The sequence below is a fragment of the Phaseolus vulgaris genome, chromosome 3, assembly GCF_051622355.1.
Source record: "Phaseolus vulgaris cultivar YP4 chromosome 3, ASM5162235v1, whole genome shotgun sequence".
NCBI lineage: Eukaryota > Viridiplantae > Streptophyta > Magnoliopsida > Fabales > Fabaceae > Phaseolus > Phaseolus vulgaris.
In genome coordinates this window covers 30,761,629-30,833,717 of record NC_143500.1, presented here as the reverse complement: position 1 = coordinate 30,833,717, position 72,089 = coordinate 30,761,629, and the positions used below count along the sequence as shown (strand labels likewise).

At 34.9% G+C, this 72,089-nt stretch overlaps 3 protein-coding genes across 4 annotated transcripts in view; 2 read left to right on the top strand and 1 right to left on the bottom strand.

The window, feature by feature from the left end:
- LOC137806996 (calmodulin-binding transcription activator 5) overlaps window positions 1–1,283 on the bottom strand; it is a 7,504-nt gene extending 6,221 nt beyond the window's left edge. The window contains exons 1-3 of one of the 2 annotated variants that reach the window (XM_068607405.2): window positions 1,145–1,283; window positions 884–1,003; window positions 399–524 (exon numbers count right to left, since the gene is read on the bottom strand). In XM_068607405.2, the coding sequence (XP_068463506.1) occupies window positions 399–524; window positions 884–947 (190 nt within the window). In that variant the 5' untranslated portion in view covers window positions 948–1,003; window positions 1,145–1,283. The remainder of the gene's footprint in view (window positions 1–398; window positions 525–883; window positions 1,004–1,144) is intronic. The other variant, XM_068607406.2, reaches the window with a different exon arrangement.
- A 17,583-nt stretch (window positions 1,284–18,866) lies between these two features.
- LOC137805852 (uncharacterized) lies at window positions 18,867–19,806 on the top strand. The gene is made up of 4 exons (XM_090300116.1): window positions 18,867–19,133; window positions 19,217–19,423; window positions 19,506–19,748; window positions 19,801–19,806. The coding sequence occupies exons 1-4, from the start codon at window positions 18,867–18,869 to the stop codon at window positions 19,804–19,806; spliced, it is 723 nt and encodes a 240-aa protein (XP_090156242.1).
- A 22,714-nt stretch (window positions 19,807–42,520) lies between these two features.
- LOC137806995 (acetate--CoA ligase CCL3) lies at window positions 42,521–51,430 on the top strand. The gene is made up of 3 exons (XM_068607404.2): window positions 42,521–42,953; window positions 43,900–44,487; window positions 50,318–51,430. The coding sequence occupies exons 1-3, from the start codon at window positions 42,750–42,752 to the stop codon at window positions 51,212–51,214; spliced, it is 1,689 nt and encodes a 562-aa protein (XP_068463505.1). The 5' UTR covers window positions 42,521–42,749; the 3' UTR covers window positions 51,215–51,430.
- The last annotated feature ends 20,659 nt before the right edge of the window (window positions 51,431–72,089 follow it).

Below are 72,089 nucleotides of genomic sequence, written 5' to 3'. Positions count from 1 at the left end.
AGTCATTTGCAGTTAGACTTTATATTGTTTTATTCATGTTACAAACAAATTACTGTCGAGTGTTTTTTATGAAAGAAGAAAACCATTTTGAGTAAAACCAGAAGGTTACAAAGAGATTTTGAGGGAAATGGATCCTCCTAAGAATAGAAATTTCAAACAAAATAAGTTTTAAAACTAATAATTAAAGGGTTTAGAAGCTTACACTTAGCAAATAAGCTTGAAATCACAAAAGTTCCAAAATATGATTATCATGGAATGCTTTCTACCAGTAGTTAAAATGTTTATAGAAATCAAGAGATGCATACATAATTTAATATCTATAAAAAGTACATGACAGTGCAGATTGGAAACTATGCACCCACTATTTAAATATGAAGTCATTGCTAATTGATAATTACTTTTTGGCAAATTCACTGGCTTGACATTAATGGGAAAATACTTGTAATTACACAGCATGGCATGGATTTCATTGGGACGAAGCCATCTGGTTCTCGCTTCCTCCATAATGCTCCTCACATCCAAATCTGAGACATATATAAGAAAACATGTCAGAACAATAACTAGACAGATTTCCTTTCCTTTTGACATGGCCTAACTAAAACCCACTTCAGGGGCTAACCTCTCCCCCAGATGAAAAAAACTAACATCGATGCAATGCATTAGTAGGCTTACCAGATGATTTATTAAACCTAGGGAACAACTTGTTCCAATTAAATGCTAGAACATTGTGTTTGAACATCTAGTACTAATACTCACAACATCCATGTAAATTACTCTAATCGCTAATTATAAACTAACAAGAAAACAAACAACTATATGTTGGTCTTAGACACTTGATCAAAATACATAGGCATGATTCAGAAATCAACAGTGAAGTACATACCTTGCAATGTGTGGAATCCATGTATCTCTGAACCAACAAGTTGCGCCGCCAAGTTATTCGCCATGTTCACAGTAACCTATGGAGATTCCGGACACTTTTCTCTCACCGCAAAGTCAGCAACTGCATATATTACATGAAAAATGAAAAAAAGTGCAAAGTGGTGATGACTCAACAAAAGAGAAGAATAATCGTTCTCAACTAAAAAACAATAATCAAAATTAAGAGGGTAGTGAGAAACAAATAGAAAGGTGATAAATTTACCTAATTGCAGAGAAGGGTGGGTCTGTGGTCCGAATTAGAACAGATAGAATAGAAATATGATCGCCTCGTTAGAGCTGAATCACACTCTTTCTTTCTTGCTCCTTTCTGTTTTTTCTTTCTCTTTTCTACCTCTGACTATAACTTTTATTATATTATAAAATATACTTATAATTTATAAATAATAAAATAAGAGTCTTCTTTATTTATTTAAATAAATTGGGAGTTTAGTAAATCTAATAGTAAATAGAATAGGAAAGAAAAAATTTAACCTATAAGGAAAGTATTCAGACATTGATTAAGATATTAAGTAGCGAAACTTTTATACAAAACCCCTTCTTTTTAGAATCCACGACATTCTCCTAAAACTATTATTGAGATTCTATTTTATTTCAATATGTCTTCATAAAATAAATAAGTATCTGTTTTTAATTTTCAACAATAACTTTATTTATTTATTTGTTGTAGTATAAAAAACTATTAGGTAATATGATCTATAACTTTACTCCAGTTCTTTTAAGAAGCCGTTTTAATTAAAAAAATACTTTATTATTATAGGTGAAAAAAATTAAGGTCTATAATATCTCGAATAATAAGTTATTTTAAAAATTAAAATATATATGGGTACAATAGTTATTATTGTGGAATAAAATGAAAGCTTAAGAAATATTTGATACATTAACAAATTAAAAAATACGTACATATTGAATAAACATTTAAACCCTTTTCTTGCAGGATTAATAATGTATTTAGTTTTTTTTTTAAATATTTTTAAGAATTAATTTAGTAAATAAGTTAAAATATTTTTTATTTTTACTTTTCAATAAATAATAGCTTGTTAGCTCTGGGGTAAATTCCCTATCTAGCACCATTTACACTTTTATTTCCCTAACTAGCACCCTTTTGTTTTTAATATTGAAGTGTCTACCTTAAATGCAAAATCCTAAAAAAAAAACTAAAGTAAATGTTACACTTAATACTTAAAAATGAGAAGAAAAAAATGCAAAAATAAATAAGTCTAGAAAATAAAAACAGCAACAATAAAATAAAAATAAAAAACAGAAATAAATAAAGAATGATAGAAAAATAATAATAACTAAAAACATAAAAGATATAAAATAAAGACAAAACAAAATAAGATAAAGATAAAAGATATAAAAAAATTCCAAATAAGATAAATATAAGAGATATAAGGCGATACTAAATAATTATATGTTGATCATAAAAAGAAAAATAAATGAAAGATGATCATTCATTTAATATTTTCTTCAATGGTATAATTAATGACGAGAATTGCATAATCCATTAATGCTGTGATAGGTTCTTTAGGTGTGTCTTGGTGTTTGACAATATGAACATCTTTTTTGTTCGGTCATGTTGTTCCATATCAGTTCTTATTCAACTTGATTTTTTTATAATTATGTCTTGTATTTATTACTTGAAATTAACATGATTACATCATCAATAATAAAAAAAATAAATACTAATTTATGTTTATAGATTCAACTTTTATGTTGTTGTAGAGTTTAATTTTTTATTTTATTCATTCTTAAAAAAATAAATTTTAAACTAAACATTTTAAATTTATTATTTATTATTTTTATTTTGTAAAAACTCATTTTTTATTCATTAATTATATTTCTAACTATTTTAAACATTAAAAATATTTATTTTTTAATGCATTCAAAATTAAAATTATCAATTTTTTAATTATTTATTTATTTTTTAAATGGTGCTAGATAGGGAAATAAAAAATAAAAGGGTATTAGATAGGGAAATAAAAACAAAAGGGTGCTAGATAGGAAAATAAAAACAAAAGAGTGTTAGATGGGAAATAAAAGTGTAAATGGTGCTAGATAGAGAATTTACCCGTTAGTTGTGCTTGTACAATTTCACTTAATAAATATTATCTTGTTTGATATTGTTAGTCACACATAATAAAGTCTATATTAAACATTTTAGTTAGTTAAAAATGTAGTATAATTTTATAATTTAATTACTTTTAAGAATAGTCTTATATATTTTTATTAAAATATTTTTGTAATGATATATTTTGAAATAATATTCTAAGAATGGTAAATAGTTAGTACAATACATTAAATATTTTAACATATTTTTTTAGTATGATAAAAAAATCACAATCTTAGTACAATAGTATTATTTCTATTAGTTTTATAAATTTTATTAATTATTAATACAATTGAGCATGTGTATTTGGGTTTTTAAATGTGTGTTTATTGAATACATAAGTAAATAAGTTAATATTTTTTTTAATAAACAAAAATACTACTTATTTAATAGAATATGAGAATAAAGTATGATAGTTATTAAAGTTTATCGTAACGAGTGTTTGTTAAGTTTATTAGATCATCGCTATCAAATCATTATCGGATTATCCACAAATATATAGTCTCATGATTATCCACAAATATATAGTCTCACGTAAGAGGTGACACTCACGTATATATTCTCCTATTATTTTCACTTACTTCATAAAAGAAACATATTCTTAGTATCTTCTCTTTCTTTATATCATCTTTTCATTTGTTTTAAATTTGGTTTAGAAATATATAAATTAATCAATAAAAAATACATGATCTTATGAAAATTATCTCAATCTTATAAGAATATATTCTATTTTATAAAATAGAAATTTTATTGTAGAAGAAAATTTCACTTTAGAAGTTTGAAATGCTACGCATGCATTTCAAATTTTGTTAGTATATCAACCTTAACATGAGTTAGAATTTTTTTTTCTACATAATCTATAAAAATAGTGTTATGATTTTTTTCCCACTACCTATATTTTAACTTATATGAATTACATTAAAAAAATTAAGATATTATCTTAACGGATTTATTACTTTATATTATAAATCAAATCATAAGTTAGTCAAATATATCTGCATTTTCTCATTCCAATTAAATAATTATATAACTAAGACAGTTTATTCACATTTTTGACAAAATATTAATCCAATAATCATATAATTTAATTATATAATAATTAACTTTTATAAATGAATCGTGTCTTTGTAAATAGAGGAATGTCCATTGAATATTCTTCTCCCAAAGACTCACTTTTTCTCATCTGAGTTGTAAATCAATGCTTAGGTAATAGATTATATCCCTTGATTATCTTAATGTTTGACCCATAAATTGCATATATTATTATGTTACTCAAAAACATATTAATTTGTATTTTTGTTATAAAACTTATGTTTGACCCATAAGTTGTATACATTATTATGTTACTCAAAGTGAATATATTAATTTGCATTTTTTTTTATAAAACTTAGGTAATACAGCACATGAAAAATAATCCAAAAAAAGGAAACAAAAACATTGAGGGATTAGAACAAATCCATGAAAAAAAAAGTAACTCTCAATAGTAGCCTAAACAATTACATTGGGAGTTTAAACACAAAAAAATTAAATAAAGACAATAAGATAAACAAAATAATCTTCTTTAATGTGTAGCTTCCGTAAAGACAACAAAGATGATTGATTGAATCCTAAAAATTCAATCACATTAATCCTTGTTTATATTAAGCAACAATAATGGAATTTTTTGATATTAATGCACGTCACTATCATTATATTTTCTTTGGTTGACTTGTTTAGGAGGTCATTTTAGTTCATCATCTTAATTTAATGTTTCATCTTTATCCATCTTTTCAACCCATAACTTAGGCTTTGTTTGGATTAGAGGGTGTGAGCGTGTGGAAGTGTGAAGATTTGTGAAGAAAATTGAGCGTGTTTGGATTGAGATATGTTAAAGTGGATGTGGGAGGAAAGTTTATTGAAACATGTGAGTGATGTGATGCTTATAAGAATATTTTAAATTATTTTTAATTGTGTAAATTGTAAGATTACAAATTTACCCTCGTATATATAAAAAAAAGAAATAAATGATAATTAATTTTGTGGACATTATATTTAATTAAAATAAATTAAAGTTTTAATTATAAATAAAAGAAAAATAATTTAAAATTCAAAGAAACAAATAAATAATTTTGTATATTTAAAAATAATTTTATTATTTTCCATTTTATTAATTTAAATTAATTTTGTTAATTAAGTTAATTTATTTAGATAATTTTAATATTATTTATGTTTCTTGAAATTATGTTATGTTATATATATATATTTATATATAAAATAAATATAATCAACAATGCATGCTGGAAAAAAACAAGGGTTTGGCGCTCCATGGAGGAGAAAAGCAAGGATACATACGTAACTTCATATGTCTGACGTGGCATTCCCTTTGGTAGTCTCTCATTTCTCTTCATTTTTGAAATGATCCCATATCCACTCCACTTTCTCTCTATCCCCTCCCTCACCTGCATACAAATGTGAAGCAAACAGGAGTGCACGCGTACATCTATCGTCGTGAACAAGACCACTCCCAAAAACAAACAGGGGCTTAGAGACCAAATTGACTTATTATAAGAAAATAACAACTGAGGTAGATTCAACTATATTTGCTATCAAGATGGGCGAACATTACTTTTGAATCTCTTGTTCACCACTTGAAAGATATTCAAAACAATTTTGCAAGACTAAATCTCGAGAAATAGATTTAGAAGTAACCCGCAACAACTAATTTAGGACTTGTTACATTAGTTGTATATTTGAGATAAGAGAAACCTTCTAAAAGATCATAATTTTCAGGAGACAATGAGTTTTTTTGTTAGAAATTATTTGATTCATGAACATTTTTCAAAAAGAACATATTAGCAAAAATATCATCTTCAAATTTGAATGAGTCCATGTATCTTGAACAAATTTCTTAAACTTTTTATAAACAAGAAATCCATCATCAACGGACATTTTATAAAAATAAATAATCACAAAATTAGTTATGAAAAAAAGTATATTTTTTCTTAAACAACTGATTGCGTTTTTTTTTTTAAATATAACAAAATGTACCGAAGAAGTTGTTCACTTTAATATATATATATATATATATATATATATAATACTTTCTAAAATGTATTGAAAGAATTTTGTGTCGATTTACGAATTCAATTAATATGAGTAATTTTCTAAACAACTTGTATTGTAGGTATTCAGGTAATGATAAATTCAAAGATTTAATATATTTTTTTTAAAAATAAATAAGAAATGATTACGTGCTGTTGTCTATAATTATTTAAGAGATTTTTTTATGTCTATATTTTTTTTTATATTTTTTCTATTTACCGGTCTTTAATAAGAAATGAAATAAATTTTATAAATATAATTTCATGTAAAAAATATTATAATACTACAAAAAATTCTTAATAAAAAAATTCCATGGTTAAAACATAATTCTCACATGATAGCCAAGCACATCAAATATCAAAATATAAATTACATTAAAAATAATAAATTATTTTCGGTTGTAAAGTACAATAGCAAAATTGTTATATTTTAAAATATTAATATTAAAAAATTCCAAAATGTATAAATAATAAATCATTTAATGTGTTTAGTTTTTTACTTACTTTTATAATTTTCAGCATGTTTCTATTTGATTCTTTAAAATCATATATGATTATCATGTTGCCACGACACAAAAACCTTCATGAACAGAGTTAAAATAAAGTAAATATTGAAAAAAGAAAAAAGAAAATGACTTTACATATATAAACAATTATTAACAAACCTTTATAGCTTTAGTGGCACGTGAAGTTGTCGTATATTTGTTTGAACTAGGTAGTCCGTCATAGGATGTCATGTCTCTAATTATATCTCTCATCAATATATAATCACCTTTATAATTTTTAATATTAAAACAACATATATAATTTTTATTCAAAAACTCAATTCATTTGCAGCTATCTAACTTATGCTTTTATATAACATCACTAACAAATTTTAAATTTTAATTAAATCAATTATAAATTTAGCTTAACTTTCCTTTATCTTATGAAATCTTGATTTTGACTTAATTCTAAAGGTACATAAGAATTAGAAAAATATTAGCGTTCCTCTAAAATATATAATTCAAATACCAATAATATAATTGTGATTCTAAACTAAGAAAGATACAACTTGATTAATCAAATTTATAATGCAATCATGAAAAAAATACTACACCAACCAACAAATCATTCGTAAAGGTAAGATATATTAAAGTAAGAAAAAACTTACTCCAAAAAAAATTAATTAATTAGACTTATTTTTTTATCAGTAAAAAATAAATAAAATAAAATGAGACAAAAAAAAATTAATTAATTAGACTTATTTTTTTATCAGTAAAAAATAAATAAAATAAAACGAGACAATAAACAGAAGTAAATCAAATACTCAAGTGTTAAACCTATCAAACTGACCATGCGATGAGGATATAGAAGTCAAAAAACCTGCACAAAATACACTACGTCTGTTAAATATGGACAAATTGTTAAACAAGAATCATCAAACATCAATCTCTCAAATATATCATATAGCATAAAGGTTCCAAACACCAATCCGAGTAGGATCCACCAATCTTTCCTTTACCGTAACCCAAGACCAAAATCATCAAACCGACCTTGCCAAGAAGAAACAAAAGTCAAGAAAACCTGCACAAAACACACTACAATTGCCAAATCTGGACAAAACGTTAAACATAAGTCACCAAACATCAATCTCTCAAATATTTCATACAACAAAGGGGTTCTAAACACCAATCCGAGTAAGGGAAATCAATCAATATTTTCTTTACCGTAGTCCAAGACCAAGTCTTCTTTTATACCACAGTAAAAACCTCAACTAGATCAACACACTCATTCTTAAAAATCACCTTATTCATATGATTCCAAATTCCACCTATAATACCTACCCAAATCCCCCCAACACTTAGCAAACACATGTTTTAATCCTATAGGTTTAAACATCTTAAAGTGCATTTGTGCATCACAATGTAATACCGAAGAAATCCTCAGCCACTCGAGACAGTCCCCAAATTCTCCAAGAGACCCTACACAAAAAAGAAGAAGATGACTTACCGTCTCTTCTTCCACACCACATAAGGGGCACCGGTCACATAATGGAGAAACACCACACCTCAAAAGATTGTCCTTAGTGGCAATTGCTTTAGATACCACCCTCCAAGCCGTAATTTGTGTCGAGGGTAAGATCTTTAGATTCCAGACCTCTGCGAATAAGTCTCCATACCCTGCAGACTCCTCCCCCAAAATAATATTATAGGTTGCTTTCATAGAGAAGTTTGTAGATTCTACATCCCTTCAAAGCTATTTATCGGTTGTACCTTCACCCTTTCTTAATAACCTCTTGTTATCCAACACCTGCGATAAAAGTTCAGCTTGACTAGATTCCCACACAAAAAAGCCCTTCTCCAACTTAACTTCCACAACCCTATATTATTATTCCAAATCCCAACTTGTGACAAAGTGCGACCAATATCTAAGGAGCAACATTGTCCACCCACTTATCCTCCCAGAACCTAATTTATTCTCCATCTCCTACTTCCCACCTACCTCTATCATCAAAGCCATTACCCCACTCCTCTAGATTCCAAACTTTCCTTATGTCCCTCAATCACATCGACTCCCTAAAATTCTGAACTTGGGACCTTAAGCCCCTCCACCCATCATACTTAGAATCTGGGATATCCTTCCATAAACTTCTCTTTTCAGACTTAAGTCTCCAAATCCATTTCCCCAAAGGAGCCAAGTTAAACTTTCTTACATAAATAACCCCTAAGCCACTTTTATCTTTCGACTCACAAACCTTGTCCCATGCTACTCAGGCAATTTTTCTATTCTTTGAGCTCCAATCCCACAAAAAACTCTTTTGTATCTTTTTCACCATAGTAGCCGACATACAAAAGAAGAAGATGTAAAATAGTGACAAAGATGTAAACACATATTTGATAAGACATATTCTGCCAGCCATAAAGAGGAATTTCCCTTTCCAAGAGCTCAACCTACTCCGTAACTTATTGAGCACCCCTTCCCAAAAAACAAACCTCTTATGATTCCCTCTTACCATCACCCCAAATAATTAAAATGTGCTTTCATAATACCACAATTAAGAATAGAAGCATAAACCATCGTCTGATTGACATTTACACGCACTCCACCAACCTTGCTCTGGGAATAGTTAACCTTAAGACCATAGGCAAGTTTAAAACACTTCAGAATTGCTTTTAAGGTCAAAACACTTTGAGTTGTGGCTTTACAAAAAAATAGGGTGTCGTCTGCATATTGCAGCATACTCACATTTACTTGCCCTTCCCTGACCTCGATACTATCTACTAACATCTTCTCTTTCGCTTGTCTAATAACCCCTGCAAGCCCTTCAGCCACAATGAGGAAGAGAAATGGTGCTAATGGGTCCCCTTCCCTTAAGCCCTTCTTTGGTTTGAACTCAATAGTTGGACTTCCATTTACCAACATAAATATCGAAGTAGATTCTAAGCAATTTTTTATCCATTTAATCCGCTTTCCACAAAATCCCAATCTTCCTAGCATGTAATGAATAAACTCCCAACTTACTGAGTCATAAGTCTTTTCATAATAGACCTTGAATACCACACATTCTTTCTTTTTCTCTTTACTTCCTGGTCTCATTAGCTACTAACACACTATCCAACAACCCCCTTCCCAAATCCACTCTTTATTGATTAACATCTCCAAATACAGATTTGTTCCAACTCCTTATGTCGAACTTTAACATTTTCAATTCTCCTTCAAAACATATAGACCATTTCCCCTAATAACATAGCTGTTCCACTTAGTCCTTATGAGCTCCCTAAAATGGACATCTTTTTGCTATACATCGAGACATCTAAATGGTTTTGGACCCCAGTCAATGTTTGTATCCTTTAAAATGAACGCACAATGATCTGAAATCGATCTCCCTTCCGCAAATTGTTTACTTCCTGGCCACTTCTTTTACCATTCGTGTGAAACTAAAATTCTATCTATTCTACTCTTAATAGTCCCATTAGGTTTATATCAGGTAAAATTTTTTCCCACCAACAAAATGTCAACCATACTAGAATCTTCAATAAAATTATTAAAACTTTGTATTTCACTACTATAATTGACATTAGAGCTTTAGTCTATTCTCTCCCCAACAAATCTGATAGAATTTAAATCTCCAGCTACACACCGTAATTTTAGTGGTGGACTCTTTCTTTTCTCTTAAGGAACCAATACAATATATATTAACTATCGTTATTTCTATTGGCGTTCCTATCTTCCACACTCCTTCAATGATTGAAAAGTTATTCCCGTTTATGTACCTTTTTATTTCAAAACAATTTTTCTTCCACATAGTGATTAGCTCTCAACCATTATTGATTGCCCCATTCTCAATCCATTCAATTTCATTTGACCCCCGAATTTGATAGCACCTCGACTCACTAATATGTTCACATTTTGTTTCCTAAAGGCAAATAAATCCAACTTGTTTTTTTTTTCTAATAAGATCACTAATATAATTCCTTTTTATCCTTCCTTCCAAACCCCTAATATTTATACTAATCAGTTTCATCATCTAAAACATTTAGCTAAGGGTGGCAATGCGAGCTAGCTCGCTTCGCATAGGCTCGCCCCGCTTTTGGCCCGCCCCACGGTAGGAGTTCGAGCTCATTTCACTAGCCCACCCCGCATAAGAAGTAACCCACGGGCCAGCCCGCATAAGATTTTTTTTTTCAAAAATTAAAATTTCATTCATTAAAAAAAAATTATTCCTACTACTGAAAAATTAAAATTTTATCCGTGTTTCAATTTATTAATTAAGATAAAAATATAAATTCAAGTATGAAGGCTGTTAGAAGGCTTGATTAAAAATAATTAAAGTTTTGCTTTGCATATATTTTTTCCTATATATGCATGTAAATGTATAAGAGTATCTTATCAAATTTTTGCTACAAAACATTTTAATGAAGATGACTAATTTTTTAACTATCCTATTGTAATCTCTTCTTTATATTAATTTTTTTATTAAAAAATTTTAAATATAAAACTTTACTTAAAACTAAATTCATTGACACTCTTAATACTTGGGGTATGATTTTTTTCACAGTCCTCCTCGCATTGTCACCCCTACATTTAGTTCACCCCTACTTAGACCCTCCTTTCTATTGTCTCTTTCTTCCATACACTTTAAACTATCTAAGACTCCTTCCTCATTTGCCAAACAAGAGAAACCTAATTCATTTCCTAACTGCTTCCAAAGACTCGTTATTTAACCAAACCAGAAGATTACAATTTTTAACACCATTATCAGAGAAATAATTAGAATTAGACTTTAACCTTATATCCGTCCTCCAACACTTATTTTGTAACACCTACACAAAATTCATGAAGGTTCAATAAAGAATTTGTTGTCTTCTTAGGTTCTTTCGTATGTACTTTCGCATACAGTTTCAAACTCTATACCTGAGTTTATTTATATATTCACTACTTCTATAATATGTTTTAAAATATATATATATATTATATTATATATTATCTATATATATTATATATATATATTATATATTATATATATATATATTATATATTATATATATATATATATAAAAGTTATATTATTTTATATTAAAATTATACGATATGACTTTCACTCTATAATCATCTAGATAATATATGACCTATCCATTTTAGTAAATTTTTTTTATCTAAAATTATAATTTTCAAAAAGAAATTGCAGCATTTTAGTGAAAAAATCAATTTAATTGAGATGCTAAAACTTCATCATAATGCTTTGAGAAAATAACTAAGAAAATGAAAATTTGGATATACAAACCTGAGAAGTGTTTAAAAAAATTCATTAATGTTAAATTTTAAAAATCACACATAAATAATTTATAGATGTTAATAAGAGGTTTGAACATGAAGTTGTACGTATAAACTTACAATAAACAAAATTTGAGATAACTACTAGAAGTTTTTTTTACATACAAAATATTTTTTAAATAAATTGATGAATTAACTTATTTGAGCATATGTTTTATTCAAATTTGTATAATATATAGTTAAGATAACCTCAACAAAATAACATCACTCATTTAAGAGAATCATGCACTTCTCAAATGAAATCAATTCGACAATAAATAATCATTTACTAGCCACAAAATTGCTACTTAATTCAATATTACGTAAATATGGAGTCCATAAATATAAAAAAAATTATTAAAAATAATATAAATAAATAAAATTTTAAGGTATCAATATTATTCATGATTTATTATTTCAATACTATACATGATTTATTATTTCACCAATATTTCAATTAACTTATTATTGGTATATTTTGTAAAGCAAGCTCCTATTTACCAATAAAGAAATTAAACACATACATCTGAACGTTTTATCCACAGCAATACTTGAATTTTTTTAATTTATTTTTATTATTAAAAATATGAAGTTTTATTGAAGTGAACTTTAAAGTATGTGAATTATAAAAAAGTAAAAAAAAATAAGAAAATTTGTTATTATATACAAAATAATTTTATATGTAATAGACAAAAATAGATAAAAATAGATAATTACCTACGAAGTATGCATAGATAAAAATTTGTATGTAAAATCTCATGTGTAACTAACTGTTAATACGGATTTTAAAAACTTGTATTAAAAATTTGAATGTAATTACACTCGAAAAAATTCATGTAATTAATATTTAAAAAATATACTATAATTAATATTTTTATTTTTATTTAAATTAAATTAAATTTTTTTGAAAGTATATACCACTTGCAAATTTTGTAAAAAAATCAAAAATATTTTTTTTATAAAGTATTATCAATAATTTATTTTCTCAATCCAAATTTTATTATCTTTAAATTTGGAAATACAGTAAATGAAACAAATCTTTATATTCTAAAAAGGTTTTACCACAACAACTTTTAGAAGAAAAAAAAACTTATTTATAAATTAAAATTAATTTATACACAAGTTTAAAATAAAAATTATATAAATTAATTTATATATAATATTTATTATAATGTATTTTTGTAATATAAAGAAAAGTGTTAATTATAATATTAGTTTAAATATTTTAAACATATTTTTATAGAAAAAATATTTTATTTTATGTAGAAAAATTAAAATTAAATATAAATAAAATTATTAATTATAATATATTTTTAAATATTTTTTATATTAAAAATATTTGATTATAAAAAAATACAATTAAACATACTATTACTTTCTCAACTTTCACACTGTAACACCCCATAAATACATTTAACTATTACAATAAGTTCTATCAGTTTCCATATATACTTGTATTTTTCAAAATATTCCTATTAGAAGATTATGATTGATAGAAATATAAATATTTACAATATAAGGTTCAAAACAACATCCTAAAGTTTTTCAGACCCTCTGACACCTGTATGATCATCTACTCTTGTAAAGTCATCGCAGTTCACAACACGCAACGAGAGAAGCAAAGGTAAGTTAGTGAAAATAAAATTTTATAAAATACACAATTCAATAATAATAATAAAAAAATAAACCAAATTACATGGATCAATTTCTCAATTATTCAATCTTCTTCAAATTCCAACATAAAATAATCACATAGATCCCACATGGATCTACACATTTAGGATATTCAACATACAATAACAACTACATTTTGCGAAAGACCCGTATTAAGTAGGTCTTACAAGAGACTAACACTTAATCTAATACTTAAGACTTAGATTACCAACGAATTCAAGAGAAAGGATCAGAGCAAGTTCAATACAACCCAAGTCGTTGTTGGGTTGGACTCACTTCCTATGTGGAGGCTCAGTCCAATATTAATCACCTTTTGGGTTTTTTCTTGAACAGAGAGAGAGAGAAGAGTGAAGAGAGGAAGTTTCGTCCAACAACTTTCGGCCACCTCTGACGCTTCGTCCACCGTTGGATCAGGTTGAAATTTTGTCAGCAGGTTCATAACTTGTGGTACTTAAATTTGACCGTTCAAATCTTGGAGAAGTTGTTTGAGCAGTGATAAATTTGTCTCACACTGCAGAAGCATTTTCAGCATTTTTTTGAGGATGAAAACTTTTTGAATTGTCGCTGTTGCTTCGTCCACCGTTGGATCGAGCTGAAATTTTGTCAGCAGATTCATAAATCGTGGTGCAACAATTTAATTGTTTGGATTGTTGAAAAGTCACCGGAACAGTGACCTATAGGTCGCATACATTAGCTTCAGTTTTATGGATTTTCTGGTTTTTTGTTCTCTATTTCATCTTTGTTGTCTTGCTATTTGGCTGATTATTGAGCAAAATTTGTACTGTGATTTAAGACTTTCTTGTAACCTTAATTTTGATCATAGTGGAGCTTGATTGACTGACTTGTGCCCGTTGTTTTTACTTCTCACATTGAGAAGGTTTTTCACGTTAAAATTTCTGTGTCTTCCTTCAGTGTATTTTTGTTGCTGCCGTTATTTGTTATTGCTCTTCACAAATTCTTGCAAGTTGGGGAAATTATTATCCGCTGCTTATTGCTCTTGTTGAGTTATTATTTTACTGTGTTGAATTTCCCATCAAAGTACACTAGTACAAAATATGAAAACAACGACCCTTTATTTAGTGCGGCTTTGCGTTTAAACGCATTTGTAAAAAACGCGGTGGCATTTTTTTTATTAAATTGATTTACAAATGCGGTTCTAGGTTAAGACCGCATTTGTAAATCAATTTTACCCTAAAAATTGAAGCGCATCACTAGTTTTCACTTTCACTTTCGTCTTCTCCGCTCTTCGTTTCAACGTTCTCAGTTTCAGTTCCCTCTGCATTATAAGTTTCAGCTCTCCCCGCTCTTCGTTTCACTCGTTTGTTTTCGTTTTCGTTTTTGCATCATTCATTATTCACTCCCTTGGCATTGTCATTTTCGTTTCCTAACTCGTTTGTGGCATATAGGTTACTGTTCTATTGGTTTCGCTGGTTTTTTCTGCTCCGCCACCGCCACCGCCACAACTTCCGCCACCGCCTTCGCCTTCGTCTTGTGCCTCTGCCACTCCGATCACCATCAACTTAAAGGTTGGTGTTGTATTTAATATTTATTTAATATTTTGAATTTATATTTAATATTTTGAATTTATATTTAATATTTTGAATTTTTATTTAATATTTTGAATTTTTATTTTTCTGTATTATAATATATATTTAATTAATAACTAATACAACTTGGAATTTATAACTAATAACTAATAATTTATATATTTGTGTGTATTTTGAATTTTTGTATTATATAATTTCTATTTTCTTAAATTTATATTATATATTTAGTTAGTTGTTAATTACATTTTAATAAAAGTTTTATGTTATGTTAGTTATTGTTACTTTTAGAATAAAAATATCGTGTTTGGATTGAGTCCGGGGGTGTTCGACCCTCGACAAATGTGTGAGATTGAATAGAATACTAATTATTAGAAAATCCTAACTATATTCCAGAATATATAATGAATCGAAGTTGGATTAATGTTGTTCGTATAAGTGATGAGTACGAAAGGGGAGTAGAGGAATTTATACAATTTGCGCAGCGTAACGCGATTATTAGTAGTCATGATGGAGCAAAGATTAGGTGTCCGTGCGTTAACTGTTTGAATGGAAGGATACTGGATGTGAATATCATGAGGGAACACCTGCTATGTGATGGGTTTCTTCGATCTTATACAACTTGGACATGGCATGGTGAATTATTAAATTTACCACGTGTTTCCGTAACTGAAGAATATGTGGGTTCTACCATGGACGAAGCAGTACACGATGATGGAGATGATGATCGATTGGAGGACATGATTCGTGATGTGGGAGCTGAGTGTTTTGCAAAAGCGCATGGATATGAAAGTATGTCAAAAGATGCAGAGACTCCTTTGTATCCTGGATCAACTAACTTCACACGGTTGTCGGTGGTGTTAAGATTGATGAATTTGAAGGCAATAAACGGATGGACTGATAAAAGCTTCACGGAATTGCTCCAGCTGTTGAAGGATATGCTTCCAGAGGGAAATAGTCTACCTAATCGTAATTACGAGGCCAAAAAGATTCTTTGTCCAATGGGTATGGAGTACAAAAAGATACATGCATGTCCTAATGATTGTATATTATACCGAAAAGATTTTGAATTGTTGAAAAGTTATCCGAGGTGTGGGTTATCACGTTATAAGTTGAAACAAAAAGATGATGATTCTATTGATGACATGGAAAAGCATGGACCCCCAATGAAGGTTATGTGGTATCTTCCCATCATTCCAAGGATGAAGCGTTTGTTTGCAAACCCAGACGATGCTAAGAATCTTAGATGGCATGCAGATGAGAGGAAATGCGATGGCATGTACCGACATCCAGCTGATTCTATTCAATGGAAGAAATTTGATGATGACTTTCCAGAATTCGGTAAAGAATCAAGAAATATCCGACTTGGTTTGGCTACAGACGGAATGAATCCGTTTGGTAATATGAGTACAAATCACAGTTCATGGCCTGTATTACTAGTTATTTACAACTTACCTCCTGGATTGTGCATGAAGCGAAAATACATGATGTTGTCTATGATGATATCCGGTCCGAAACAACCAGGGAATGATATTGATGTTTATCTAAGTCCCCTAATTGAAGATTTGAAGTTAATGTGGGACCAGGGTGTCGAAGTATTTGACGGATTTGCTAATGAAACTTTCAAGCTTCATGCCATGTTATTTTGCACCATCAATGACTTTCCGGCATATGGTAACTTATCAGGTTATAGTGTTAAGGGTCACAAAGCGTGTCCAATATGCGAAGAAGACACTGCTTCTCAACAATTGAAACATGGAAGGAAAACAGTATATCTTCGGCATCGGAGGTTTCTTAGAAGTCATCATCCTTACCGGAGGTTGAAAAAAGCCTTTAATGGACACCAAGAGGGTAGTGGTCCACCAACTCCATTAACCGGTGTTGAGGTTTACGAAAAGGTAAATAACATAGACCACACCTTCGGTAAGTCCAAAAAAAAGTCATCTGTGACAAATATTTGGAAGAAGAAATCAATCTTCTTTGATCTTCCGTACTGGTCGAGGTTAGAAGTCAGACATTGTATAGATGTAATGCATGTTGAGAAGAATGTGTGTGATAGCTTAATTGGTACACTTCTTAACATTAACGGGAAGACGAAGGATGGTCTAAATGCTCGTTTAGATTTGATTGAGATGAACATACGCGGCGAGTTGGCACCCATAGAAATGGGTAAGCGTACATATTTGCCCCCAGCCTGTTACACAATGTCAAAAGATGAAAAAATTAGTTTTTGTCAATGTCTAAAGGGTGTGAAAGTGCCACAAGGACATTCCTCAAATGTGAAGAGCCTAGTGTCAATGCAAGATTTGAAGTTAATTGGGTTGAAGTCTCATGATTGTCACATCTTGATGCAACAGTTGTTGCCGGTAGCTATCCGTGGGATCTTACCAAAAAATGTTAGACACACCATAACCCGTTTGTGCTCATTCTTCTCTTCCATCTGTTGTAAAGTCATTGATCCCTCAAAACTAGATGAACTTCAAAATGAAATTGTTGTTATCTTGTGTGAATTGGAGATGTTTTTTCCTCCGTCTTTTTTTGACATCATGGTTCATCTAGTGGTGCATCTGGTAAGAGAGGTTAGATTTTGTGGACCAGTGTACTTAAGATGGATGTATCCTGTTGAGCGGTATATGAAAATTTTGAAAGGTTATGTGAAAAATCATTATCGTCCAGAAGCTTCAATGATAGAAAGGTACATAGCTGAAGAAAGTATTGAATTTTGTTCAGAGTACATGACAAAAGCAAATCCAATAGGTGTTCCAGCTAATTCATGGCACCACAGGCGTTCTACAACTAAATGTTTACGTGGTGTGAATATTGTAAGCAAATCTCGATCAGAAGTCTTGCAAGCACATTTGTACATATTGAATAACACAGATGAAGTTGTACCTTACATAGAAGCTCATAAAGCCATTGTGAAGGCAAATAACCCAAGACAAGTAGAGAAATGGGTCTTGATGGAACATAATAGAACTTTCATGCCTTGGTTTAAAGATGAGGTGTTCAAGGATTCAACGGCATCAGAGACCTTGACTTGGTTGGCTGCTGGATTGAAGTTTGATGTCATCTCATGTACAGCGTATGAAGTGAATAATTGTATATTTTACATGAAGTCCATGGATGAAAAGAGTACAGTTCAAAATTCTGGTGTTACTCTTGAAGCCGAGTCAATGCAGTTTTCGACTTCGAAAGATACAAATCCAGTACTTGGATCAATGGCATACTATGGGTTTATAGAAGAGATATGGGAGATTGACTACACTAAGTTTTCCGTTCCAGTTTTCAAGTGTAAATAGGTTGACAATAAAAGTGGGGTTAAAATTGATGAATCAGGATTCACACTAGTGGACTTTCGAAAGATAGGGTATCGAGATGAGCCATTTATAATGGTTCAACAAGCATCTCAGGTTTTCTATGTGAAAGATCCTACGTCAGAACATTGGTATGTCGTTTTACACGGGAAAAAACAAGGGGAAGCCATAGATGATATTGAAAATGGCGAAACTCGTTCATTCACACCAATGATAACTAATAAAGATGACGATGTACTTGATGATGTACATGCAACCCGTAAAGACCACAGTGAAGGAATTTACATATAAACATTCAACCCACATGCAACATGTAAATAAACATTTAGAATTTTTTGTATTATTTTTATATGATTTTAATTCGATGCACATTAACTAATGTTTGTTACCTAATTTTTTTAACAGAGACATGGATGACGACCAGACTCCAGACAGACCTCGATCTGGACGAGGCAGTAGAGGACCTACTAGATTGAAGCGTCTTGCATTGAGACGTGCTGCTGGTGAGAAGACACATGTTGACATTGACGTCAACACTGGAGTGGCTTTTGGTCCTAAGGCAGATGAGTTTATGAGCTATCTTGGAGTTGTTTCTCGTGAGAGGCTCTCCATTTTGATTAATTCATGGGATGAGGTTTCAGAGGTTGATCGGAACATGCTATGGGAGGATGTTCTGGTAAGCTTTACATTATTATTGTTATCATATAATGCTTTTTAATATTGATTAATTAATTTTAATTTGATGATGTTATTTTCCAGGCAAACTTTGACATTCCTGATGTGGAACCGCTTCGATCAAAGATATTATCCAATATCGCACTTAAATTTCGTACCTTTAAGTCAAGACTGACTTCGAGATACATTTTTGGCGACCTTAAAGACGAAAATCCATGTTTAAAGTACCAACATATTGATGAAGAGACATGGCGTCTTTTTAGAGAAAGCCGTGAAAATGAGGCTTGGATGGTAAGTGAAGTAACTTTTTTATTTATATAACATTAATAAGTTTATCTTATTTACTTCAGTTTGTTTATTTCAATTATGATAGGATCGTCGGAAGAAAGCTCAAGAGATAGCTTTGAAGAATCTTACCCCGCACGTTATGTCTCGTTCGGGGTATAGAAAACTTGAGCAAACACTGATGGTGGAAAAGGAGAAATCTCAACAGGGGACGTTGTCTGAGAATGTGGAAACAGGGGTCACTTCTCCTCCATCACCACCTTTTCGCCATGTAAAATGGAAGAGGGCCCGAATTAAAAAGTCGGGTGCACCAAGTTCTGAGCAATCCGGGGTTATAATCGAAAAAATTGTAAGTTATTTTTGTTATTTTCAATTTTTTAAAGCATTAATTATATTAATGATTGAAAATATGATTTTTGTGTACTCTTGCAGGATTCCTTGGAATCCGACGGTAAATTTGTTGCTGAAGGTCGTCACGATATCCTGGTTGAAGCAATTGGACGACCTGAACACTCTGGTTGGAATTATAGTGTAATAAACAACCAGGAAGCTATGAGTGTGGCTATTACATTATGCAATGGATGATTACCATTATAAGACTAGGTGTTAAAACTGGTTGGAAAGAGGTATATGTTAAATCATTTTTATAATTCTTGAACATATATATATCTAGAAACTAATTTATGTCAACTTTGCAATGCAGTTATTCACAGAAGAAACACCAATGAGTGAGGAAGGCATTTCATATGTTAGAGATTCTTGGTCCACATATTTCATTAATTTTTATAACTCTAGCATAGGTAAACAATAGTGGTTTTATTATATGTAATTTGATCACTTGTAAATGTACATTTTGATGATTTCAATTGATTACTACATTTCTGTATTTGTCTGGCTGAGTTTGATCATTATGCAGGTTATTTAAATATATGGTTTCTGCACAAAACAGAGTGTACTTTAAAAAAAAAAGCACTATTTACAAATGCGGTCTTGGTAAATGACCGCATTTGTAAATAGTGATTTATGAATGCGGTTTTTACCAAGACCGCATTCATAAATCCTAAACCCCAAACCCACTCCCTAATTCAGAATAATATACAAATGCGGTTATTTTAGGTAACCGCATTTGTAAATGTGATTTATGAATGCGGTCATATGACCGCATTTGTAAATGCCAGATTTACGAATGCGTGCTGATCAAATGCGGTTCTATGACCGCATTTGTAAATTTAAAATAGCCGCATTTGTTTTACATATCTGCACTAGTGGTAGTATCAAAGCTCCTTGGTTGGAGCTATTTGACAGTTTGAATGATGGAGGCAAATACAAATAAGATGGTTTGTTTGAACGACATTAACTATCACTTATGGAAGGAAAAAATGAAGGATCTGTTATTTGTTAAGAAATTGCATCTTCATGTGTTTGCTACTGAAAAGCCAAAAGACAAGACTGATGAGGATGAAAGTTTGAGCATCAACAAGTTTGTGGTTTTATTCGTCAATATATTGAAGATAGTGTTTATAATCACATTGCTAATGAGGAAGATGCAAAATCATTGTGGAAGAATATTGAGACTTTGTATGCTTCTAGTATAGGAAACAATAAACTATATTTGTTGAATTCCTTGATGAATTTGAGGTACAAGGAGGAGATTTCTATTTCAGATCACTTAAATGATTTTCAGGGGCTTTGAGATCAATTTTTAGAAATGGGCATCAAGTTTGATGTTGAAGTGTTGGGATTATGGCTATTGAATACTCTACTAGATTCTTGGGAAACATTTTGGGTTTCAATTACAAACTCATCCCTTGATGGTGTTGTCTCCTTGGAAAATGTCAAGAGTAGTATTCTTAATGAGGAGATGAGAAGGAAGACCCATGGTACTTTATCTCATTCTGAGGTACTTGTCACTGAAAATAGAGGGAGAAGTTAGAAAAAGGAACTGAAAGGGAGTAGACAGAACAATAGAAGTAAGTCTAAGTCTAGATACAAAAATGCGGAGTGTCATTATTGTCACAAAATAGGACACATTCAGAGAAACTGTTTTCTATGGAAAAAGAAGAACAAGGATAAGAAAGGGAAGCATAAGAAGAAACATCATGACAATGATGTTCATGTTATTACTGCTACCTGTGATGATGATCTTATTATTCTCCGTGAGCATGATTCAACTAATCTTGTATGAGATGAGAACATGTGCATAATTGATAGTGGTGCTACACTGCATGTTACACCAAGGAAAGAGTTCTTCACATCTTACACTTCTGATGATTTTGGAGTGTTGAAGATGGGTAATGATGGTGTGTCTAAGGTAGTTGATATTGGTGATGTTTTCTTGCGGACCAATATGGGAATGCAGTTGTTGCTTAGAGAAGTCAAACATGCTTTAGATATTCGCTTTAATTTGATCTTTGTGCACATGCTTGATGATAGTGGTTATGAAAATCACTTTGGTTCAGGAAAGTGGAAACTCTCCAGAGGTAATCTAATTGTGACCAAAGGGCAGAGAATTAGTAAACTGTATTGGACTAAAGCATTGGTTGCTAAAGACAATGTGAATGCCATGGATATGGATGCTTCTTTGTGGCACTGAAGGCTTAGTCATATCAGTGAGAAGGGGTTGAATTGTTTAGCTAAGAAGGATGTGCTTATGGTATTGAAGAATGCAGAGTTGGAGAAATGTTCTCATTGCATGGCTGGTAAGCAGACCAGAGTATCCTTCAAGAAGCATCCTCCCTCAAAGAAGTCAGAGTTGCCTGAATTGGTGCATTCTGATGTTTGTGACCCATTGAAGGTGAAGTCATTTACTGGTGCACATTATTTTGTTACATTTATTGATTATTGTTCCTGGAAGCTTTGGGTTTATGTTTTGAAGACTAAGGACCAAGTTCTAGAAAAATTCAAAGAATTTCATGTTTTGGTTGAGAGACAATTAGGGAAGAAGTTGAAATGCATTTGTACTGACAATGGTGGTGAGTATTGTGGACCATTCGATGTTTATTGCAAGCAACAAAATATCAAACATGAAAAGACTCCTTCTAAAACTCCTCAGTTAAATGGTTTAGCAGAAAGGATGAACAAGACTGTGATCAAAAGAGTTAGGTGTATGCTTTCAGAAGCAAAGTTTCCTAAGCATTTTTTGGGTGAGGCATTGTCCAATGTGGTGCATGTTATTAATTTGAGTCCTGCAGTTGCTTTGAATGGTGAGGTGCTAAAAAAGATTTAGTTTGGCAAGAATGTCAGGTATGATCGTTTGCGAGTCTCCGGTTGTAAAGCATATTTGCATGTTCCAAAGGATGAGAGATCCAAGTTGGATGCGAAGACAAGGCAGTGCATCTTTATTGGTTATGGTCAGGATGAATTTGGCTACAAGTTTTTTGATCCTGTTGAGAAGAAGGCAGTTAGAAGCCGTGATGTGAAGTTCATGGAAGATCAAACAATTGAAGATATTGATAAGATAGAGAATACGACATCTGAGATAGATAATAGATTGTCTAAAGTTGATCTAGTTCGAATGCCTCTACATGATCTGGATACTATTGAGAATAATGTTCAAAATGATGAGCAACATGATGATGTTGGTGATCAACAACTTGGAGATGATTTTGATGTTCCTATTGATGACGTTGAAGAGGAACATGAGACGTCACAAGATGAGGATCTTGGTGATGCTCTTGAACCACCTCAAGTTCAAATTCGGAGGTCTAATAGGTAGAGGGAACCATCTACCAGATATCCTTCTGATGACTATGTTACCTTGATAGATGAAGGAGAACCTGAGTGTTATCTTGAGGCCATGGGGAGTGAAGAAAAGAAAAAGTGGTTGGATGCAATGCAAGATGAAATGAAGTCTTTGCATGATAATCACACTTTTGACTTGGTGAAATTGCCAAAAGGCAAGAAGGCTATGGAAAACAAATGGATTTACAAGGTAAAACAATAAAACAATTCTACATCTCCAATGTATAAAGCCATATTGGTGGTGAAAGGTTTTAGACAGAGAAAAGGCATTGATTTCAATGAGATTTTTTCCCTTGTGGTGAAGATGTCATCCGTTAGAATTGTGATGAGTTTGGCTACTACTCTTGATTTAGAGGTAAAGCAAATGGATGTTAAAACTGCTTTCCTTCATGGTGATTTGGAGGAAGAGATTTACATGAAGCAACCTGATGGTTTTCTTGTTGAAGGCAAGGAAGATCATGTGTGTAGGCTGAGAAAAAGTCTATATGGCTTGAAGCAGACTCCACATCAATGGTACAAGAAGTTTGAGTTTGTTATGTGTGAGCATGGATACAAGAAGACTACTTCTGATCATTGTGTCTTTGTTAAAAGTTTGCTAATAATGATTTCATTATCGTGTTGTTGTATGTTGACGACATGCTTATTGTTGGGAAAGGTATTTCCATGATCAACAGGTTGAAGAAGCAATTGAGTGAGTCATTTTCTATGAAAGACATGGGAGTTGCTAAGCAAATTCTTGGTATAAGAATCATGTGTGATAGGCAAGAGAAGAAGCTTTGGTTGTCACATGAGCATTATGTTAAAAGAATGCTACAGAGGTTCCAGATGGAAAATGCTAAGGCGGTAAACACTCCTCTTGCTACTCATTTTAAATTGAGTGCAAAATAGAGTCCTTCTAATGAAACTGAAAAATCAGATATGCAACAGGTTCCTTATGCATTTGTTGTGGATAGTTTGATGTATGCAATGATGTGTACAAGACCAGATATTGCACATGTTGTTGGTACTGTTAGTAGATTTTTGTGTAATCTAGGTAGAGAGCATTTGAATGCTGTGAAATGGATTTTAAGGTATCTTCGTGGTACTACTTGTTTGAAGCTTTGTTTTGGAGGTGATGTGCCTACCCTTGTGGGCTATACTCTGATTCTGATATGGGTGGAGACATAGATTCTAGAAGGTCTACCTCAAGCTACGTGATTAAATTTGCATGGGGAGTTGTGGCATGGCAATCTAGATTGCAAAAGTGTGTTGTGTTGTCCATTACTGAAGCATAGTTCATTGCCATGGCATAAAGCATGCAAGGAGTTGCTTTGGGTGAAGAAACTCCTGCAAGAGCTTAGTTTTGTTCAAGACAAGTACTTGTTATTTTGTGATAGTCAGAGTGCAATTCATCTTGGTAAGAATTCAACTTTCCATTCTAGGTCCAAGCATATTGATGTAAGGTATCATTGGATAAGTGATGCTTTGGAAGCTAGGTTACTGAAGTTGGCAAAAGTTCATACAAATGATAATTGTGCTGATATGATGACTAGGACACTACTTAGAAGCAAGTTTGAAACTTGTTGTGAGATTGTCGGTTTGTCGATCATCTCCACATAGTTGTGAGGGGGAGATTTGTTGGGTTGGGCTCACTTCTTATGTGGAGGCCCAGTCTAATATTAATCACCTTTAGGGTTTGTATGACTTCAATTCCATACATTTTTCATTATACAATATAATGCAAAATGCAATCCACAACATTCAAAAGCTTGTTTAACATAAAAAAATAACACTTAAATACTAAATCATTAAAATATAATATTTTTACAAGTCTAAACAATACATAAACAAACAACATCCCTGCAAGATAAATTAAATATTTGGACCACATTCCCTCCATATCCATATCCATATCTTCTAGCCTAGGATACTATTAAACACTAAAATTAGTTTCCCTTACCTATAATTTCTTATCCCGAGGATATTCTTGTTCAAGCAGGGGAACCACTCTAAAATCTAGGAACCTGAAGCAAGTTATCCACATCATCAAAATTTAGCATATGATAAAACAAGTTGAGAGAAACATTTTTCTCAAATGTCCCATCAAGATTAATAGTTAAATCCTAAAAAAATTAGAGAATAAGCGATCTTTAGAGTAAAAATAGACTTACTCTGTTTGAAAAATCTGATTGAGTAAACTACTATAAGATGATCATATTTTAAAATAGATGAAAATTGGAAGAAAAGAAAAAAAAAAGTTAAGAGAGAGAAAAAAAATATAAGAGAACTCTTGTGTTGTTTTATGAGATTACACAATTCACTTACTAACGTGTCTACTTAAAAAGTATTTTACAAAACTTTCTACGGTAAAAGAAAAAAATTAATTTGTAATTTTAGTAAGAAACAAACTCCAATTTCACCTAAAAAATACAATGATTAAAAATATAGTTAATCTAAATCAAAATCGTTTTATACAATGGGTGAACATATAGATTAGAGAGAACTATAGTGACAGGAAAAATAGTTCGAGAGATTGGTAATCTATCATGATTTTTGAACATATTAATTTAATAATTTGACATTAAGGGTAATCTATCATGACTTTTGAACATATTGATTTAATAACTTGACATTAAAATACAAGATTAACAGGAAATGTCTCATCGATCTAATCAAGTGGATTTTATTAATAATTTGCTTGACTGGCGAAGGAGACAGGGAGAATGGACCATTTCAATGTTCAACACAACATAACATCTGCTTTCTGAAAAAGTTTGAATATCATAATTAATAATAATATATTATGAAGAATTATCATTTAATATTTCACAAAGGACAAAATCAAAAAGAAAAGCTACCTCTTATGTTTGGACAATTGAGAAAGGTTAGATAGAATAATAAGAGGTGATTTTATTGAGAGAATAGTTAAATAAGAGGGTTTGGCTTATGAATTTATTTATTTATTAATTTTGCTAATAGAAAAGTAAAAAGAAAATAGTTTTCTTTAAAATGGTAACTTAAGTGGATATCAACTTTTATGTATCCTTTCTTTGTTTTTCTTCTCATCAAATAAGGGTTATATTGGTGAAATTTGTATTTTCTTTTCCTTCTTCATTGTTAAGCATCATAATAATATTTGTATTTTTTTAATTTAAATAATTGTCAAGATAAATCAAGGGTCAAACTCACTTTAACCCTGACCATAACCCAAAACTTTAAAGGTTGGGTCTTTTAACCCTCATTTCATTTGGTGGACCAACAAAAGACTTATTTTAGGAATATGTTGGTTAACCCATGGACCATGGGTCAAATTAACATCCTTAATGGCATGTTTCCAATTCTAAAAAAAAACTGAGTTTTGAAAATATAAACCATTATCCCTAGCTTTTAAATGCCAACATTCTACAACTTTTTTAAGGATACATAATTGCATTTAGTATATTAGTTAAAAAATATTATTTCAATATTAATATTTTTAAAGTTAATTTCAAAATAATAAAATAAGTATTGTAACTGATATAATAATTAAAATAAATAATATAATATTGGAAAAGCTAAATTATTTAAAATGATAGAAGTTATTTTATTCAGAATTATTTAAAAAAATTAAAAATATTAAAACCAACTTTTCACAATTAATATAGAATTTTAGAGAGAAAACATGAAAGTAGAGGAAGAATCTGTTATATATGGAATATGTTTTCTCCCTGCACCTTCATAGTTTATTCTTGTATCTTCATAGTTCTTTTAATTTTAAAATTATCCTCCGATAAAAAGTGTTGGATTTTTTTTGAATTATATAATAAAAAATATTCAAACTCTACCAAACGTATTTCTCTACAAATAATTTTATTACTACATTTTATTTTTATCTAGTGAATAAAGTAATTTTATAACGAAGAGAAATATTATTTGAAAACTAACACTAATGAAATATAACGAGAGAATGAAAAATATTAAACAAATTGAACTATTATTTTTAATTAATGTAAAAATAATGATTTTTACATATTAAAGTCAAATATAGTAGTCACTTCGAATAATGAGATTGCTCACTGTCAACAAAAACAAACCATAAAACGTCAGCATCAGTGAGAAACAATGTTTGGTTCGTGATTCTCAGCGGCCAGGACCATGCGTTACAGAAGTATTTATTTGAGGATTTTTTTTTGTCGTTTTTCTTCTGTGGTTTAATATACTAATTAGGGATATAAACTTATTAGTCTGTGTTTAAGTTGATTTTTATTTTATGTACAGAATTAGAATTTATATGAGTTCAACATATGATAAAATCATGACCTATTTATTAATTTATTATAATTATTATTATATCTATATTGATATTTTATTATAACTTATAGTGTCTAATGAAATGATTATGTATTTGTATAGGATTAGGGTTCACATAATATTTGTGACTGGATTATACTGACGTGTCCAAATTTATTCAAGTCTCCTTTTTTAATGTTGATGCTCGGTCGATCGGGGTACCTGCTAATTACATTTCGACGCTTAAGTTAGTATTCTGATTTAGGTGTATTCTAGCAGAATGTAAAAACTTACCTTACTTCTCCACAGAGGGCTCTATTTATAGTATTGGTTTATGAGCCCTAACCCTCATAGGCTGCATGTCAGTTATTAACTGATGCATAGTGATCCCTTAAAACCAAGGATGTGTATCTTCTCAGTTAACCAGTTTTATTTATCACATTGGAGATATTTTTCGTGTATTTCGAGATGTACATTGACTCAACATGGTCACAACTGTTGTTTATTTATTGTATATCTTTATCCATATTGACTCGTACAGTCGGTCATTGAAGCCGAGACAGGCTCGTCTGGTCCCGATAGGTACACTTGTCCCCCTGACTCGAAGAAATGAATTTTTAAAGAGTCAGGTGACTATTGCAGTTCCTGAGGTGTGATAGGATCGCTAGAGGCATTAAATGCGTTGCAGAGATGTGATGTTTACTTTTTCTGAAAACACCGTCGTTTTGACAAGTGTTGTTTCATCATATAGATCTAAAGATAGAGACTAAATGTCATTTTGTATGTCGGGCTATACGAACCATTGGATGGATATGGATCTAACGACTTCGAACAGATGATACACTAATCTCTCTCCTACTTGGTTTCCTATAAATAGGGCAACATTTGAATGAAGTAGGGTTTGCGCTTCGCTTTCAAAGAGTTTACTAAGTGCTTCGAGTGCCGAGTCTTTCAACTTTCTTTCACTCTTCGTAGATTACTCAGGTTAGTGATGTCTTCTTCTACCAATTCCTCTGATAGTTTTATTAACGTTGAGTCTTTTGAGGTTAGCCACACTACATCTGGTAGTGCGGGGGATGTAAGTAATTCGGATCATTCGGTCGATCGGAGGTCAAAAGGTCTGAGTTATGAGTGGGTCGACCCTTGTGTCTTGAATATCACTACATGCTTTAGGGATTACAATAACATAAATAAATTTTTATCCAAAGTTGCTTTTTTAAAACCTGATTCACCCTCTGATGCGTTGATGGTTGATATCTGTGGCTACATCGACCGAGTCTGTCATGGTTGGGAAAATGCGCCTCACGACTTCTTTTTTGTTTATAATAATATTTTCTCAGATTTACATATCACCCTTCCTTTCGATGATTTTACCATGGGGGTTCTTCGGATCCTTAACGTGACACCGACCCAACTACACCCCAACTTTCGGGCGGCTCTTCAGGCGTTTCGTATTCTTTATGATATTTTTAATATTATTCCCACACCCCAATCCTTCTTGTTTTATTACAATTTTCGTATGAGTTCTCCCATGAGTTGGTTGTCTTTGACAAGTCGATCGGGGAGTATTCGTTTCGCACCTTTCACCATCTCATACAAAAATTTAAAAGAAAAATACTTCAAAATATTTATGGAGTCGGATGGCCGAGGTCATCGATGTCAATGTTGGACAAGGGGGTTCTTGTTGTTTTTTATTAGCTCCCATATAAGTTGCCTACAAGAGAATTGGTAGCATTATACGGGTTGTCCAAGAGGTGGACGAATTTTATTGGTATGTAGAGTTCTTATGTACATGGTTTGTATTCATTATTTTGATGGTGTTCAATTAATTTGTGTCTTGCAACTATCATGACTCGAATGGATCGAGCCTTGGGGGACCTCATGGCTCAATTAAGACATCAAGCGTCTAATGGAAAAATAAATAGTTTTAAGGTGGTTGGGAAGGGGAACTCGGTCGTCCCGGTTGTGATACCGCCCACCACCGTCGTCCCTTCGGTGAATCGGAAGAGGGGTCGTCCGGCTAAGGCGGTGTAGCAAAATGCAGAGGCGAGGTTATCCTCTCGACTGCCTTCTATGCTTAATCCTTTCCTCCAAGTGGCGCAGGGCATGCAAATCGATATGTCTCCAGAGGATGAGAGCGTGCTGATGGTCGCCCACACTAATATCTTGGTCTCAGAGTTAATGGAACTGCAAAGTCGGGCGCTGGTGGTCGACTTTACTCTTAGAGAGGAGTTAGAAAGAACCACTACAGTCATGACCAAGGTGAAGAATGAGTTGGCCGAGTCTACTAGCTTGTTGAAAGCAACATTGGAGGCGATGGAAGCTTTAAAAGAAAAAAATGTGCCAAGATAATGTTGCAGCAAAGAAGGCCCAACAAGCCCTAAAGGCAGAGAGGGCGGTGATTGAGGCAGAAAAGGCCGAGCTTGCCAAGGAGAAGGCCGAAGCTGAAGAGAGGGAGAAAGAGCTTACCACCGAGGTGGAGAAGTGTCACTCCTTTATGCTGCGCATAAGTGAAGACTGCCATCCTCAAGGCCTTTGGCAAGCGGCCTTTGGCAAGCGGCCTTTCACCACGATGTATCTGTTGAAGACCCTCATTACGATTTGGACAAAGATGTGGTTGATGTGAAGTTGGTGCCGATTGGCGGGAATGTGGATACCGCCACAGAGGAAGCTAATGACGGGGAGAATGATGTCAACCCCTAGGCCGAGGTGGAACCATCTTTTGAGGAAATATTTGAATCACTTTAAGTGGTTATATCCTGGACCTGGGATGTGGGTCGAAAACAATATTTAACTTGTACTTACTTTTATTTGCTCAACTACCGATCGAGATCTTTTGGTTCTCTTATATTTTTAACATGCGAATATATTCCGAGAATGCCATTGATATCTTTGCATTTTGATTAAACCTCTACTCAATCATATGATTGAGTTCTTACTTGAATAGTTCGAGTAAAATACTCATAAAAGCTAACTGAGCCTATTAATTTTGAACGATGTAATTTAAATAAGATACTATTAATTCAAGTGACCTTCCTTGATCATTACAAATAACAGATGACCGATTAACTGGTAGAATGCAATGATGAAATAGAATCAAATAAATGCATCCACTTTATCCTCATCACGCGAAGTGAGAGCGAATTATTCCAGATTTAGGTTTATTCTTAATAAATTGACGAATGTTAGCTAAGATTATTTTATTTTGACCGCTTTAAGCGATTATTTATCTTGTTTAGATTGTGATGAACGATAACGACTAGATTCGGTCAGCATTAGTCGCACCATGGTGATGGCCTGTGCAGGGTTATTCGTGATAACTAATCTTAAAATGATAAACAGGTCGAGGTCGGATTCTCGAAAAATGCAATTGGAGTTAACTCCTAAATTATATGTACCGCTTTGGGTAGTGATTACCTATGCTGGTTGAGGGGTTAGCCTCAATGAACTCGGTTGGAGTTTTAAACTCCTAATATTTTTGATCGGTCGGTGTGATAATAATGCGGTAACAAAATAATTTTTTAAAGTGTCTCGTTAAAACCTTTTCGATCGTAAACTCTCCTTAGGGATAAAACAACCGATCGAGGGAAGAGTACATTGTTTTATTGAATTTTCATCAACTATAATAAAATTTGAGATGCGTGGCATTCCACGTTCTCGGTACATTTTTTCCTGATAAAAATTCTAAATGATAGGCACTATCGAGCGCTATGTTTGCAATGCGGAACAATCCTTCCCAATTGCTTGAGAATTCGCCATCGTCCTTCTGGGCGTCACTGCGCATTTGCCAGACCAAGTCTCCCTTTTGGAAATTTCTTGGCTTTACCTTCAAATTATACTTTCTTGCTACCCGCATTTTGCATGCTTCTTCTCTTATTCTACTATTGTCTTTGAGTTCGTTGATTAGGTCAAGGCCGATAATTTTTTTTTCTTTATTTAAATCCAAATCTAGAGTTTAACATCGTAGGGAGGGCTCTCCTACTTCCACGAGGATCATGGCTTCTGTCCTATATGTCAAACTATATGAGGTTTCCTGCATAGTGGACTGTGGCGTACAACGGTAAGCCCATAAAACTTCGAGAAGCTCCTCGGTCCACTTACCTTTGGCTGGGCCAAGTCTCTTTTTCAATTCATTGAGAACAATTTTGTTGGCAGCCTCGGATTAGCCGTTGGTCTACGGGTGCTCTACTGAGCTTGTGATGTGTTTGATGTCAAACTTTTCGTAAAACTCAGCCAATCCTTGGTTGGTAAATTGTCGACCATTGTCAGTGATGATAATATGTGGTATTCCGAATCGGAACACAATGTTTCTCCAAACAAAATTTTGGACGTTTCGGGCGGTGATGGCTGCGAACGGTTTTGCCTCTAGATGCCTACCAAGAGGAACTTACATTGTCCTTTGCTTGGAGCAAAGGGTCCGATGATGTGCATTCCCCACTTCACAAATGGCCTGGGGAGAGGATGTGGATCTTCAGGTTTTTGGTGAGATAGAGTGGTGGCACTCGGGATTGTTCTTCCTGTTCATGCCCATCAAGCTGTTTCTACAGATATTTATTCTGCTCCTTCAAAAGGGACATCTCCTCCCTGTGTCTACGTCGATCCTTTTCATTGCGTAGCTGATCTACAATGCCTTTTTGTTGTAGCTCTTCCATTTGTGCTTGGAGGGCCTGAATCATAATTATCTGTTATCCGCCATATGGTTGTTGTTAGCATTATTCCTTGTTGACACCATCTTTGCCAGTTGTTACTTGTTGCTGAAAATTGAATAGTATCTCGACCCCACGGTGGATGCCAATTGTACCTGTATAGGTCGAGGGACCCAGATAGTACTTGTGACTGGACGTACAATTGATGATGTGTCGGTGACCTCCAAATTCCTTCAAGTCTCCTTCCTTTAATGCGATGCTTGGTCGGTCGGGGGTACTTGCTAATTGCACTCTGACACTCAAGTCAGTATTCTAATTTGGGTGTATTCTAGCATAATGTAAAATCGTACCTTACTTCTCCACAAAAGTACTCTATTTATAGTATTGGTTTATGGACCCTGACCTTCACGGCATGTCAGTTATTAACTGATGCATAGTGATCCCTTAAAACTAGGGACATGTATCCTTTTAGTTAACCAATGTATTTATCACGTTGGAGATATTTTCCGTGTATTCTCCAATGCGTTTACTATTATTTCATATAAAAAAGTAAATTCTAGAATGATATTTTATAGGGATGGCAAAGCGGGCCAGCTCGCCCCGCATTGGCCCGCCCTGCGTTTGGCCCGCAAAGATGCGGGACGAGTTGGCCCGCCCTGCAAAGTTATTGCGGGCTAGAATTTCCAACCCGCCCCGCATAAGAGCTATATATTTGTTATTATCCAACCTAATTTTTTTTTCTTCCTTTTCAAATATAGTCAAACATCAAACATTAAGCATTAAGATAAATATCAAATATCACTATTCTTCCACTTCCAAAACATTAAAAATACCTAATTCCAAAACATTAAACATAAACATTAATTCAAAAACATTAAACATAAACATTATTGACATTCTTCCATTTCAATAACATTGGATGCCACCTTAGAAGAACTTTCATCCATTTTTTCATAATTATAATCTTCTCCATCATCTGCATATATTAAAACAATGACAATTAATTAATTCATTTTTCATAAAAATAATACAATAAAAATAAGATAACTTTTGGCTCAATTGAAGGCTTGGTCATGGGTAACTTCTAAAATTGCTTCTCCTTTTCTGACTGGTGTCTTGCTCCTTTATCCTGTTTGAAATCGATTTAATTGGCATGACCCAGTTTAGGGTGATAGGTATCTCTATTTCGATGGTTGTTGGTTTTTGTGGGATGTTGGGTTGGTGAATAAGAGTTGTTGTTCTTTTTGCCCCTTGGTATGGTTGCAGTGAGTTTGTATTGGGTTTGTTTTGAGTTTTTACGGGCTTGTACGGGTTTTTTAGTGGTAGATTTTTTTGTACGTTGCCTCTGCTGCTACCAAGTGCCAATTTTTTTTCTTGCGGGTTAGTGGGCCAGCCCGCCCAGCCCCGCTACTGGCCCGCGCGGGTTGCGGACTAATGCGGGACGGGCTAATGCGGGTTAGCGGGTTGAAAAGGTCAGTCCGCCTCGCGTTTTTTACCAGCGGGCCGCGGACCAGCCCGCACGGCCCGCCCCGCTTTGCCATCCCTAATATTTTATAAAAAAAAGAAGAAGAAGAAATAACATGTTTTCTTGGGTAACATTAAACCACTTAAAATACCTTTTAAAACTACATTAATTAATTATATACACATGCCTTTGTATATGACCACCTCGAATAACGCAGTTATTATCCTACAACTTTTTTTTTCGTTCTAGAATAAAAGTTCCGTAAAAATGGTTTAACATTTAATGTATACATTATTAAATATTACATTTATCCTAGTTTCACTCTACCAGAAAAAAATGTTATTTTGGAAGATACTCGTCTCAATGAGTTGGCATTGCAATCGGTAGAGAATAAATTTATTAAATTACCAGATAAAGCTAAACATTCACTTTCATCGCCATTATGAAATGGAAAAAATTGGTGGACACAAATTTTTCTTATTTTATTTTATATTATTTGATGATATTATTTCAAAATATTTTCCATTTTTTTAATGCAGTTATTTATCTCTTTAGTCTTCTCATATTTTCTTACTGTTATTTGCGGGCAACAAATCTATAAACGGACTCATATTCTATTCTCTATAGTATAAATATTTGTTAATCCTTTAGTAATTAACCAATTAATAAATTGGTATCAATTCCAATTATTCAAAAACATGACGTTATAGGTTACAATTGTAACACCTAGTTTTATAGATTTGGACAAAATAATTTAAGTTAAATAAAAATGAAGATATTATTTAAAAAGTTAGAAATAAAAGGTATTTTTTATAAATATTTTTTAGAATTATATTTTATGCAGTTTTTTTAAAATAGTTGTTTTTCTCTCTCGTTCAAGCTCTACTAGTTAGTAGGTGAGATGTTTTGTAACGACACTTTTTTTATAAAAAGCAGAACAGTGTGCCCAGTATCACTTTCTTCTTCATTCTTCCAAACCACTTTCTCTCTCTCTCTAATTCTCTTCTCTCCCTCTCTCTTAATTTCTCTCCCAATCTTCATCTATTTTAGAATCTGATCATACCACGCTGTAGTAGAGGAGTTAAGGAACATTTCTACCCGATCAGATTTTCAAACAGAGTAAGTTCATTTTTACTCTAAATATCCTTTGTTATCTGTTTTTTCTTAGGATTTAGTCATCAATCTTTGTGGGGTCAGTTGAGAAGTTTAATCCTCTCAACTTATTCTATTATATACTGAAATTTTGTTCTGTTTGGATAATTTGCATTAGGCCCGTAAACCTTGAAGCTTATCCAAACGGTGGGGAATAAAATTCTAAAAGTTGCTTGGAAAGCAAGCAATTGAGGTAAGGGAAGCTAAATTTAATTTTTAATAGCACCCTAGGATAGAAGATCTGAATGCGGAAGGGACGTGGTCCCAATATTGAATTTCTCTTACAGGGGTGTTATTTGTTTATATATTGTGTGTTTGTTTATATATTATTTAAATTTGTGGAAATATTGGGTTTTGATGATTTAGTATTAAAGTGTATTTTTTTTATGTCAAATAAACTTTTGAATATTGTGGATAACTTTTGAAATAATATTGTATGACGAAATGGTATGAAATTGAATTCATACATTTGGGATAATGTATGGACTGATGCTTGTTGTGTATTAAGTATTGATGCCTATGTGGTAACAGAGATCTCCGAGCTTCACTGATGATCTAAGTCACATAGACTAAGATATCAGGTGGTGAGAAGCTGATGGGGGAGTTCATGCACACTGTGACATATGAGATGCACGGCTTGGGTTGTATTGAACTTACCCTGATCCTTTCTGTTGGATTCGCTGGTAATCTTTGGATCAGGTGTTAGTCTCTGGTAGGACTTACTTAATACGGGTCTTCCGGAAGACGTTGTTTGTTGAATATTCTGGATGTGTAGATCCATGTGAGATCTATGTGATTGTTTTAATGTTGGGATTTGAAGAAGATTGTGTAATTTGAGAAATTGATCATGTAACTTGGTTTTCTCTTTGGATTTAAGTGTGTATATTATAAAATTCTATTTTCAGTAGCTTACCCTTGCTTTTCTTGCTGTGTTTGAACTGCGATGACTGTACTATGTACACGAGCAGATGACCATACAGGTGCAGGAGAGCCTTAGAGGTTACAGAGTTTTATTTTGAGCTGTGGATATGTAAATATTTGTATTTCTATAAATCCTAATCATGTATTAGGAATGTTTTGAAAAACTCCAAGTTTGTATAGAAATTGGTAGAACTTTTATTGTAATAGTTATATGTAAATTATGGGGTGTTACATTTAATGGTATCAGAGCGGTTCATCCTTAGGATAACCTGAGGGTAGTGGGTTTATTTTGTTTCTTCTACGTGTAGATTTTTGGTTACGTCTAGCCTCAAGACTTAGTTAAAAGTTTCTAATAAGATGTTTGACAAAGTTGTTTTTCTTGAAATCTTGTTGTGTTCGAGTCAAGTTAATTGTTATGAATAAAGATGAAAGTATTAAGAATGAAAAGAATCTTGATAGAGTGGTGAGGGTGCACACTCATGACTAGATCAAGATTATTTTCTATCTTAATTCTAAGTAGCTAGAGTACATTTTAGGGATAAGTTTTGATTGGTTTTTTACTTGTTTCGTATGATTATTTCTTTGAAGTTAATTTGTCTTAAAGATGTAGTTGAAAATATTTAGTAATTTCTAATCCAATTCTTTATGTGCTTAGTAGATGGCACGTAGACCACCTACTCCTCCTCCACCAGTAGATATGCCCAACTTAGCTCGGGCAATAGAGATGATGGCAACAGCCTTGCAACAACAGAGTGCTACTATGGCACAACAGCATCAGGCCGCCCTTCATCAATTAGAAACAGCTAGATTAGCAGCAGAAGCATCTCAGCTTCATCAACAACCCCATACCTTTAGTCTGGAGGATTTTCTGAGACACAATCCACCCAAATTTAATGGCAAGGTAAATCCAGATGGAGCAGACCAGTGGGTGAGAGACATAGAAAGAATCTTTGAAGCTACTCAATGCCCGGAAGAGAGAAAGTTATCCTATGCCATTTATGTACTAACTGAAGAAGCTGAATTCTGGTGGATAGGCATGAAGCAAATGATGGAAGACAAAGGACAAGATGCCACTTGGGAGAACTTCAAAGTAAGATTCCTGGAGGAGTATTTTCCTGATAGTGTCAGGTATGCAAAAGAAATTGAATTCATGCAGCTGGAACAAGGAAATCTTTCAGTCACTGAATATGCTACTAGGTTCAAACACCTAGCTAGATTCTATACCCAGACCATGACTGAGGCTTGGAGATGTAGAAAATTTGAGTTTGGGTTGAAGCAAAAGCTTAAAGAAGTGGTGATTCCTATGTCCATTAGAGATTTTCCTGCTCTAGTGGAGAAAGCAAAACTAGTGGAGAGTTTGAAGAATAGTAGCAGACTTGCTAAGCCTCAAGTGGGAGGACCTTCTAAAAGCTTACCTAAATATGAAGATAGAAAGAAACCTTATTTCAGACCTCAATCTTATAGCAGTGGAAGACTCAGTTCTCAATCACCACCTAGTTTCAGATGTTTTCGATGCGGTGGGCCACATGTTGTTAGATTTTGCCCTCATCCAGTGTCAAATGTGACATGTGATAGATGTCACAGGTATGGTCATGCAACAAAAGACTGTCGTGTCCAATTGGGAGCTCCAAATTCTGGCGGAGTGCAGCAAGTACAACAAAATAGTAATAAAAACCCAAAGCTGCTGGCAGAGTTTTTGCTATTAGTGGAGCTGAAGCTTCACAGTCTGATAGCCTTGTTAGAGGTATTTGTTCTATCCTTGGAACACAATTATCTGTATTGTTTGACTCTAGGGCAACCCATTCTTTTATATCTTTTGATTGTGCTAAGAAACTTAAGTTGCCAGTCCGAGAATTAGAATTTGAGTTGGTGGTATCTACACCAACAGAAGGTATTATAGTAACTTCTTCCATGTGTGCTGAGTGTCCAGTAATTATAGATGGGCAGAGATACAAGATCAACATGATTTGTATACCTCTAAAAGATTTGGAGGTTATCTTGGGAATGGATTGGTTGTCTGCTAATCATATCCTTATAGATTGTGGTCGGAAGAAGTTAATTTTCCCTAAATTAGAAGGAATGCAGGTTATCTCAGCTCATCAGTTTGAGAGAGAGATACGAGAAGGTGCAGAATGTTTTATGCTCTTGGCTTGTTCTATAGTTACTGATAAAGTACAAAAAGATATGTTTGTAGTTCAGGAGTTTATGGATGTATTTCCTGATGAGATTCCTGGACTTCCACCTAAAAGAGAGATAGAGTTTGCAATAGACTTGATTCCCGGAGCAGGCCCTGTGTCAATTTCTCCATATCGGATGGCACCAGCGGAGTTAGCTGAATTGAAGAAACAACTAGAAGACTTATTGGAGAAGCAATTCATTCGACCTAGTGTTTCTCCATGGGGAGCTCCAGTGCTATTAGTGAAGAAGAAAGATGGTTCGTCACGTCTATGCATAGATTACAGACAATTAAACAAGTTAACAATAAAGAATAAATATCCTCTTCCTAGAATTGATGACTTGATGGATCAGTTGCATGGGGCAGTTGTCTTTTCTAAGATAGATTTGCGCTCAGGTTATCACCAAATTCCAGTGAAAGCAGAAGATGTTCAGAAGACTGCTTTTAGATCAAGGTATGGTCACTATGAATTTCTAGTTATGCCATTTGGGGTGACTAATGCTCCAGCTATTTTCATGGATTATATGAATCGGATATTCAAACCTTTTCTTGATAAGTTTGTGGTAGTGTTCATCGATGACATCTTGATCTATTCTCGTACAAGGGAAGAACATGCAGAACATCTTAGAACCGTCCTGAACATTTTGAGAGAAAAACAGTTATATGCTAAACTTTCAAAATGTGACTTCTGGATGTCAGAAATACAATTTTTAGGACATATCATCTCTGCACAGGGAATATCAGTAGATCCTTCTAAAGTGGAGGTTGTACTTCAGTGGGAACGTCCTAAAACAGTTACAGAAATTAGAAGTTTTGTCGGGTTAGCAGGATATTACAGGAGATTTATAGAAGGCTTTTCTAAAATAGTGGCTCCTTTGACCCAATTGACTAGAAAGGATTATCCTTTTGCATGGACTGAACAATGTGAGAAAAGCTTTGAAGAGTTGAAAAGAAGGTTGACTAATGCTCCTGTATTGACAATCCTTGATACCAATCAATCTTTTGAAGTTTTCTGTGATGCTTCCTATCAGGGATTGGGTTGTGTTCTAATGCAGAATAAGAAAGTTGTTGCCTACGCTTCTCGTCAGTTAAAGGTGCATGAAAGAAATTATCCAACTCATGATCTAGAATTGGCAGCAGTTGTCTTTGCTTTAAAAATATGGAGACATTTTCTTTATGGAGTTAGTTTTAATGTGTTCAGTGATCATAAAAGCTTGAAGTATTTGTTTGATCAGAAGGAGTTAAATATGAGGCAGAGGAGATGGATTGAATTTTTAAAAGACTATGATTTCCAGCTAATATACCATCCTGGGAAGGCAAATGTTGTTGCAGATGCGTTGAGTCGTAAAAAGATACAAATGTCTTCGCTTATGATTAGAGAGTTAGCATTGATTGAAGATTTCAGGAGTATGAATGTGGAGGTTTCCATGTCTTCAAATTGCATTAGTTGTAATACACTTGTCATAACTAATGAATTTCTGGAGAAGGTGAAAGAGAAGCAGTTGGAAGATTCAAAATTGAAGAATTTCATGGGCTTATTAAATACTGACAAAGCTAAATACTTCTCTTTAGGAGTGGATGGTATTTTGAGATTCAGAAATAGAATATGCATACCAGAGGATAATGAACTAAAGCAAACAGTGTTATCTGAAGGTCATAAAAGCAAACTCAGTTTACACCCAGGGATGACCAAGATGTATCAAGATCTCAAGAAGTCTTATTGGTGGCATGGCATGAAGAATGATGTGGCCAAGTTTGTAACTGCTTGCTTGACTTGTCAGAAATCAAAGATTGAACATCAACGGCCTGGAGGCATGTTAACTCAGTTAGACATTCCAGTGTGGAAGTGGGACAGTATCTCAATGGATTTTGTTACCCACTTACCACGTACTTTGAGGAAGCATGACTCTGTTTGGGTCATAGTGGACAGGTTGACAAAGACGGCACACTTCCTACCTATAGACTTGAGAATCTCTATGCGAAAGTTGGCCCAAATTTACATAGATGAAATAGTCAGATTGCATGGTGTACCCTCCAACATAGTTTCAGATAGAGATCCTAGATTCACCTCCAGATTCTGGCAAACACTTCAAGAAGCTTTGGGGACTAAACTCAGACTTAGTTCAGCATACCATCCTCAAACTGATGGACAATCAGAGAGAACTATCCAGTCCTTAGAAGATTTGCTTAGGACTTGTGTGTTAGATCATTTGGGCAGTTGGGATGAAATTCTACCATTGGTAGAGTTCACTTACAATAACAGTTACCAAGCTAGCATAGGAATGGCTCCTTTCGAGGCATTGTATGGAAGAAAGTGCAGGACACCTTTGTGTTGGTTTCAGGATGGTGAAAGTGTGTTAATTGGACCAGAATTAATACAACAAACCAATGAGAAAGTCAAAATGATTCAGGAAAGATTGAAAACATCTCTTAGCAGGCAAAAATCTTATGCAGATCAAAGAAGAAGACCTTTAGAATTCTCTGCGGGTGAGCATGTCTTTTTGAGAGTTACACCGTTCACTGGTGTAGGAAGAGCACTCAAATCCAAGAAATTGACTCCTAAGTTCATAGGACCTTATCAAATTCTCAGGAGAATAGGCCCTGTGGCTTATGAAATTGCTTTGCCTCCTCCTTTAGCTAACATTCACAATATTTTCCATGTATCCCAGCTACGAAAGTATGTACCTGATCCTAGCCACATTCTAGAGTCTGATTCCATTCAGGTCAAAGAAAATTTGTCATTTGAAGTGAAGCCAATCAAAATTTTAGATTCACAAGTGAAACAACTTCGTGGAAGAAGTATACCCATGGTGAAAGTATTGTGGGACCTCACCTCTGGAGATTCCACTTGGGAAATTGAAGAGGTGATACGAGCATCATACCCTAATCTCCTTCTTGGTAAGTTCATTTTCGAGGACGAAAATTTTTGTAGTTGGAGATAATGTAACGACACTTTTTTTATAAAAAGCAGAAACAGTGTGCCCAGTATCACTTTCTTCTTCATTCTTCCAAACCACTTTCTCTCTCTCTCTCTCTAATTCTCTTCTCTCCCTCTCTCTTAATTTCTCTCCCAATCTTCATCTATTTTAGAATCTGATCATACCACGCTGTAGCAGAGGAGTTAAGGAACATTTCTACCCGATCAGATTTTCATACAGAGTAAGTTCATTTTTACTCTAAATATCCTTTGTTATCTGTTTTTCCTTAGGATTTAGTCATCAATCTTTGTGGGGTCAGTTGAGAAGTTTAATCCTCTCAACTTATTCTATTATATACTGAAATTTTGTTCTGTTTGGATAATTTGCATTAGGCCCGTAAACCTTGAAGCTTATCCAAACGGTGGGGAATAAAATTCTAAAAGTTGCTTGGAAAGCAAGCAATTGAGGTAAGGGAAGCTAAATTTAATTTTTAATAGCACCCTAGGATAGAAGATCTGAATGCGGAAGGGACGTGGTCCCAATATTGAATTTCTCTTACAGGGGTGTTATTTGTTTATATATTGTGTGGTTGTTTATATATTATTTAAATTTGTGGAAATATTGGGTTTTGATGATTTAGTATTAAAGTGTATTTTTTTTATGTCAAATAAACTTTTGAATATTGTGGATAACTTTTGAAATAATATTGTATGACGAAATGGTATGAAATTGAATTCATACATTTGGGATAATGTATGGACTGATGCTTGTTGTGTATTAAGTATTGATGCCTATGTGGTAACAGAGATCTCCGAGCTTCACTGATGATCTAAGTCACATAGACTAAGATATCAGGTGGTGAGAAGCTGATGGGGGAGTTCATGCACACTGTGACATATGAGATGCACGACTTGGGTTGTATTGAACTTACCCTGATCCTTTCTGTTGGATTCGCTGGTAATCTTTGGATCAGGTGTTAGTCTCTGGTAGGACTTACTTAATACGGGTATTCCGGAAGACGTTGTTTGTTGAATATTCTGGATGTGTAGATCCATGTGAGATCTATGTGATTGTTTTAATGTTGGGATTTGAAGAAGATTGTGTAATTTGAGAAATTGATCATGTAACTTGGTTTTCTCTTTGGATTTAAGTGTGTATATTATAAAATTCTATTTTCAGTAGCTTACCCTTGCTTTTCTTGTTGTGTTTGAACTGCGATGGCTGTACTATGTACACGAGCAGATGACCATACAGGTGCAGGAGAGCCTTAGAGGTTACAGAGTTTTATTTTGAGCTGTGGATATGTAAATATTTGTATTTCTATAAATCCTAATCATGTATTAGGAATGTTTTGAAAAACTCCAAGTTTGTATAGAAACTGGTAGAACTTTTATTGTAATAGTTATATGTAAATTATGGGGTGTTACATGTTTAGGTCAATCAAGTTTAATTTTGTTTTGTAATTTAAACTTTCTCTTTTTATTGATTTGTTCATATGTATGAACTTTTGATATTTTACATGTTTGATCATTTTGAGAAATAATAGAAAAATTATGCTGAATTATGGTGTTACAGTAGTTATAATGCTGTGACCTTTTCAGTTTGGGAACTACATGAAGATTTTTATATTTTTTTTAGTTGTATAAACATGGAGTTACTCTTTTCTTGTAAAACAAGTTTTTTTTTTTCAAAAATGTTAATTGGAAATGTTGACAAAATAAAATATTGGTGTAAAATAATCTGTATATATAATTGAAAGGTTGAATTGTAATATTGGAAGATATTGTTTACAATTTGAAAGAAAATACTATAATTTTATCAATAGATTAAATTATATGGAGAAGATTTTATTGAGCACATGCAATGAATTACAGTTCTAAACTCTTATATTTATTCTTTTCGAAATGCGTTTATTAAATTAATTTTTATAAATGTATATATATATATAAGGAGGTGATAGGAAGGTAGCGTGTGGCATTCGCTTCATTAATTTTTTGTTTGGTTTGGCTTTTGGAAGTGTAAGGTGCGCGCTGCGGTGCGGAGAAAGCGCGAAAGGGTGGTGGAGATGGACATTGACCAGTTGCCCAAGAACGCTGCTAACTACACTGCGTTAACGCCGTTGTGGTTTCTGGAAAGAGCAGCTACGGTGCACCCTACCAGAAACTCCCTCATCCATGGATCTCGTCGCTACACGTGGCAACAGACCTATCACCGTTGCCGTCGATTCGCCTCCGCTCTTTCCAACAATTCCATCGGACCAGGAAACATTGTACTATCTCTCTTTCTCCGCTCAAACATCTTTTCTCCTAATTTCCTTACTTTTCAATATCTAAATTCTCATAGTTCGTCTTCACATCAACACCTCTCACTTTATTTCTCTTTTTAAAATTTTACTTTAATATCTTAAAAAATTAGTTTTTAAGAAATAACAATATTTTTTCAAAACGTTTTGTTTTATTTCGAGACTAAGATATAATTCATTCCGGAAAAGAGTTTATCTTTGTTGAAATAATATATGATGATGCCGGAAAATAAGAAAATGCGAGTTAATTATATTATGTTAATTGAGATTTATGATAATTATTTTAAAAGTTATAAATGTGATATTTTTAATTAATTGAACGAAATGAAAATTAAACTGAAAAGAAAAATCGTACTGTAATTTGTTTATTAGGAAATAACTATGCCTGGTGACTAAATTAATTGATTATTGTCAAGGGGAAAGACTAACTCCAGTTATGTTTTTATAATATGGTGAATTACATAAATAGTTGACGCGCGATGTCTATTTATATATCAATTCTTGAAAAATTTCTAACAGAGGAAAAGTTTCAATACTTCGATGGATGAATATTTTACGATATACTAGCTAATATTGTTTTTTTATACATAAATTCTTTTTTATCTGCTGGAAAAATGTTTAAAAAGTTGAAAAAAATACTTTTAAATGATTTTAATTTTAAATTTCTCTTTAAAAGCATAACAATTTGGTTAGCAACTTAAAAAACTTCGAATATTTGTCTTTATGGATTTAGCTCATGAAGTTAATTATGATAAGTGAAAAACTCGAACTACTCAATCATGATGATAGCAATGTGGTTTTGTTGTTGTATGGTGTGTTCGTGCTATTTTGGTCCAGTGATTTGTTTGGTAATGTAATGTTAATGTCAATGTTGATGTACTATATATACATTTTCTGATAGTGCTTTCAACAGGTAGCTGTTATTGCACCCAATATTCCAGCTCTTTATGAAGCTCATTATGGGGTTCCAATGGCAGGGGCTGTGTTAAATCCTGTTAATACTAGACTAAATGCATCCACCGTAGCCTTTCTTCTTGGTCATTGCTCTGCTGCAGCTGTAATAGTTGATCAAGAGTCCTTTTCTTTGGCAGAAGAAGCTTTGAAGATATGGTCTGAGAAAGCCAAAACCTTCAGCCCTCCACTTTTAATAGTCATTGGTGATGAAAATTGCGACCCTAAGTCACTTACATATGCTGTGGGCAAAGGAGCCATTGAATATGAGGATTTTCTTCAGGGTGGTGATCCTGAATATGCATGGAAACCCCCTGAGGATGAGTGGCAGAGTATTGCTTTGGGTTACACATCTGGTACCACTGCTAGTCCGAAGGGTGTGGTATTACATCACCGTGGAGCCTATCTCATGTCTCTGAGTGGAGCTCTTATTTGGGGAATGACTGAAGGTGCTGTGTATCTTTGGACACTCCCCATGTTTCATTGCAATGGTTGGTGTTACACTTGGACACTTGCAGCTGTGTTTGGTACTAACATATGCCTTCGCCAGGTATACCTTTGGAAAAACTTCTGCATTTGTTTGAGTGATTGAAAATTAAAACAAGTTGGTGTTAACTTGTTATGTCTATTGACTTGAGTAATGTTCTGTACGTGCCTTGTTGATATTTTGTAACTCTAGCTTCATGTTTGATGCAATTGTTAACTTTGATTCAAGTGGATGCATACCTTATTAGGCACATGATTGATGATATAGCTAAATTATAGTGGCATGGTTCAAACATAAAGTTGATGTACTTTGACTAGGATTTCAAAATCATACTTGTAGAGTTCTTCTATACACAATATTAGTCTTTTCACAGTTTCTTGGTTTGGTAACTGTTAGAAGTTGTAAGTTAGAAAAAGGGGGATAATTGATGTGAATAGGTGGGCTTTAGAAAGAAAAGGATTTCTTGATTGGTTGAGAATTGGCGTGGATATAGAATATAAATGAGGTTAGTAAGTGGCTTTTAGAGACAAAGTGAGTTGCTGTGTAGCAGATGCTTACACTTGAAATGGCAATGCCTATTTATATATTGTCATCCACGCTATCCTTTTTCTCCTGTGCGGTAAATAGTTCTAGTTATTTAAAATAGTATCTAGAAAATTCTATTACACAATGGAATATTGCAGCAGGGTTTAATACTACACCTTGATACAAAAAATTCGGAAATTCTAGGCATAATTTGTAATTGTTTGGGTTTGAGTTTGAGTTTTGATAGTGTGTTCGTAAATATGTTTTCAACTTGATTTTTTGTTGTCCAGTAATCAAGTTGAATTTGTTTACTTGCCTCATCTATGATGAAGAGATGACGTTTTACTTTTGATGATGCATTGGATTTTTTGTCACTGCAATCATTCATTTGTTGTGATAAGATTAGGTTCATACTTCTTTTAAGTTACATTGCTTGAGGACTAGTTTCTGTAGTAGCTGTCATTTACTTTATTTCCGGTGTTAATTGTACTATTGTTGCTTGCTTTTAGATACTTAAGAGAAAAATACTGATTAAAGCAAGAAGGATCTTCACATTGTAACATTCTTTGTTTCTGCCATGACAGAGTTTTTTTTTTCCTTTTGACTCCACTTAGGTGCCATTTCACAATCACTTTGACAGAGTCATCAATATCCTTGAATGTGCTCTAATCTTTGGGCATGTAATTGCTGCATCCGCATCTAAGTACTAACTTTCACTTGTTTTATTAATGTAATTTGGAGTAATATAAGAAAGATGTTATTCGTAATTATTTTGTTCAATGAAATTTGCTAGATGCTTATTTTTGCTGTGATAGTTCTTCTTTAGCAGTGTTGACATTGTGATTTTCTACAATGACAACAATGTTTATTAAAAAAAGTTGGCACTTTGCAAATGCTACAGGGAAGATATCTGCTTTGATCAGACTTGGAGAAACTTCTAGAATTCTCTTTGTTTCTAGAAATTTCTTCTTTTTTATCTCCTTTATATTTACTTTATTTCAAGACTCTAATTTTAGTTTGTTTGAAAAAATTCTCAAAAAAGTTTTTATTGTATCTTTTCGAATAGTTTCAAAAGAATCTATTAGTTTTATCACCCATAAAGTAAATATATTTTTTACTATTTATGAAATGATTAGATGATACTTATGAAAAATAGAAATTATAATTTTATTAATCATATTTTTTTTATTAAGAATACTTTTTATGTTTTTTCATTTAACTATGTCTTTTGTGGTCACAATCTTCTTTATTCATTAACTTAAATTCATGTTTTAAAGTTTAAAATCTAATCAAATATACTTAATATTATTACAAATGAGTTTAAGTCTAACTAACTAACATATCCCTTCAATATATCATACCATATTAGGAAGTGAATTTCAGCGTAAATCATCCCCACAAAACCTTCTTTAAAATAAGGTTTGAATCCCCACAAAACCTTCTTTAAAATAAGGTTTGAATCCCCACAAAACCTTCTTTAAAATAAGGTTTGACTTCACTTATATACTGGAAATTCATCTTATCTTTAATTATGTAGGATCTGGAACAAATATTTCATGTAGTGTTTTCCACGTCATTTTAGCTATAATAGGCATTTATCATTCTTATAAGAATTGTATCTATTAGATACTCTGTGTAGTTGTACGTGGTTCGGTGGTTGGTTATATGAATGGGTCTCGTTGCATGCATGCATTTCTATATATAAGGTTTTTCTTTTGTTTCTCTTGAATATAGTTTTTTTATCATAAATTTTCGGTTTCGTTGTTTCTCTTTGCTTCTCTCTTTCTTTCCTAACATGGTATCATGAGCTGAAATTCTTTTTCTCGCATGGATTCATCTTCCTCTACTGCATTACAACCATAGGTTTCTCTGTCAACACTACTCCCACCACTTCACCACACTCATCAGTCTTAAGTTAGATGACGATAACTTCCTTATCTGGAAGCAACAAGTTCTTGTTGTGATCCGGGGTCTTAAGCTCTCAAAATTTCTTGATGGCACGAACGTTCTGCCACGATTTCTTCACTTTGATGATGAGCAAACCAATCTTGTCAATCTTGATTCTTGAGTACCTTCATTACGAACAACAGGATGGTTGCTTGGTTACTGGCATCCGTGACCACACCCATATTAACAAAGATGGTTGGTCATGACATGAGTCTTCGGTTCAGATTTGGATTCGTCTCACTACTTACATTGCGTCACAAACGCGTAAGATCAAGAAATTAAAATTGTAATTCAAGGAGTTCAAGAAAGGTCGGTCTCTTACTATTCAAAGTTTTTTTTTTCCTGAAAATCAAACTAGTTTCAAATTAAAAAGCATTCAAACAGATGATGCTAAAGAGTTTTTTTCCTTACAATCTTTTCTCAATGATAATGGAATCAAACATAGGCTAACATGTCGGTATACTCATGAGCAAAATGGAACTATTGAACGCAAACATTGCCATATAACTGATATGGGTTAACCTTGCATGATGTTGCCTCTCTTGCCATTAGGGTTTGGGCTGAAACTTTTATAATTGCTGCTCACACTCTAAATGTCTTGCCTACATCTGTTTTAAGTGAAAGGAATCCATATGAAATGTTTTTTAATTCAGAACCTGATTATACTAAGTTCAAGGTCTTTGGCTATGCGTGCTATCCTCTGCTGTGCCCTTACAATAGACATAAACTTGATTTTCGTTCTACTTGTTGCTTATTTCTTGGCTATAGTTTACACAACAAAGAATATATTTGTTTATCTCGCATTGGTAAGACTTTTTCTTGCCATGTTATATTCAATGAAGATATCTTTCCTATTCATTTTAATAACAACTTTACAAATGCTCCTGATAACTCTGTTTTACCATCTGATAACTTACTTTCTTTAACTGTGCTTCAACATGTGCTCATCCTTATTCTACTCCTTGTTTTGTGAATCAACCTATTTTGCCAAATTTTGATGTTAGTGAATATAATGCTCCTTTTACTTCACCCTCTTCTGACACTATGTCTAATGCTATACTTGCTCCTTCTTACACATTGCTATCATTGATCAACAAACGCACAAATTTACATTGTATGATTAAAAGAGCTAAAGCATGTGTATTTAAACCAAAGATCTATAATATTACTACTTCACCTATATCACATGAACCTTCTTCTATTAAAGAAGCTTTATTAAAGAAGTTTTATCCTCACCAACCTGGTTTCAAGCCAAGAACGATGAATATGCTGCTCTCCTTAAAAATAAAACTTGGTCCCTTACCACTCTTCCTCTTGGTGCTACGGTCGTGGGATGTAAATGGTTATTTAATAATAAGTTAATTGTTGATGGGAGCTTTCAGAGACATAAAACTCAGTTGGTAGCAAAGGGATTTAATCAAACTGAAGGTTTTGATTATACAGATCTAGTGGTTAAACACAACACTGTGGGATGTAAATGGTTATTTAAAAATAAGTTAATTGTTGATGGGAGCTTTCAGAGACATAAAACTCAGTTGGTGGCAAAGGGATTAATCAAACTGAAGGCTTTGATTATACAGATCTAGTGGTTAAACACAACACTATACGAGTGGTTCTTGCTCATGTTGTTATTGCTCAATGGCCAATTCGTCAAATAGATGTAAACAATGCATTCTTAAATGGTGACTCGGAAGAAAACGTTTACATGCAAAAACCTTCGGCTTTGTGTCACAGGATCCTACTTTGGTATGTAAACTTCATAAGGCATTTTATGGTTTGAAGCAAGCACCAATGTCATGGTTTCAAAAGTTGAGCTGCACTATGTAGTAACTTGGATTTCATGCAACCAAGAGTAACTCTTCTCTTTTTGTTAAGTTCTGCAACTGTAGATGATATCACCATTACAGGTTCTTCATCTCATGTTGTTAATTTTCTTATATCATGCTAAGCTTATGTTTTGCTTTGAACACTACTTTCTGGGAATAGAGGTTTCCAGGACCAACGAGAGTAGTCTTCATCTATCTCAAGCTAGGTAAATCAAAGATAGAATTAACATGCTTTACTCCAATCCTTAGCCTACCCCCCTATGATCTCTTCTTTACGCCTTCATCAAGATGCCTTCGTAGCTATTTCAGATCCTATATTGTATCGATCTGTTGGGGGTGCCCTAAAATACATTCTCATCACCAGGCCAAAGCTTTCATATGTTGTAGACAAGGTTTGCCAATTCATGCACAAACCTCAGGATCATCACTGAAAAGCAGTGAAGCGCATTCTAAGATATCTTGCGCGCACCATTGATCATGGTATGCTCATTCACAGAAGTTTAAACTTCATTATTGGATTTTGTGATAACTCTATTATTGGATTTTGAGATGTGTAAGTCCATGACGGGATATTGTGTCTATCTTGGCTCGAATATAGTTTTCTAGTCTTCCCTCAAATAGAAAGTTGTGTCGAGAAGCAACAAAGAGTCTGAATATTAGAGTCTGAATATTACAGTGTCGCTTGCGTTCTAGCGGAGATTATATGGCTGTCTCTGCTGTCTGAAGTAGGCTGTGATTCCTAAGATATACTTAGACAATTTAGGAGTCGTTCTGCTAGGTGCCAATCCGATTATGCATTCAAAATCAAAGCACTTTGAGCTTGAACTTTGCTTCGTTCGTGACTGCACTCAATGGAAGAGGGTGACTTTGGTTCATCTTCCAGCTTGCTATTAGTAACTGATCTTCTCACCAATCCATTTTCAGGATCTTTTGTTTCATAGCATTCGTGATAAAGTTATGGTTGTGGTAAATCCAATCATAAGTTTAAGAGGGATATATTAGACACTGTGTATTTGTATGTAGTTCGGTGGTTCGTTATATGGTCTCGCTGCATGCATGCATTTTTGTATAGAAGGTTTGTTTTCTGTTTCTCTTGAATATAGTTTTTGATCAGAATACAGTTTTGTTATTTCTCTTTGCTTTTCTCTCTCTCTCTCTCTCTCCTAACAATATCAACCATAGTTTATTATAGAACATATAATGGCCATTGAATCTTTCTGCATATTTTCTTTCAACTTCCTTTTCTAAAAAGAGTCGTTGATATGAAAATATATGTAGATGTAATGAAAAGGCGTTTTCATTTTAGTGTTTCAAAAATTGAAGACAGAGATAGGGGGACAAAAGGAATTGATATTAACTGGCAGTTAGGAAGTTTGCCCACTGAAGTGAATAAACTGGGGCTCAACTTGAATACAATGTGAATGTGGGTTTTGGATAACAAGGTTGTTTGACCATAATATGTTCAGATACACTGCTGTCATGTTAACTAGTACTGTTGCATACTTTGATGAAGGTTGTTTACTAGATAGTTGATTGTTATAGACTTACAGACAGATATCCATCCTCAATTCATTTTTTGTCATATGTTTACTCAGGTAACAGCGAAGGCAGTATACCAAGCCATTGCCAAGTATAAAGTGACTCATTTTTGTGCAGCACCAGTGGTTCTTAACACAATAATCAATGCCCCACCTGAGGAAACCATACTTCCTCTCCCGCATGTTGTGCATGTGAATACAGCTGGGGCTGCTCCTCCTCCTTCTGTTCTTTCTGGCATGTCTGAACGAGGATTTCATGTCACACACACTTATGGTCTCTCTGAAACCTATGGTCCCTCTGTCTATTGTGCTTGGAAACCAGAATGGGAATTACTTCCTCCTGAACGCCAAGCCCAGCTCAACGCAAGACAAGGGGTTAGATACATTGGCTTGGAAGGCTTGGAAGTGGTGAACACAAAAACCATGCAACCTGTTCCTGCTGATGGTAAAACTGTAGGTGAGATTGTGATGCGGGGCAATGGTGTGATGAAAGGCTACTTAAAGAACCCTAAAGCTAATGAGGAGACCTTTGCAAATGGATGGTTTCATTCTGGGGATCTTGCTGTGAAGCATCCAGATGGATATATAGAAATTAAAGACAGATCAAAGGACATCATCATCTCTGGTGCTGAAAATATCAGCAGTGTGGAGGTAGAGAACGCTCTTTACTCGCATCCTGCAATACTAGAAGCAGCAGTGGTTGCAAGGGAAGATGAGAAATGGGGTGAGTCTCCTTGTGCTTTTGTGACATTAAAGTCAGGAATGGATAAAAGTAATGAACAACGTATAACTGAGGATATATTGAAGTTCTGCAAGGCCAAGATGCCTGCTTATTGGGTTCCAAAATCCTTTGTATTTGGACCCTTACCTAAGACAGCTACTGGGAAGGTACAGAAACATTTACTGAGGGCAAAGGCAAAACAGATGGGACCTGTTAAGATGAGCAAGTTATAAATGATCATGACAAAGCAATTTGTGATTAGGATTCTGCTTGCTTGTTAGTCCAAGTTGTTATCTAAAATAATATATATATATATATATATATATATATATATATATATATATATATATAACATAAGCTTTTATCTGTGTTTCAAAAGTGGTTATTAAGACATCGTCACTCATGTATTTTGAAGTCAATAAATCCATTTTTGATTCAGTTATAATTTATAACATGTGTTTTTCTTCATTATGTGATGCAATTTGAGGTCAGGGGTAATGGTCAGATAAAAGTCTTCCACAAACTCCAAGAGTGAAGTTCCTGAAAATTGGCTGACAAGTAGTACAGTATATCGGCGATCATTCATTATTGGGTTTTATGACGTTTTACAGCCACACACTTATTCAAACTTGGCATACAGAATACACAAATTACGTAACTGCATAGATTAAGGTTGGAGACACTTATAATAATCAGATTGAGAGAAGAACTATGAGGTGGAGAAGAGATAAATTTTATCTGAATCGAAATATGTTGTTGTAGTCTTCGGCTAGTATAGTGATCCATGTGATTAGTAAACTCAGCGCGACTTGTATAGTGATCCATGTGATTAGTAAACTCAGCGTGACTTAAGTTAACCTTTATACGTTGATATAAGGTTATTGATAAAGGATATTTGTGGACTTAGGGGTGCGTTTAGTACGTGTGAAGTTTAGGTCAAGTAAATGTTTTCTTTTAATCTAAAGCCCGTGTGTTCTAGCGCACGTAGTAGTTAGGTTGCATGTACAACGAAAGATAACGTTGCACCATGAGTAGGGTGTCCATGTAAGTATAATATACCCCTGATGTTGGTGCATGGGTGATTATTCTGTTATTATTTTATGCACTCCTTGGAGATAAGATTCTTTTCTATTGTAGCCCCTTGGGAGAAGGTGCCCCTGAACAAAATGTGTTTCTTCGGTTGAGTATGCTTTCAGTTGAGATTAAATTCTCGTGATAGAAAGTTGTTACAAGAGGTAAGTTATAAAAGGGACTTGACTTGAGACCCCAGATTAAGATACGTTGTTTCTAAGATTGAAACTGAATACTTCTTGATTTTTAGTAAGTCCTTTACTGACTTGATCGTTAGAGTGCAATCAACAGGTAGGGCCCCTTTGTTTCAACAAAGCTACGTTCCAGAGCAACAAGAGATAAAACAGATTCTCGAAGAGACAGACAGAGCTAGAGCTTGTCACTAGAGTCAATAGGCGAGCAAGTCAATCGACGAGAACATTTGGCACCCACTGTGGGGTTCGATAAAACCTGATCCTATCCACAATTGTGTTTGAGTTTTCAGACGTGATGAGGAACACAAGGCAAAGTCCATTGGGATATGAGGGGAAGGACGCCCCCACTCTACAACAGTCCATGGAAACTGTAAGGGCTCTCTAGGAAGCCAACGAGCAGTACACGCTAGAGCAAGATCGGATTCAATTAGAGGCCAAAGCCGAGCAGGAAAGGCTAATGGCAGAGGCAATAGCAGTAGCAATGGCAATAGCTAAAGCTGAACAAGAAAAACTCATGGCAGAAGTTCGAGTTGAGTAGCTGCTTAGGTAGGATCAGCTGATGGCGGAGATAGACGTTTCACGAGCAAGCAGTGAGGAGTTGTGCAAGGCCAATGAGGAATTGTGCAAAAACTTACAACAACTCGATGAATGCTCTACAGTGGAGTGAGACCCGATCGATCAACTAAGAGCTCGCCCCAAGCCGTTTTCGTAGGAGATTATGGACACTATCATACTAGCTAACTACATAACGTCCAAAATTGTTTTCACAGGTGTAGAAGATCCCAAAAGCCATCTTACGACGTTCAATGGCCAAATGATCATTTCGGGAGGAACAGACACCATACATTGCAAGATGTTCATGGGTATGTTCACAAGCACAACACTGTAGTAGTTTAGTGGCCTCCTTGATGGCTACATCACCTCTTTTGACCAATTTTTCGAACTGCATAGTGAACAATTCATCATTAAACAGGCCTGACCACCGGTCCCCTTCGATCTTTTTTGGTGTAAAGCAAAAACAAGGTGAGTCTCTGAAGAATTCTTTGAACATGTTTGGGGAGTTCACAGTGAAGCTCCAAACCCAAGACGAGACCTTTATGGTCCACGCCTTTGGGCAGGGGATCATGGCAGGACCGTTCAGCGACTCATTGATCAGAAATCCAACAAGAACATTTGGAGAGATACGACGTCGAGCTGTCGCTCACATCGGTGCAAAAGAAGCAGTATCTGTGAAGCGCGACAACACGTACCCAGGGCAAGTCAAGCCCAAAGAAGGTATCCGAGCTCAACCTCTGAGGGTCCACGAAGCTGTGATCGAGAAGAGGTCAGACGCAAGGCGAGCACCCTACACAACTAGGAAGAACTAGCCCAGGATGAAGGAAAAGGAAGACCTGTTATTTTGACCAAGGTTCCGGATGACTTACAAGGAACTGTTGGGCATGCTAGGGATGGTGGATAAGTTGAGATTCCCTCAAAATCTTACAGGAACTTGGGGCCACGAAAGGAGACTTGGTGTGAATTCCACAAGGGGTTTGGGCACGACGTGGAACATTGTATAACTTTGGGCTATCAGTTAGCAGGCCTGGTAATTGATGGATTCTTGAAGGAATTCTGGAAGGGAGCTTGGAGGGGTCGAAGGAAGAAATTGCTTTAGTGGACCAAGGGCATGAGGTACCAGTCCATGGCGAGCTGAATATCATATTGAGAGGATTTTCGGGAGGGGGATGCTCTGCCTCAAAGCGCAAGAAGTACACAAGAAAGGTGATGACAGTAAAGGCGAGGAGGTCTGACCAGCCGGTAGAGCCCGACCTCTGTTTTACAAGTGCGGACTTGGGAGACATGGTCCCACATGAGGATGATCCAATAGTGATATCTGTGGTCACCGTGGGAAGAAGAGTACACCGAGTTCTCATCGATCAGGGGAGCTCAAGTGATGTGATGTTTTGGGTAATGTTTAATAACTTGCAATTGTTTCCCGACCAGTTAAGGCCATATGATGGTTGTTTGTTTGGTTTTGCTGGAAATTAGGTGGAGATTCGGGGACATGTGGAGCTAAGGACGACTTTCTTAGATGATGCATCATCCTGCACAATTAACATCAGGTAGTAGTTAATGTTGTCTCGACCTATAATTTGCTTTTGGGAAGGCCCTCCTTGAACAGGTTAGGTGAGGTGGCCTCAACGAGACACATGAAGATGAAGTTGCCCTCCTTCGATGGAGGGGTGATCGTCATCAAGCCTGACAGGTAGCAAGGAAGTGCTATGAGAATAGCCTAAAGAGTAGGAGGGTAGTGTGCTCGATCGTTGTTCATCCGTGAGAGCCAAAGGTGATCATGCGAATTGAAGTCGCCAACGAGAGGCGACTTGAACCTGCTGGTGAGGTTCAGGAGAAAGAAATTGAAGGTAAAAAGTTCAAACTCGGCACGTCACTAGGTCGAGAGTTGCAAGACAGGATAGTTGAAGTAATATCCAGGCATGTGGATGCTTTTGCCTGGTCAACCTCAGACATGGCTGACAAACTTCTTGTGCCATAGGCTTACTATGGATGAGAAGGTCAGACTGGTAGTATAGAAAATAATAAAGTTTAACAAGGAGAGGCGTCATATCATCAGGGGTGAGACGCAAAAGCTCTTGAAAGCTAGCCACATAAGGGAGATTCAACACCCTAAGTGGTTAGCAAACATGGTATTGGTACAAAAGGCCAATTGCTGAGCATAGATGCATTCTTATCTACTGCCCAGCATAGACTCCTTGGTGAACAACACTTCAGGTTGTCAATTGCTGAGTTTCCTAGATGAATTCTCAGGGTACAATCAGATCCGCATGCATCCCCGAGATGAGAGCAAGACCGCCTTCATGATCGAGCTCTTTAGCTACTGCTACAAGGTCATGCCTTTCAGTCTCAAGAATGCTGGTGCTATTGATGGATAGAATCCTCGCCCCAATGATTGGGCGAAATGTACATGCATATGTGGACGACATGGTCATCACCTCAGAAGAAAAGGAATAACACATTGTTGATTTGGAAGAGCTGTTCAGCACGATAGACAAGTATAATTTAAAGCTAAACCAGATAAATGTGTGTTTGGGGTGGAAGCAGGGAAGTTCCTTGGCTTCCTGCTCACTAACGGGGTATAGAAGCAACTCGGACAAGTGTGCAACAATCATAGGGATGAGGAGCCCTGCCAGTGTGAAGGAAGTACAACAACTGACTGGGCGCATGGCTGCCTTGTCCCGGTTCTTATCAGCTAGAGAAGATAAGGGGTACCTTTATTTTCAATGCTTGAAGAAGAACAATCGTTTCGTATGGACTCACGAGTGTGAAGACGCATTCGTCAGGTTGAAGGAGTACCTGGCCAGCTCGCCTTTCCTTTGTAAGCCGTTGCCAAGTACTCTCTTCGACTTTATTTCACAGTCATTGATTGAGCAATCAGCTCGGTCATTGTGCAAGAGCAGGATAAGATTCAAAAGGCCTATTTACTTCGTGAGCAAGGTGCTGTAAGGGCCACCCTGGCAGTGGTATTTGCAGCTCGGTGACGCCGCAATTATTTCCAGAGTTTCATTGTAATAGTGATGATAGATCAACCTATCCGCAAGGTCCTTCAGAAGCTTGACATGGTATGTCAGATGGTTCGTTGGAAAGTCAAGCTGTCTAAGTTCGACGTACAGTACGAACCTAGGGGACCTATCAAAGGCCAGGTATATGCTGATTTCATAACAGAACTATCATTTGAGGCTACCCAAGAAGATGGTAGTGACTTCTAGTGGATCCTCTCGGTGGATGAATCCTCTAACCAACAAGATAGCAGTGTTGGGGTCATTCTGGAGGGACCTAGTGGACTGTTGATCGAGTAGACCCTAAGATTTGCCAGCAACAATCAGGCCGAGTATGAAGCCCTGATAGCTGAAATGTTGTTGGCCAAGGAGTTGGGTGCTCGAAGCTTGTTGACAAAGAGTGACTCGTTGCTGGTTACCGAGCAAGTCACAAGTGAATACCAGGCCAAAGACCCACAGTTGGCCTCATACTTCAGGTACGTTACATTTTGAAAGGAAATTTTTTCCATGTTCGAGCTGGTGCATGTCCCAAGAAAGCAGAATGCCCGGGCAGACCTGCTGTCCAAGTTGGCGAGTTCAGAGAAGGAAGTCGACAAAGGCTAGTCATTCAAGAGACCTTGAAGTCGCCTAGGACTACTGCGAGGGGAGAGAAGAGGTCAACCAGGTAGGAACCTCGGAGGTCAACTTAGAATAGGGAAGGAGGAACCAATCGTTGACACGTTGACACAAGAGACGTTGAAGGTGCCCAAGATAAGCCCCTATGGCTTGGTGGGAGAGGAGTCGTTGGAGGTCTTACAGGTCGACGTGATAGAGACCTGAATGATGCCATATGAGTGCTACTAGCTAATGGTACGCTCCCAGTAGAACCCGTAGAGGCGAAGACGGTTAAGAGGAACGTAGGAAGGTACATCCTTGTGGATGGAAAGCTGTTTCATCATGGTTACACCCATCCCATCCTTACTTGTGTAAGTGAGGATCAGTGTACCCACATCATGGCAGAGTTCCATGAAGGCATTTGTGGAAGCGACGTGGGAGGAAGAACTCTTTCTTTAAAGGTCGTTCGAGCTGGGTATTATTGGCCAACTATGAAGGAGGATTGTGTGAGATATGCACAGCGATGTGAACAGTGTCAGAAGCATGCTGATTGGCATCATGCACCCCCTGAGGAGTTGTGGTCAATACATAACCCCTGACCTTTCCATACTTGAGGTATAGACATTTTAGGTCCTTTTCCTCTGACAATTCGTCAGATGAAGTACCTCGTGGTAGAAATTGAGTACTTCACAAAGTGGATAGAAGATGAACCAGTTGCACAGATAACTGTCCATAAGGTGCAACACTTTGTGTGGAGAAACATTGTTTGTCGTTTCGGAATCCCTAGGTATTTGGTGTCCAATAATGGTACCCAGTTTGCAAGTCAGCAGTTATGCAAGTTGTGCACGGAGCTTGGCATTAAACAAGTATTTGCCTTCGTGGAACATCCTCAGACGAATGGTCAGGTCGAGTCCGTTAATAGAGTTTTGTTCAGAGGTTTGAAGAGGAGGTTGGAGAAAGTCAAGGGGACCTGGTCAGAAGAGGTGCCTCAAATTTTGTGGGCCTAGCACACCACTCTCCAGTCCACCACCAAGGAAACACCCTTCAACTTGGTATATGGATCAGACGCCATGATACCTGGAGATCCAAGAAAGCTCACCGCAGTTCCAGAAATTTTTGATAAAAGAGTCTAATGAAAGAAGGAGGGTGAACATGGTTCTGCTAGATGAGGTGCGTGAACAAGCTCGTATCAGGTCTGAAGCTTTGAAGAGAAAGGTCGAGTTGAAGCAAAAGACCAAGTTGAAGCCTCGTCAGTTCCAAGTTGCCGACTTGGTGATGTGAAAAGCTCAACCCTATCAGTTGGAAAATAAGTTATCTCCAAAATGGACTGGCCCATTTCGCGTGGCGGAGATGCTCGGAAACGGAGCCTACATGCTTGAAACCCTAGTGGGGGGAGCTATACCTCGAACATGGAATGGGGCAAACATCAGGTTTTATTTCAGTTGAGATATTTTTATGCTTTACGAATAATTCAAATGATAAAGGGGATGCTCTTTTTTCTTTAAGAGGGTTTTTTAACGAGGTCACCCAATAGAAATTTGTTCTTAAAAGACATACATTAGAATTATTTATTTGTTAACACACTGATGGAGATCAAGCTCAAGTGGACATGGAAGCCAATCAAGAAGATCAAGAAGAGGTAGAGGCGCAAATAGAGGACGCCCATGGAGGTCAAAGCCCACCTCAAAGGCTTACAAGAAGCATGTTCAAAGCTTTAGGAGCTAGGGGACAATTATTTTCTCTTTTTGTAATTTCTTTGGTTGAAGGTGCTTAGAGGGAAACATTAGAAACCTCTATTGTTATAGCATCTTTTAGTCTTTAGTTAGGAGTCTTAGGGGGTGTGTTAGTAGATAGGTGTAGGAGTAGAATAGGAGGTGCCAAAGTGAAGGAAGAGGTCACACCTTCCTCATGCTTTGTTTTAGGCGCCGATTCTAGTAGCTTTTAGGAGGGAGTTTTTGAATTTGTGTAGCTTGCATTTCAGCACCTTAGGCTATAAATAGAGGTGCTCCCTTTGTATTTTTCAGATTTGAATTGAGACTAAAGAAACTATACTCAATTTTTGAGTGAGCATTGGAGAGCTTTTGAGCCTTCTTCTCTAGTCTTATCTTGAAGGATCCATGGTGTCCTCAAGTGGCGGCAACACACTCATCTAGGAGCAACCATCCTTCTAGTGGCGTGATCATCCTACCTTACATCCATCTTCATGAGCATTCTTTTCTCCTTCCTTCCTTCTCTTTCAATTGTTCAAGTTTAGCTTGTGTTCTTGAGTTTTGGTTCGGTTATTTTATGTTTCCAGCAGCTGTTCTTCTTCTTCTCTATTTTTGGTTTGGTGCATTTCTGTTTCCAGCACTCCTTTTCAGTTCACTTGCCTTTTAACTCATTTTGTTCGGTTCATTTTAGTTCTTGTTCAATTCTATTCGGTGTTTTTGATTTTTACCTCTTTTTGTTGGTTCAATTTGACAATATGAGGAACTTCCATATGAGTTTGGATTTGGTGCTAGTTTTGGTGAGTTCTTGACTTAGAACATTGATCCAATTCTAAGAAAAAGTGCCTAACAATTGTCCAACTCAAGTTGATTCCTAAGAATTTCAAGAATCATTCTCTTCTTTGCTATTGGAATCACATCACACACGATAAGACAACTTATCGGTGAGATTATCTGAGTAAGCGCCATGTGTGAAGCTGGTTATGTAGTGTAGAGTAAGACGACCTTGTCTCAATAAGATTATGAGCTCGGGCGCTCTGAAGTTTAATCGACCATGACTAAGACTGCTTGGATTAAGTCAGGTAAGTCGATCTGAGTATACACTGTAAGGTAAGACGACCTTGTCTCAGTAAGATTCTGAGTTCAGGCGCCCTAAAGTTTTATTTTCCATAACTAATACTGTTTGGCTTAAGTCGAGTAAGACGATCTTGTCTCAGTAAGATTATGAGTCCAGGCACCCTGAGTATCCCCCATAAGGTAGCACGATCTTTCCTCAGTAAGATTCTGAGTCCAGATACCCTGAATTACGATTAGGTGTGACTGAGATTGTTTGGCTAAACGTAGATAAGACGACCTTACTCAGTTAGAATACCTAGGAAGGCACTCTTTGGGAAGATTGTTCATCTATGAGCAGGTAATACGACCCACCTCAACGTTGGAGAAACCACCCGAGGGGGGTGTATGTGGTTGGATGGTGTCCATCATCACCTTCTTGAGAAAATCTATCCTCAGATCCACAGGGTCGATCTCGGATAGCAGCCTCTTGCTTTGACAACTATGCTCGTCCTCCCGGATCAAACGTCCATCTATGGGAATCATCTAACAAAGCAAATGTGTTAGTTTGAACAGTTGTATAAAATTCAATTTTCTTAAGTTGCCGTTCCTCTTGGTTTTCTATTGTTTTTGGCAACTTTTTACAAGATTTCTTTAGGGAGGAGTTCATAATTTTCTTTTCTTTCAAAAGCTCAAGAGTTTTATCAACTCCAAAATGACTTATGAATCCTCCTTCATGTGTCTCATTTACAAAGACTTTTCTATGTGTATTTGGGCTATGCAATGTTTTTTTTTCTTTAAATAAGTACCCCTCGTAAACATAAAACCCTCTATGTGCTCTATATTGGTACTTAGTAAAAGTGGGTGCAAAATCTTGATCTTCTTTATAAAGTTTAGGTATGTTATCAAATCCAAGAATTTGGGCTCCAAGTTTTAAAAATAGGGCATGTCTCCTTGATAGAGCATCCACCACAATATTTGCATTTTCCTTCTTGTATTTGATAACATATGGAATTTGCTCAAGAAATCCCATCCACTTTGCATATATTTTTAACTTGTGTTGACTCTTTAAATATTTTAAAGACTCATGCAGGGCCCTCACAAGTGTATAGAGCTCTTTGTTATAGATGGGGTAGTTTAGGGTTGCACCATGAAGTTTTTCAATAAAATATGCAATTGGGTGCCCACCTTGCAACAACCAACACCTATTCCTACTCCCAATGCATCACACTCTAGCTCAATTTTTTTTACAGAGTTTGGTAAAGCTAGAATGGGTGCATTGGTGAGTTGAGCTTTCAACCTTTGAAAGGCTTGCTCATGCTTCTCCATCCAACAAAATGGAGTGTCTTTCTTCACTAACTCATTGAGTGGTAAAGCTAGACTTGAGAAGTTAGGATCAATTCTCCTATAATAACTTGCTAGACCATGAAAACTCCTAGCATCTCCTACATTTTGTTGTGTTGCCATTCTTGGATGGCTTTGATTTACTCGGGGTCAACATGTACCCCATTTTTGTTAGCTATAAAATCTAAAGACACTACACTATCAACATAGAAAGTAAATTTATCACTATTAACAAACAAACTATTAGCCCTAAACACTAAGAAAACTTCCCTCAGGTGGCTTAGGTAATCATAAACTACTACATATTTACCTATGCAATCCTTCTTTAAAGATTCTATTTTTACTATGCTTGTAAGGGGTGTTGTAAGATATTCCTCATTCTTTGTAGATCCCTCTTCTTGTTTTTCAAACAACCCCTCACTTGACTTTTCTATTTCTTTTTTTTTTCTCATTTTCTTCACTCTCACTAGTTTATTTTTCTTGGCTACTATTGTTAGCATTGTTCCTTAAGATCATAGATCTTTCATTGGAACAATGAGATGCTAAATGACTCTTACCAAGATATTCTAAACATTGAATTATTCTAGCGTGAGTGTATGAGATATGCTTGGATAGGTTTTGGGAAAGTTCTAGAGATGTTTCTTTTATATGTTCTTCCTCTCTTTGGAACTCATCCTTGTCATAAGATACAGAGTATGAACTTTGTTTTTGACTTGATTGTTTTCTCAAAATTTGTTTTTCAACTTTAATGCTAAGTTGAATCAAGTCATTTAAATATCTATAACGTAAAAGTTCAACTTTGTTTCTTTTCTCAAGTTTGAGACCACTTAAAAACCTAGATATGGTGGTATGATTGTCTTCGTTAACCCCTGTCCTTTTTATATATAACACCATCTTTTGCCAATATTCTTCTACACTTAGATTTTTTTGATGAAGTCCTTGGAGTTTGTCCATTGACTTCCTATTGCAGTATGAGGGAATATGGCGGCGTCTTAAGGCTCCCCTAAGTGTTAGAATGTATGACTTTAAACTAGAGGGGGGTGAATGGTTTAAAGAGGGTTTTCGCAAACAATTTAATCTAGAATGAAATTACTTCGAGAAAACTTGTTTCAGAATTCAGTTTTTCAAAAACACAAAGCAATTTAGCACAACACCAGAAAAACAATCGGTTGTTTCGTAGAAACAATCGGTTGTTTATACTAGTTCACAAATATAAACTGAAATTAAAGAGTTCAAGGGATAGAGAGATTGCACACACAGGTTTATATTGGTTCACTCTTAAACCAAGAGCTACATCCAGTCTTCTCAGAAACCACTGGGGAATCCACTAAGTAACCAAACCTAGATTACTTACAACACCACCAAAGAAGTGACCTTGATCCCCTCAAGAAACACACTTCCTTTGGCTCAACACAAACACCATTAAGAATGCTGATCTTGACAACCTCAAGAGCACACAACACTTCTCAGCTTCACACACAGAGTTTACACAAAGTACAAAAGGATTACACTTGTTACAGAAAGATCTGAAATCAATACAAGATGAAAATCCTATTCCACACTCTCTTGATCAAAGCAATCTCAAAGCAATCTTCAACTCTTCAAAAGCAAAATCAATGAAAAACTCAAATCTCTTTTTCTTTGATTAAATCTCAGTTCTTGTTTGTTACATAATCTGAACAAACTATTTATTGCTTTCAAAGACTGGTCAAAACATTTAAAACTGGAGCGCATTTAGTTATAAAATCATTTAAAGATTAGTCAAAGCACAAAACAATCGGTTGAATACTCGAATCAATCGGTTGTTTTTGTTTGACAGCAAGTCAACCATCAAAAACAGTTTTCAACCTTTCTCAAAACACCTAAGTATAAAACAATCGGTTGTTTTGACAAAACAACAGATTGTTTTTCACTTAGTTTAAAAACACTTTCAATTAAAAGGTTTGAGAATGCTTAAGCTTTGTATTCAATCAAGAGTGGATTAACACATATAATCTACTCCAAATCCTATTCTAAAACACCTCAGCAACAACAAGCACATCCAGCCTTCCATCAAACTTCAAAGGATTTGGATTCTTCAAAGCTTGAACACACTTGATTCAACAATCTCTCCCTATTTGATGAAGACAAATCCATGGTTGCTTGTGTTGGATTTCATTGAATCTGAAGCAGTTCCTGCAAGACAAAGTTTAAGCAAAGCAAAATATCTCTGATAGAAGGTTAAAGCAAAAACATAAACAGTATATTAGTAGCATTAAAACCATTAAAAATAAGGCCTACGTAAACACTCATACACAACATAGAGTTTGTAAAAATAATAAAATATAATGAAAGACAACACAACATAAAATCTTCCCCTATTTGTCTTCACAAATAGACAATAAGAAGAGATAAAAAGATAATTGTTCCAGATTATACATAAATTTAAAACAAAAGCCCTTAAACTGATACAAGGCCAAAAACAATCGGTTGTTTCGTGAATTCAACCGGTTGTTTTTCCTTTAATCATCCTTGCCATACTGGAGTTCAAAAATCTGATTCTGAACAACTTCTATTTGTTCATCCAAGGTCATAAACCGTGTATCCATGCTGTTGAATCTGTTGTCTATACTTTGGAAGTTGCTCACACACAAATCATGAAGATTCCTTTGATTCTCGGCAAAACCATTAAGCCTATTCACCATGTATCTTTCAAAAGAAGACATGGATGGCATTTCATGTCCTTGATTTCCTTCACTGGTTCCAACACCTAGATTGGTTTTAGGCTATTCTTCATGGTGAAAATCTATGTCAGCAGCTTGATCTTTTTCATCAAAATCAGCAACTGCAGCACTTGATGAAGCACCATGATCACCATCTTTGCTCACCCATTTCCCATTTATTTTGGTGAATCCCATCTTCCTAAGAGAGCCATTCTTCATATCTTGTGTTGACTTAACCAACTCAGATGTCTCATCTTCAAGATTCACTTCAAAATAGAGCAAGAATTTAGAGATTAAAACAGCATATGGATAGTGATAATCATTTAACCTCATGGCTTTTTGCATGTGTTCTTTAATGATGTGGATTCATTTGATCTTGATATTCTTCATGATGCAGTAGATGTATACAACGTCTTCTTCTGTTAGGACATAATGGTTGCTCCCCCTTGGAGTAAGAATCCAAGTTACAATAAGAGCAAGCACCCTTTCATCTAGCTTTAAGCCTCCAACCGAACAAGTTCTCACTTGGACATTTTGATTCTTCAAGCAACTCTTGTAGTATTGGACTTTGTTATAATCTCCACTACTCCAAGATTTCCCTTGTTTATTCTTAGACCAACATATTTCAGACCAGCAACAAAGTCCACACATCATGAGTGATCTCCATGTCAACTCCCTTCACATGAGAAACAAAATTGTTTCGCTCAAAATTGAGATTACACTCGAATCAAATCAGGGTATATGTTTCCCTTCATCTCCAAGAACCTTCTCAGCAATTGGTCCTTGAGTAGCTTCCTCACATTGTCTAGCTTTTGGCTTTTCAACCAATCAAAGGAAACAACTTTGGGGTTGTTGATCACCTTTGTGCTAGTTTCAAAGCGATATCTTTCAATGAGCTCATTGTCTCCAGAAAACCAGCCCTCTAGTCTCCCTCCAGACCTCATAGCTCTGGTTTTGATCCTCTTTGATGTGGGAGAAGTGGATTCCATGATAGCAGAAAAAGAGGCAAAGAAGACTCACACTAGGAGAGCAAGAGATGTTGCAAGAGATGGCTCAATTGATTATTCTTTGTGAGAGAGAACAACTGCACCAGAATTTAAAGAAACATAGAACCAAACTGCATTCAATGATGTGAGTGAGTTTCAGTCTTCAGAGAGAAAAGACTTAACCAAGACCTGCACATAAAACGTCAGAAAAAGCAGAAAATCACATGGTCATCACATGTGATCTTTGACTAGTCATAAAGGCTCTTAAATTTTCAAGATTTTGGAATATATTCCTTTATGACATGTTGTAACTTCCTCCAAAACGTGATCAACTTTCAACACTGCTTTATTGACTAAGGATTCTTTCATAATGGAGATCTGCAACAAACAGAATTCAAAAAAGAATTAAATCCATTCTTTCATAGTGCTGTCAGAGAGGAAACAATCGGTTGTTTTTCTGCAGCAGCAAAACAAATTTTGAATTATTCAGAATGAGTAGATAGGATTCAATGTAGATGAAATTGAGCATTTAACAAGAGATATTAAGCATGAATATGAATTAAAAGATTTAAATATAAGGAAGGTCTTATCCTTTATGATGTTCCTTCAATGAATCATATGTCTTTGATCAAGAAGCCTCTTTTGACTATTGAGAATCTTGGACTGGTATATAACATTGATTCAGCTTCAATGTTAATCTTTTCCTTTCAAGAATTTGATCAGATGACTCAGTGCCTCATGTTCTTCTAGATTCCCTGCATAAACATGAATTCAAGCAACAAGGTTTGGTCCCCTTACAAATGTGGGTCCATTTGGTTTATTTTTATCATTTGAAACCTCACAACCTTTGGGAATCCATTTCATAAAGCCTCTGGGAACAAAAAATTTCCTTATTTTGCAGAATCTAACAGAATGACTTTTCTTCATGCAATAAAAAAGCATGTAACAACCGGTTGTTTCGACTTAACAATCGGTTGTTTTACTGGTTGTTTTGAAAAATTCTTTGAAAACTTATCTTGCTTGTTCTGTGGATTAAAACCTAATCTAGCTCTTCCAAAAACATAGTTTTGGGATGCCAAGACATTCTCAAAGTTGGATTTTCCTTTTGAAAGCTTATCCACAGTACTCACAAGATAATGCACTTTCTTTTCAAGATTTTCACAATTTTCACAAATGAGAGTGTCACACTTGCAAGATGAATTTTTTTTTGTAATGAGTTTTCAGATTTTCAAAATCACTTTTTGATTTTTCCAGCTCTTCTTCAAGTGCCTTAACTCTCTTTTCAAGCCAGCTGTTAAGCTCTTTCAATCGGTTGTTTGAAAGAACCAATTGATTAGCTTCATCATGTGTTTCTTGAAAAGCTTCAAACAATTCACTATAATTTTCAGCATTTAGAGAAGCACCTAAACTTACATTACTTGAGCTACATGACTCATCATCTCTTTCAGCAATCAAGCATATGTTTGCCTTTTCTTCTTTACTTGATGATGAGCTTGATGAGTCATCATTATAAGCTCTTATTGATTTTCCTTTCTTCTCATGGTTCTTGAAGTTTTTCTTCTTTTTGTTGAGACATTCAGTTTTAATATGACCCTTCTTTTTGGATTCTGAAGAGAAAGATTCAGCAGAAGATTCTTCTTTATCCATCAAGGCACTCCTTGGATTCTTATGATACTCTTCAAGGGTATTCCACATTTCTTTGGAAGAACTACATTCTGAAACCTTGAGCAATTCATTAGAATCAAGTGCAAATACAATGATGTTCATAGCTACACAATCAAGATGTTCTCTTTCAGAAGAAACATTTTCAAATATAGGCATCAAATAGTTATTTGTAATAACATTCCAGATTTTTCTATCTATAGATTCAACAAAAAATTTCATTCTTATGCACCATAATTCATATTTCATACCACAGAACAAGGGAGCTTTGCTTAAACAGGCACCTTCCCCAAAAGAAAACTTTTCAGCCATTTAGAAAAGATTTTAGGATCACACTTGAATAAATTTCAAGAACCAAGCTCTTGATGCCAATTGTTAGAATGTATGACTATAAACTAGAGGGGGGGGGGGGGGGGGGTAAATGGTTTAAAGAGGGTTTTCACAAACTTTTTAGTCTACAATGAAATTACTCCGAGAAAACTTGATTCAGAATTCAGTTTGCCAAAAACACAAAGCAATTTAGCACAGCACCAGAAAAACAATCGATTGTTTCGTAGAAACAATCGGTTGTTTATACCAGTTCACAAATATAAACTGAAATTAAAGAGTTCAAGGGATAGAGAGATTGCACACACAAGTTTATACTGGTTCACTCTTAAACCAAGAGCTACATCTAGTCTTCTCAGAAACCACTAGGGAATCCACTAAGTAACCAAACCTAGATTACTTACAACACCACCAAAGAAGTGACCTTAATCCCCTCAAGACACACACTTCCTTTGGCTCGGCACAAACACCATTAAGAATGCTGATCTTGACAACCTCAAGAGCACACAACACTTCTCAGCTTCACACACAGAGTTTACACAAAGTACAAAAGGATTACACTTGTTACAGAAAGATCTGAAATCAATACAAGATGAAAATCCTATTCCACACTCTCTTGATCAAAGAAATCTTCAACTCTTCAAAAGCAAAATCAGTGAAAAACTCAAATATGTTTTTCTTTGATTAAATCTCAGTTCTTGTTTGTTAAATAATCTGAACAAACTATTTATCGCTTTCAAAGACTGGTCAAAACATTTAAAACTGGAGCGCATTCAGTTATAAAATCATTTAAAGCTTAGTCAAAGCACAAAACAGTTTTCTGTTATGGTCCCAAAACAAACAATCGGTTGCATACTCGAATCAATCGGTTGTTTTGGTTTGACAGCAAGTCAACCATCAAAAATAGTTTTCAACCTTTCTCAAAACACCTAAGTATTAAACAATCGGTTGTTTCGACAAAACAACAGGTTGTTTTTCACTTAGTTTAAAAAACACTTTCAATTAAAAGTTTTGAGAATGCTTAAGCTTTGGATTCAATCAAGAGTGGATTAACACAGATAATCTACCCCAGATCCTATTCTAAAACACCTCAGCAACAGCAAACACATCCAGCCTTCCATCAAACTTCAAAGGATTTGGATTCTTCAAAGCTTGAACACACTTGATTCAACACTAAGGTCATTCCAATATGTAATGGGAGGGTCCTTATGAAGGCGCCTTTCTCTCTCAAGGGTAGTCCACCAATACATAGCATTTCCTTGAAAACTTAAGGTGGCTAAGGGTACCTTTTTTTCCTCACTTACTCTATGGCAAGCAAACAATTGTTCTACCTTCATTTCCCAATCTAGATATGTTTCAACATTTTCTTTTCCATAGAAATGAGGTAGCTCTACCCTAACTTCCTTTAGGTTTTCTTTTCTTTCCTTTCTAGCTTTACTAGGGGATGGTTGATAGTATTAGTTAATTCTAAGGTTTTGTTCCCATATGATTCATTACCCCTAGATGGATGTGAACTCTTTTTGGATTTAGTGTATTCATCTTTAACCATTTTCAAATCATCTTGCATTTGAGCAAATTGAGTCTCATGATGCAATTGTCTAAATGAAAGTGCTTGAACATCTTGGCCAACTTTTTCCGCAAGGTTTTTAAGAATTGTCATATCACTTTCACTAGAATTGCGAGATAGAGAAGACATGGTTAAAGACTTGTGTCCTAAGTATTTTACCTTGAAAAAGATAAGGATAGTAGTGAAGGTAGCTTTCCAGGAAAGAGAGGTGAGTCACTAGGACTTCTTAAGTACCAAGTGTTAGAGTTAAACAGTGTCTAAGGTCAAGAGGGGAGGGGTGAATTGAGCTTATCAAATTTTCGCAAAAGAAATTGATTTAGAGTGTAACAGAGGTGAAAAAAACAGATTGATTTTAAATGAAACAGATTGTTTTTACAAATGAATTTGACACAAACAGAGCTTGATCAACAAGATTTAGATCAACCAGCAGGAATAGTAGAAACAAATTGATTAACTTTTACAGTTTATGAAGTTGCAGACTGTATCACAAGATTAATCAATTTTACTTAACACAAAGCACCTAGAGGAATGAACAACAATCACGGTTTAGTCAAGGAAGAAACAATTCATACTTTAGCCATATTACAAATTCACACAACAGCTTGATTTATGTTTAGAAGATTGATTAACAAGCTAGAATGGCAGATTTAATCAGGTCCAGAGTTAACAGATTTAGATTCAAAAGAACAGATTCCTTTCTTGACAGATTATGTGAAAACTCAGAAATAAGTGCAGGGATGAGAAGAGAAACACAAGAGAATTTTTATACTGGTTCACTCATCAAGAGCTACGTCCAGTTCACCTTACTCCAAGGTGGAATCCACTAAGACAGATACAATCAATTACAGCATACACAACAGTTCTTGAACCCTTCAAGAACTTCAACAAACAAGGCTGAAAACCACTATTTCAGCACGCCTTGCACTCCAAGAAACACTATGAAAGAGTGACTAACACTTATACCTATTACAAGAATGAATAAGGGAAAGATTACACCTGGAATTGTGTTGCAAGAACATAAACCAGTTGTTCTATTTGCTCCAAGACAATACTAACACCTTCATCCAGCACAAGGTTCTTTAAGAACAAGCACACATATATTTTCCTATTGAAAAACCTTTGCAAAACCTTTTCAATTCTCTTTCTCACACAATAAATGTTTTATCTCCGTTCAAACTGTGATTTTCAGCACACTTTCATGTGAGAAAGGCACTTTATTTTATAGAGAACAGTTCTTAACCACTTTTCAAAAAGCAGTTTCAGAGCAGTTATAAGAACAACAGATTGATTCTAAAAACAACAGGTTAAATGTTAACAAAACTGCCAGCTCAACTTAACTGAAATAACAGACTGAGCTTTACCTTTGGTGCCCTAACAGAATTTCGAAAAAACCTTTTAACAGAGCAAAAATAAACTTATTGTTTCTCAATTAAACAGATTTATTTTTGTGCTGAATCAAACCTTTTAAGAAAACTTTAAAAAACTTTTCCAAAACCATTTAACCTCATTATGTGCTTGATCTTACTACCTTGATTTGGCATCTAGGATGGGTCATGTAGCAAAAGGCAAACTTTTATACACACAAACCTAAAGTACAAGATCATTTAAGACATTGCAACCGTCAAAGAAAACTAGCTAAAAACTACATCAAACACACTAAGGCAAGGTAGAGATGAGCTTCATCCATCTTCAACAATCTCCCCCTGTTTGATGGAGACAAAGACCCCTTTGCTTTGCATACTTTGATGATCAAAACCTGCACTGCACTAGCTTCCACAAAGTGCCCAACAACATTTAGAAATCAAACCAGAATATAGCAGTATATGAATTTTGTGCTACCTCGCTGCAGCTTGAACCAAATCATCAACTTATGTGAGCACTCTTTCATCTATCCTTCTCCCTCTTTGGGTTCATCAAACAGAGTAGAACATGGAATAAAAGAAGCACACTATAGACATGCATAACAGTTCAAACTAAAACCAGTTTATAGGTCTATTACTAGATAAAACAGAATGAAACCAGTACAGAAAAGAAAAAAAAAACAGAAAACCCAATTGTTCAACAAGACATAAAGGATAAATACTTTGAAAGGATCACTTGTTATAGTGGTAGAGCTCAGCTAGCTGCTCCTGGACTCCTTCAATTTGGTCATCCAAGTGTTGAAACCTGGCTTGAGTAATTTCATAATGTGCCTTTTGGTCATATGTGAGTGTATCCAGCCTGCTTAGAACTTGCCTTTCGAACATGGATAGAGGTCCACCTCTATACACAGGTTCCTGATATGCAACCAGTGCATTATGGCTTGTAGCAGCAACATCCTCATTCATGAAAGAGTGAACTGGTGACTCATCCATGTGCTGCACACCATCAACATTTTCTTCTTCTTCATCTCCTGGATTAGCTGCTTCATTCTCAGCTCTATTTGCAGCATTCCTTCTAAAAATCTAGTTGTCTTCCTCCTTTTGGAACCCCATTTTCATGAGAGTGGAGTTGTCTATTTCACTTGCTGCCTTAATAGTGTCATTTCTTTCATTTGCAGTATCCACTTCAAAATAGTCAATTAGTTTGGATACAAAAATTGCATGTGGAAAGCGACAATCAGGAAGCCTTGTGGATTTGAGCATATGCTCTACCATTGTACTTACCCAATTTACCTTGAGCTGATTCATTATACAGTATAGCATAATCAAATCTTCTTCATGAAGAACAACATGATTGCTTCCTCTAGGAGTAAGTAAGTTGCCAAGCAATCATGTAAGCTAGGAGTCTTGGAATTAAAGTCAGATTACTTTCATTCCTGAATACTTGATTCCTCCCACATTGCTCCATATTTCCCTAGTAATTTTCAGCTTCACTCCTTTTACATGGGAAACAAGGTTTTTGCCATCTTGAATGAGGTTGCTGTAGAACACCTTCACTAGGTCTGGATAGACATTTCCAGTCATTTCCAAGAAGCTTTTTAGTTTTTGATGCTTGAGCAGAGTTTTTGCTTCAGTCAGATTTTCTTCCTTTAACCATGAGAATTCCAACACCTTGGGCACATTGACTTGCTTTCTGCTTGTCTCATGTATGAACCTTGTCATAGCTTCAGAATCTCCAGCAAACCAATTTTCCAGAATGCCTTGGCTTTTATTAGGTTGCTCTTTGGACTTCTTCTTTCTGTGTGATGAGGATGCCATGCTTGATCTGTTGTTACCTGCACCTGTTTATCAAAAGACAATCCCAGCTAGAGAGAGAACCAGTAACAAATCACATGATCAAAGAAAACAGAAATTAATATTGTAAATGTTTTGAACATGGACAGCTTGTAGTAGGAATGAGAGTGTGTGAAAAACAATTGATCAATACCAGATTTATATAGGGCTTAAATCAGATTTCAAGAATCACGAGTTTAAAAAAAAATCAATTCAATAAGATATACTACAGATTTTATTCTTGTGTGGTACAACAAGTGCAGGTGTTGATTGACGCAAGAATATATTGAAACCATATTTCAGTTTAACAAATCAAATCTGTTGCACATCCAAGATATCAAATCAGTTAGAATATCCACATATGACTGTCATAGACCTGCAGGTTAATAACCGTAAAAGCAGTCAAAGATCAAGGAGAGAGAGAGAAAAGTAAATATTTCTCTTTCCCAGTCACGACTATGATTCTGAAACAGAGAGAGAACACGTTAAAATATAAAATAATAGATTGAAATTTTTACTGCAGAGAACAATTTAAGCTAATGATGCCCAATTCATTTAGAAGAAAATAAAACCTATCTTTAGCAAGAGATTTAGTAAAAAGATCAGCGAATTGAAATTCAGTGCCAATAAATTTGATATCACAAGTTCCATTAGCTATATGCTCTCTTAGAAAGTGATGTCTAATTTCAATATGTTTAGTTCTTGAATGCATGACAGGATTCTTAGATAGATTTATAGCACTAATGTTATCACAATTTATAGGTATCTTGTTTAAGAGAATCCCAAAGTCACTGAGCTGCTGCCTTAGCCATAAGGTTTGAGCACAACAACTTCCATCAGCTATGTATTCTGCCTCTGCTGTAGAGAGGGCAACACAAGCTTGTTTCTTGCAATGCCAAGATATTAGACTTGATCCAAGCATGTGACAAGTCCCACATGTGGTTTTCCTATCAACCTTGCAACCTGCAAAGTCAGAATCTGAAAAACCAGTTAAGTTTAAGGAAACATTGTTAGGATACCATAGTCTAACATCCTTAGACCCTTGCAAGTATTTTAGAATTCTCTTTGCTGCATTGTAGTGTGATTCCTTTGGATCAGATTGGTATCTAGCACATAAACATACAGCAAACATGATGTCAAGCCTGCTAGCAGTT

What these genes read in the sequence shown, in the direction of transcription:
- LOC137805852 (XM_090300116.1), top strand. Translation starts at nt 18,867, where the DNA reads ATGGATGACGACCAGACTCCAGACAGACCTCGATCTGGACGAGGCAGT. An exon ending in TGCTATGGGAGGATGTTCTG is followed by an intron (nt 19,134 to 19,216) that starts GTAAGCTTTACA and finishes GTTATTTTCCAG; the next exon opens with GCAAACTTTGACATTCCTGA. An exon ending in GTGAAAATGAGGCTTGGATG is followed by an intron (nt 19,424 to 19,505) that starts GTAAGTGAAGTA and finishes CAATTATGATAG; the next exon opens with GATCGTCGGAAGAAAGCTCA.
- LOC137806995 (XM_068607404.2), top strand. Translation starts at nt 42,750, where the DNA reads ATGGACATTGACCAGTTGCCCAAGAACGCTGCTAACTACACTGCGTTA. An exon ending in CCATCGGACCAGGAAACATT is followed by an intron (nt 42,954 to 43,899) that starts GTACTATCTCTC and finishes TGCTTTCAACAG; the next exon opens with GTAGCTGTTATTGCACCCAA. An exon ending in CTAACATATGCCTTCGCCAG is followed by an intron (nt 44,488 to 50,317) that starts GTATACCTTTGG and finishes ATGTTTACTCAG; the next exon opens with GTAACAGCGAAGGCAGTATA.